Source organism: Photinus pyralis, unplaced genomic scaffold (assembly GCF_008802855.1).
Source record: "Photinus pyralis isolate 1611_PpyrPB1 unplaced genomic scaffold, Ppyr1.3 Ppyr1.4_LG3a, whole genome shotgun sequence".
Taxonomy (NCBI): Eukaryota; Metazoa; Arthropoda; class Insecta; order Coleoptera; family Lampyridae; genus Photinus; species Photinus pyralis.
Window position 1 is genome coordinate 15655637 of NW_022170509.1, and position 72089 is coordinate 15727725.

Consider the following 72089-nt stretch of genomic DNA (forward strand, 5'->3'; position numbering starts at 1 on the left):
CTTGCTTTATTCATCAAACGCCCTATAATCGCATTTTTCGGCTTGTAGGGCTAGGACTAGAACAGGGTTAATGTCGCAAGAGATAATGAACTGTTTTCAAGCTTCTATAACATTGCAACAAAAGTTTTTGAAATAAATTTCAATAAGTTATAACAGACGGACGGATAACGATGAAACAACAAATCGATGTTTGAAGTGGAATTGACACTTTTTAATTAATTATGGTGGAAATTACAGTATCAATTCAAACACTATATCAGAACGCCGCGCCGCCCTGAAAATGAACAATTGTGCCACAAAGTCACATTTGTCTTTCTCATTAGATTGATTAATTAATTACAGATCGATTCGCACAAAAAACATACAACAGAATACCCATACTCCGATTCTTGGTCGTAATGTTTTGTTTTCTAATTTTCTAAAATAAGGCAACAATAAAAGTACGAGAGGGTTCGTTACAATACTTGGACGATGTCCAAAAGAGATTGAGATTACTCAGTTTATTTATATTAGAAACATAACGCATTTTTGTCGGTAAAAACATTCCTCGTTACGTGAGTTTCGGAACTTCTGACAAAAAAAAGAATTTTTGTATAGAGAAAGAGTTTCACGTCAGTCTATATATCCAACTGTACAAAAAATAAAGTGGGCTATTAGTACGTATATGACAGTTATATGTTTGTATACTCGTAGACCATGAAGAACTAAGAAGTTATAAATGCATTTTTCGTCTTTTTAACTTGGTCAGAATTTAGTTCCTCTGCCGTAATACTAATTGAAGCACTTTTCGAAATAATTCATACGATTTATGTTCTTTGTGATTTACCTCAACAAGGACACATGTCATACCGCCGTAATTATGCGGAAGCTGTTGACATCTTCACAATGTTATACGTGTTTGTCAGTTCCTCATTTGCGTTCCATTTATCAGAGGACTGCACAATAAAAAAATCACTACAAAATGTCATCAGATCCACTAACTAGACTGGTTTGGTAATCAAGCTGTCAAATTTTATAAAGCAATAATAAATCCTTTTCATCAGATTGACGCTGTGAAAATTTGGGCGCATCTCGAGCTTTGGCGCAATTGGTTCACAAACAAGTTTCAACACCAACGTCAAACAATCAACTCATTTTTATTAATTACAAGGCATCCGTAAATGATCGCAAGTGCAACTTTGATACGTAACATGCTACCTTGAGAAAATGAAGTTATGAAACAAAGTAAGTTCAAGTACATAAATTGGCACATGTACAACCACCTATTTTTTTCTCTCGGCCCACGTATACTTCGGGGTAATAACCTGTATTGACTTCGTTATTAAATTTAGAATTAGCTTATCAATTATTTACACTTTAGGAAGACAAATCAATCGAGCTAAAAAAAAATAGGAATCACCAAGTCTCGTAAATTAAAAGTTTAACGAACCGCTAGAACAATCTGAATCTTGCAATTATATACGTCTGAACACGTAAACGATTGCGGATTAATCGGTACTTCCAAATTTTCATGTTTCATTACAAAACACGCGCTCGTTTCTTTGGCAATAAAAGTGTGCGTTATTTACATTTGAAATAAACGGGGCAGATTTGTTTTATAATAAAGTGGGTACATGGCAAATACAAAAAATGACTATTTTTAAGAGCGATGAATCATGCATTGTGACGTTTTCTTAAAAAAACGGTGAAGTTTCCGCCAAGAATGCAATTTCATTTATGCAACACTAACCTGTGCCAAGCATATCGCTTTTGCTATTTCTAGCTTTCTGGACTGACTATGGAATTATTGCATTTTGTAGTGGCTACCACTTTTGTTGATTTTTTCATTTTCATTGGGACTATTACAATCCAATTGCGACTTGGCGCTAGTACAAGTTATATAATAATAGGTAGACTCAAGGTGTACAATTATTTTTAGTAGTAATCTAATTAATGCGCTCTTTTATGTGTTAAAACGGCACTTTGTTATTAAGTAGTTTGCGTGTTTTGCTGAAATGTCAAATATATTAATTGGAAACAAAATCACGCCATTAAAAAAAAACAAACAATGAAAGAAATGGGATTGTAAGTATATGTATTTCTGTTAGCATGGAAACAAATTTAATGTCAGACATTCGGCATGTTAAAGTATGGTGTCTCCGTAGACAGATATATGGGTTCTAATGTTTCTTCTTTACATATATATCTTTTACTTCAGTCACTGTGGTTTCATGGCACTAAATTCATTGAATAAAATATACCTCGCCTTAAGTCTCCATTGTATTTTGTACAGTGGATTGATACGTGATATAATGAAGTGTACTAGTCATACAATTTTGAATTGTAGCCAACCCGGAAAAATAGACGGATTTATTGGCTCTACTTCTGTCGTGATCACCTGTATAAATAAATTCAAAACTTTTGTATATCAAAGAGTTTAAACACTGGAACCGATTAACCAAATTTTCTGAGTGTTCGTTTGCAATAAATATTTCCCGAATGCGGAAGTTTTATTTGTTTGATAATTACATTTGTTTAACAAACAAATCGAAATTTATGAACAGTTAGATAGTTTTAATTCTTTCTATTGACAGAAATGCTGATATTAAAATCCGCTTCAAATTTGTAAATGCATTTATTAAATAAATGGGCTCGTTGTCATTGTGTCGCTAGTTTTAACGATTTCCATATTTAAGTTTGTTACAGTAGATAATTGGAAAGGTTATCTTGGAAGTGTGCTTTTAAGGCGCCATGTATCAATTGGGACAATTGTTTCATTTGGACGACCCGATCAGATGAATCTATCGTACTTTATTGCGTGCAATTTATTTGCGATATAAAAAAGAGATACGTAAAAATCTCCACTAATTAATTAACACTTCCAGTAAATTAATTAAAATTTTACGAGGGCTATTTTAAATCAATTAAATCAATAAATAACCGACCAAAGGTCTCGTAAAATTGTAATGCTCTCAAAATTGGGACACATAAATCGTGCAATAAAATTATTGAGGACTTTTATAATCGAATATTGACAAGTAGGAGGAAAAACCTTGAAGGCCGAGTGTTCCATTAAAATTTATTGTCTCGCAAAAAACCTAATGAGATACGCAAATTAAGTGCTAACGTTAAAAAAATTAATTACAATGATACATGGTTGTTAGCGTAGGGACGCAATGTAACCATCCGTAGAGTCAAACCTAAAAATGCGAATATCTCGAGCACTAAAAACCCTACAAAGGGAAGGTGGAGGGCAGCGACGCGATGTATCCGTCCTTGGTACCAAAACTTCAAATGCGAATTTCTCGAATAAAGAGCGGAGGTTCGATGTATCCGTTCGTGGAGTCAAAACTTCAAGCGTGAATATTTCGAGAACTAAAAGGGGATAAGTGGAGGGTTTGGACGCGATGTATCCGTTAGTGCGGCCAAAACTTCAAATGCGCATATCTCTAAAACTAAATCTCGGAAGAAGGCACTTACAAAAGGAATGTAAACAGTGAAGGTTCGATGTATCCGTCAGTGGAGTCAAAACTTAAAATGCAAATATCTTGAAAACGGGATATCGGAAAAGAGACGGGCCTGTCGGTCCCAATTATCCAGATTATGGTTTTGTAATGGATGAGAAAATATTACACGGGATACGGTACTGATACTATCGTGCTTAATCGATACATGGGTTTTAAAAGTCTTGATTTTTCTAACCCTGAAGCTTAAAGTAGGCTTGTACCTAGGAGGAATTGTAAAACTTTGGAAATTGAATTGGTTTTCAGAGGTCCCGACATAAAACTGATAACGAAAAATTAACTACGTCTGATTTTTTGACGGAAACTTATAAAGCAATTACCATTTCTATACGCTATATGACTTTATTTTCAGATCCTTGTACAAAACGACTGTGCAGAATGCAGAAATAACTACTCAAAATGAGCTATAATAATAATATCTGCCTTCGATCTTCCAAATCCAAAGAAATGATAAATATCGTAATGATATTGTGCAAGGATCAGAATGTATCTTTCGTCCTTGATTTACTTTAATCCATCCGAGAAAACTTTATTCCCATAAATTTAACGCGTCTTCGTTAAGTCCACCTTTTAATTATAGCGTACACTAAGCGCTTTTGAAGTAGAGATCTATAAATACGCACAACGTTTTGCTGTAAATATTGCTCACCCTGCGGGGTATCTAATAAAGTAATCACTATAGCGTACACAATAAACGTTTGATTTACTTCACACTTACTTATAATACTGTTACGATCCGAAATTTTGTGTATTTAATTCGACTAACATTATTGATCTGTAGCGAATATTCCAGAATTCCAAATACGCGCCGTGAAAGATTAGTCATCGGCGATAAAGAACGAAGGCGGATCGAAAAAAGAGAGGTTTGCTATATAAGCAAATCGAAATATGATTCAGATGAGTTCCAACTTCGATGCGCTTGTGTTATGTTATAAGTTGTACCTAAGTAATAAATAATAATTACTGTTATAAATTTATTGTTAGTTAGTTGCAATAAATAAAACCGCGTAATTAAATTTACATTACACTGGTGTCAAGTGTCGGGTTGTGTTATGTTAGCAATTAGTGGAAGTTTATGCCAATAGTGACCAGATCTACGTTAGACAAAATGGAACAGGTCAACAAACCATGTAGGCTTAAATCGAAGCTGGTCAAGTTGAAATGAAAGCCGGTCAGCAGGCCATGGAAGCTAAAATCGAAGCTGGTCAACAAGCCATGGATGCTAAAATAGAAGCAAGTTAGCAAGAAATCAGATTCAAGACGAGATACAGAGTGTCCAAAATAAAAGTCATGCAATAGAAAGTGAAATAAAAAAAAGATATCTACGAACTACGAAAACAATTTATGTATAAGCCCTCAAATCGTGTGAAAACGTTGGTACTCTAAAAGTTCGAGTTAAGCCGTGGCCCACCTACTTAAGACAGTTTGAGACCGCTGTCGACGCACGGTGGAGCTCAAAATGACCGTGAATTACGTTTAGTGATAAACTGGAAAATGGAAGAGAAAAAGCCAACCTGGGAAGAGGTATCTCGATACGGTCCAGTGGGACTCGTTACGGTTTGAAGATGGTATTCTGAAGAGAACTCTAGAAAATGACGATGGCACGACCACCTGGATGCAGCTACTGCTACCGGAGAGCAATAAATCTGAAGTACTACGCCAAATGCACAATGGTATATCGGGAGGCCATTCAGTAGTCACGAAAACCCTGGTTAAGGTGCGGGAACGGTTCTACTGGGTGAATTGCAAACAAGATGTGAAGGAAATGTGCAGTTTGTGCCATAAGCAGGGAAGAAGAAAGCACCAACGAGGCAACACAATGTGGGTAGTCCATTTGAAAGAATAGTCATTGATATCACGGAGACAGATTCTGAAAACAAATGCATCTTAGTGGCCATCATGCATTATTTCAGCACCGCTACCATCTTGGTGACCATGAAGTATTTCAGCAAATGGACAGAAACATATGCGCTACCAAATCAAGAAGCGACAACTGTGGTAGATAATCTGGTAAAAAAACTTTTTAGCAAATTTGGAGTACTCCTGGAACTCTGACCAGGGACTAAATTTTGAATCGGCGCTATTCCAAAGCCTGTGTCAACTATTGGGCATTTTTTACTGATTACAACGCCACCTTACCTCTAAACAATTACCTTAATCTTTTCTAAAATAAACGAAAAGCTCAATAAATCAGGTCCAATCTGTCACAAACCCCTTAACCACATTGATAGCGAAAAATGGAGGTTAAAATTTTCTTAGTCTTAATCAATTCCAAGAAATACTCTTAACTTTTACAATGGAGGTAAACAAACCTGACCTTGGCTACAGGCTCGAATCGCAAAATTATTTTCTGTTAATTCTAAAATCATTCCAATGAGATTGATTAGCAAGAATTATAGTGAAACGTTGAATTAATGATTATGAACACCCGAAACCGTTCCAAATGCCTCGATCAAAACATTAAGGTCCCAATCTGACATTGTTTACACAGCAATATGTTCGTCCGTCTTGTGAGACAGTTTTAAGAGGAGGGCAGTGTAGCCGATCTATAAATCGGCGATAAAGAACGAAGGAGGATGAGACGTTTGTTGTTCGAGAACATTCTGGAAAGAGAGGGATTTGCTATATAAGCAAATCTAATTATGATTTAGGTCTTGCTATGACACTGTGTGTATTACTCTGATACAGGGAGGCGACTCTTCAAGCCGTAAAATGATATTTTTGTACTCAGTCGAAAGCAAAGTAAAGAAACGCGCCCTCTGTACCTTTTTCTGCAATCGCAATTTTGAAGACGGCTGAGAGTAAGGGTGGTAGATGAAATTGGCTCCAGAAAAAATACTTTTTCTGCATTACCTTCCTCGCTCTGAAAAGGGTTGGTTGCACCGTATGGTATAGAGGTTTTTTAGAATATAGGAACAAAGACGCTGTGGTCAATGATGAAATAGTAATCAGTAATCGTGTTGAGGGACAAGGAAAGGATCCAATGGCATTTATATTAACGTCAATTTATACAAAGGGGTCGCTTACCGCGAAAGAAGTTTTTTTGCAACTGATGTTTTTAATACACGACCAACTTTTTGGCGAGAAGGGTGCCAAAATCGTAATCGTGACGTATAGAAAATAGTAGCATTCCACTGAATTGATTGGGTATTTTTAGTATTTGGTAGGAAAAAATCAGTAAGGAAGTGAGTCTAGTTAGCTAAAAATGAATCTAGGATCTTTTTCGTTGATTTTGTACGTTATAGTAAAAATTTCATTTATTTTCTAATACATAAAACGAATATTTAGACACCAGTTGGGTAATAACTAATTTTGTGCAATCCGGTACGAAGTAAGACCCGAAAGGATTAAAGAATATCCCGCATCACTTGGGACCGCAGTAGCACCAAAAGAAACCCTCCGAAAATGGACTTTAGCTCTTCAACTATGACTCAGTTGGTATCATGGTAAAAGGATTTGAAAAAGTAGGTGGGCTAACAACATCTCACGATTTGACCCCGTTTGGGTCCTTAAGAGACAGAACAGTACACGAAGCTTACAAAGCGATTTGAACATAGATCTCATTATCGCCTTAGGCAGTTGTGACGCCTCTTTTGAACATTTAATTAAATAAATTTATAAACAATCAAAACGCAAATATTAAAACTTATTCATTTTCTTTTTTTAATGTTTTTTTTTCAAATGATTTATGTACCATATTATATATTAATTTGATTATAGGGGCATTTCTGTAAATAGAATTGTGTGGCTGATGTGTCGCCTATTGACGTATTACATTTTTTAAGAGGAGTGCAAGGATAAATTTGATACTATCCGCACATTTCAAGGTTTGCTTCATTTTATCATTATAGGCAGAGCTGGGCAGAATACTTTCAAAAAGTAATTGAATACTAAATAGCAAATACTTTACACAAATCAAAGGTATTTGAATACTAAATACTTTTACGTCCAGCACAAGCGAATACTAGATACAGATACATTGAAAAGTTTTGAAATACTTTAAAAAATAAGTATTCAAATACTTTAGAATGCATTCGAATACTTTCAAAAGTATTCGAATACTTTCAAAAGTATTCTAATACTATCAAAGGTATTCGAATACTATAAAAAGTATTCGAATACTTTGAAAAGTATTTCATTAACTTACATTGAAAAGTATTCGAATACAGTAAGAAGTATTCAAATACTTGTCACTCAAATACATTAAAAATTTAAAATAGTATACTAGATAAAAGTCTTAATACTACTTAAAAAATCAAGTTATACTTTGAATGGGGTTAGCTTTTTTTTATATTTCTATTGTTATATACAAATTTAAGGGGAGTAAAAGCGTATTATTACTAATATTATTATTATATAGGAGGTACTAGGACCTTTCTTATACCAGTTATATCCTTAAGAATATGTGTACCAGTTTTCAAAACGTCGTGCACATGATACGTACGCCTTTCTGAAATTAATCCTAGCGCTTTTGGAACAGATCCATTTTTGACCATCCGTTTGTCCGTGTGCGTGATAGTTTAGAAGCGTGCGATCGCTTTGAAGATTGGTACACATGGTCTTAAGGATATAAGAAAGGTCTCTATTGTTTTTAAGTTACGTAGACTATCGAGTCAAAAAGTTTCACTCCAGGATCGTTCGGTATTCAGTTGTATCGGATTTTTATATTTCATTTTGTGACAATGGAAACTTTCCCTAAACATTTCTAAATTGTTCTCAAATATTTGAATAACTTAAAAGTACTGCGTTTTTTTGAGGCCGGAAAAAAAATTGTCTGAGATCGACCGGGAAAAACATTTTCTTATAGAATTTGGCCCGTAGAATCCATAATTTCAAACAGTTCCAAGATTGGGCTACTAGTTCAAAAGTTACAGCCCTTTGAATTTTTTTTCGAAATTGGTTTCTAGTCTAACTTTTGATTGAGAAGTCTAATCGAAAAAGTACGAATTGTTTTGGATTCTACGCACCAAAATTAATAAGAAAAAGTATTTTCCCGAGAAATTTTGGTGTAGTCGATTTTTGGTAAAAAAAAGGAAGGTTATACACTGTCTTTTTTTGAGGCCCGAAAAAAAAATTTTCTCAGATCGACCCGGAAAGAAAATTTCTTATAGAATGTGGCCTGTAAAATCCATAATTTCAAACAGTTCCAAGATTGGGCTACTAGTTCAAAAGTTACAGTCCTTTGAATTTTCTTTCGAAATTGATTTCTAGTCTATAACTATAACCAAAATTCATAAGAAAAAGTGTTTTCCCGAGAAATTTTGGAGTAGTCGATTTTTGTAAAAAAGGAAGGTTAAGTATCCAAATACTATGCAAAGTATCCGAATACTTGTCAAAGTATTCAAATATCTTGCGAAGTTTTCGAATACTAAATATTTGTGAAAGTATTTGAGTTACAAATACAAATACTCTGCTTCCATAAAAGTATTTAATTACAAAGTATTTGAATACTTTAAAGGATTTGAATACTAAAAAGTATTTACAAAATCGAATACTGCCCAGCTCTGATTATACTGACAGACGGACGGACGGACAAAAATTAAAAGCTATAAAAAGTATCTGGAGATCTTAACTATAAGATTTATAGCGAACACAGACGAACGAGCGGACAACCATACAAAACAATAAAGGATCTGAGAATTCTTAATAAGATATTTCGTAAACGCCAAGGATAATTAATTACTTATATATATATACAATCACAAGTACCTACACATTTCATACACGCATAATCATAGATATTATTATTAGCATATGGGCTATATATACTAAAAGCTTATAACAGACTCAATGTGAAATGCAATAATAAAGTCCTGATAGGAACAGGATCGCATTGTATTATTATTATTTAGGGTAGGGCATTCAATAAAACTGTTATTACCTTGTCGAATGTGGCAGGAATAATCGCACCATACGGGAGCTTAAGGTTGTTAATTTGTGAAAAAAAAACTAGAATGTTTTAGAGGCAGATCGGATGACGATTCTACACTAACTACACCCACGCAGTTGAAACGCGCCGTTTCAGACTAAAAATATAAATCGCAAATAAGAGAAAATTGTTTTACGAAAGCCATTATGTCTTTATGTGGGAAGCGTGCGTCGATGTTACCACAGTTACCGAAGTACTCAACTGTATTTGTCTGATTTAAAAAAGGATCATTATTTGATTATAAAGGTAGCGTATTAAAAGGACGATTCGCCAACATTTTAAGACGATGTGTTTTACCCTTACAGTTTTAAATCACCATCAGCTAGTTAACAAAAAATACAAACAATTTCGAAACTCGTACAAACATAACAAGAAAAATATAGAAAGATAATGAAATGTGCCCTTATTCGTGGAAACAATGGTTCTTAGGTACCAAAAATTTTATGTGGTATACAATTTTGAGAATAATGAAGGGTAAAACTCCACCCTCTTTGACATGGGTCAAGGAAGAGTCGGATCTAATTTTGGAGGGAACAGCGACAGTTGTATCAAATGGAAAAATCAAAGAATATAAATAAAACTTTTGCTGAATATGTCGACTCAATTGGAATAATATGGGATCTGGGTTTCAGCGGCTAATTTACATCATGTCCTCCATCAAATATGCAACTCACAATTTAGAGGTCAAGAACATTTTGGTTGTACAGCTATGGCCTATTGTTTCATATTCAAAAAATATATTTTTTTTTCAAAATTGGAAAGGACATGCTCAAAAACCTTGCTGGGGTGACTTTTGGCACGCAACATAATATTCATCATGGTAAATCCGCAATTCCAAGAATTGGTCTCCCTAAGTATTTTAGGAACAATAGTAAATTATTTTATGCGCACGAGAAGTATTACTTTTCGTGGCGCTCCTGTGTTTAGCCGCCGAAAGAAGTTCTTGGTAACGCAGTATAAATAACCTAAATATTTAGGGCTTTATGTTTCCGGCATACCTATTCGACGAAAAAATGGTTGTAGGGCACGAATAATTCGTACCCAGACAGTTTGCACCTGGACAATTCGCACTCGCACAAGGGAAATTCGTACCAGGAAAATTAGCGACCCGGAATGACTCGCACCCTGACAATTCGCCCCAGGATACTTCCCATAAAGGCAACAGCAGGATAATTCACACCCAAACGTTTCTCACCCGGATAATTTTCACCGGAATGGTTCATTTTTGCACTCGGATAATTCTCATCCAAAGTATCTCGTACCTATACGGATTTGACTAATGTTTAATAATTAGAAAAGTGTGCCACTTGGGAAGGGTTGGTCTCTCTGTTCGTCCGTAACCACTTTTCTTGTTGATATTTTGGTCTCGATTTATTTTAGTTTAAAAAAATAAAAAAGTGATTTTTCACAAATTTGTTGGTGTCAAAACCTCGGCTGGTAACTGGGTAGACAGTAAATACTACTAATTGATTTCCTGGATGAAACGTATCTATGAGTGAGGTGGAATTCTCAAGTTTTTGACAATAGAGTGGGGGAAGATACTCACAAAGAGAAGAACCTGGAACGTTTGGACGAGACGCAATGTTGTTTGGGTCAAGTATCCCAGGTGGTTCTGTAAAATCAGCAAAAAAACAGAAGGGAAGCTAAATTTATCTCATTTTAAAGTTTTAAATTTTATCTCTTCGGTCGAATGTTATACCCCCTTAGAAAATTTCATGTTGTTGGTTATGTAAAAGTGTTCAAGAATTCAATTTTTTCTGCCATTTTGTGCGTTTTTTATCACCAGACTGATATATACATTTTTTTCGCAATTATAAAAATTAAATTTCGTTCTTACAGTTACTTACGCGTCTATGCAAATGCAAATGTAACAAAATTACCACAAGAAAGGTACACGGTAAGCTCAGGCAAAGTAGAGGTAGGTCGGGGTGAATAACGGGGTTCTTTACACTAGCCAAAACGAAGAGAAAGGGGGAACAAGGCAGACTAAGAGATCCTTGTTATGGGTCTTGATAAACCAAATAAATAAAATCGTTGACAGGAATAGAACATAACCAAGAATTGATGTTGCAATCGAGGGTAGTTTAATTGATATCAAAATATCAGATCAATTTTTAGCAAAAAGGGAATCAACTCGTAGTCAGACATCCGCAGAAAACAACAGAGCTATAATTGTTAAATGGCCATTAAACAAATTTAGTAATTACAATTCGATTGTACCAGTATGTATGCAATGCAACGTTATATTAAGGAGTCGTCGAAAATAATAAAAAAAATGATCTCTGAGCTCTTGTTGTAACAGCCTTTTGAGCTCAGAAGGGCGCTTTTCTGCCGTGCTGAAACAGATAACAACACAAACAAAGAAATAAGAGGCACAGCGCATAAATATTGAGGTAGCAATGTCTAACGTCAGACACTAATCAGGTGCTCGTATACTAAAACCGTAATGAATACTCAATAAGAATCAATAATTTAAATGGCTTTACACTAGCAAAAGAAAAAATTGTTCGTACTAATCGGTGATGACAAAAACATGAACGTGACGTTAACTTAAAAAAAACTACTTTAAGATGCAGAAATAACTAAATTGCTATACAGCAACACTGATCTAATTAATTCAAAATGTAAATAAGATACTATGAACAAATTCTTCGGAGCGACACAAGTAACGTAACTAATAATCGTAGATACCTGTTTCGTATTAGGTCCCGGCAACTTCAATAACTAATTTACAAAGCGACGGAAGCTAACATCTTCATATAACAAAGCGAATCTGAAGGATACAATATAATCAAACTAACATGAATGAAGGACCGATGTACAGGAGTAAAAATCTGCAAAAGGTTTCGTTATAGTTGGAGTTCAACACGCACTATATTGAAATCTCCAGGTATAAACCTTCGAAGTAGGTATAATAGTAATGTCTCACGTGACGTCGCTAATGTCAATCTCGCTCCGATCCAGGTAAAATTTGCGATGTCATTCAGGTTCTGCGTAGGCAATAGCCAGGTAGATTTTAACGGAAAAGTAATTCAAAAGAGAAAACGGTAAGAACTGTAGAGAAAACGAGAAAACTTTGAGGAAAAATAAAGCCCTAAAAAGTACGTATTAAAAATAATTATTCTGAATCATAATCCGTACATATCTCACACTAACTACTTGCAAAAAGAAATCCGCAAAGCACATTCAATGCAGCAGTCACAGCACATTAGAAAAAGAGAGAAATATGATGATAGTCAAAACAATCAGCCCTTATTCAGGTGGACATAAATCAAGTAACAAGTAACGGCGTATCAAGAACAAATTCTACACAACCAATGTGAAGGATAGATTGATTGTCTCTGTGCGAAACGAAATACAACGGTACGCAATACCAAATTAAAGAAGAATTAGAAGTATCACGGATGACCTCTAGCGGCGCAAATAAAGAACTAAGTAATAACAACAGGAGTTACTTGGATGGCGTAAGAATATCAAATTTACATTTTGAATTTAAATAAAACGTTACAATTTCTTTCATCTTTTACAATAGGCCCTGTGCAAATGCTATTGGTCGAACCTTTGTGCCAATAACTTCCCAACAACTTAACCTATTCACCAATTTTGTTGTCGGAACTGTAAAAGTATTTACCTATACGAAATCATTGGAAAATGACTAAATTTTGAAGCGATTTCTGACGAGGAATTAAGAAATTCTCTCGGAAAATCTTCTTTTTACTGTCGACTTCTTTAGCGGAAGGGTCTTTTGGAACAAGCATTCTTGAATACGCAAATGCGCTTTTTCTTAATTTCTATTAAACCTATTTCGTTTAAAGGGACAATTTTAGAAAGACGCATTGATTGAATTTTATAGTTCCAGAAATTACGGTTTCCAGATGTTGCTGCAGCGGGGGTGACTTGAAGAACGTCAACTAACTTTGGAGCTATAAAGTCAATTAAATTGGTAAATTTGAAGTCTTTCGCTACAACGTGGAAATCATACAATTTAGCATCCTATTATCGAGATATTTTCTTAAAGATTTTTAGGAATCTTTAAATTAATTAATCAATATCAGAGCCACAAAGCATTAAATGATAGAACAGCAATTATTAATAATAAATTTAGCAACAGTGCCGGATTTGGTTGGACCACACTGTATAATTAATTAGTGAACGACGTATTGTAGGTGCAACCATACCAAAACATTTGAGAGTGTGTTCATTTATCCTACTAGGTATTACAATATCTGGATCTATTCTTTTATTAGAATTTAGCAGAGGATTTCTTTTTGTACACCCTACATAAAGGGTCTCTCAATAAGAGCACCAGATTGTTTGCAGCTCTACATTACTTATGATGCGTTGGATCACAACCTTGAGCTCGAAATTAGCTCGTGGAGCATTGGAATGGACCCCAGAGGAAAAACCGCATAATCTTGGCGATCAGAAATTTTGGGAGATGGTTTGCTTCCGGAAATCTTCCATCATTAAAAGAAATGTTTCAATGTGTAGTGTGGCGCCGTTCTGCTGGAACCACAAGTCCATACCGTCGAGTTGAGGCCATAAAAACTCGTTTATCATATTACGGTATCACAATCGACAATTTCAACATCGTTATCCGCATTTCCAAAAAAATACGAATGCCCAAAATCCGCACCAAACAATTACTCGTTGGGGTTGCATTTGTTCACATGCAAAATGTCTAAACCCCAAATTCGACAATTCTGCTTATTTCAGATGATGATCGGCGAAGATGGTTTTTTTCCAATTGACCCATCCAATTAATTGACAGCTTTGGAGATTGGACGAGAGAAATAAGGAAAAAAATCGTATCAAATGCGGTTTTCGACATGGTTTTAAAAAGTACAGTCCAGATCTTTTCTCGAAATTGCTGGGGTGGAGATACGGGGTGCCGGGGTGTACAGTGGGGTGAAATATTAACAGTACCGAGAAACTACTCGAGAATTTTGGCGTTCGCAGAGTTCAGATCTGCTCTCGAAATCCCCGGGGATTCCCACAGGTGGCGATCGGGTTCGGGGGTGACTTCAGTAAAAAAAAATGTGAATTGCCCCGAGTAACTATTTCCAAGCAATTTCTCAGCATGGTTAATTTTTCACTCCACTGCACCACCGTAGCGCTATCAATGAGCATCCTCGGTAAAATTTAAAGAGTAGATATGGGCTCGGCGAGTACGAAAATCCCCGAGTAACGATTTCCGAGCAATCTCTCGGCACAGGCAATTTTTCACTCCACTGCACCCCCGGCACTCCGTAGCGCCGCATATATGTTTATAATTTTTGCAAATAATGATGCAATAATAAATAGGTAAATTTTTTGCACCCTTATACAATTTTCAAAAAAATGACTCAACTGGTAGCAAAATCGTTGTAATTTCCCTGGTGTAGATAGTCTGCTGGTTTCAGCGCCTGGATCAACTAAATCTTGTAGGGATGATGCTGGAGGACCTTCGAGAAAATTCGCCACGTGCTGCTTTGAAATTTGAAGTCCTTGTACAGGTGGTTTAATTGATGTTTTGGATGACAAACTCGTTTACAAGCAACGATGTTTTCGAAAGACCGGCCCGAACCCAACACGCGGACTTAGTGCCCATAACCGTCTCGGTTTCTTCAATTTTGTTGATTTTCACGACTAAAAATTTCGCTAAGATCCTCGACTGGTTTCAGCGGAACTTTCTCCATTTTTGCAATGGGCTTCATAATGGGTACACGTTGTTCCTTTGTGCAACGTGAAACGTATAGGTTTTTTTTGTGAACGGAGCGATTCGGTTCTAATGATTCTGTCAGCAAATATACTCGTAATTACAAACGGTAATTTCATCAAAAGTCATAAACGTATGTGGGTGGTATGTCTCAAGTCGTAAATTAGGCACAAACAATTGGATCCAGACGCGAAAGTTGTGCTTTCAGTTGATGCGTGAAGTCATTTTCACTTTCTGAATGGGTGGTTCTGGCAAACAACCGGCACAGACAATTGGGTTTAATTTCGTTGTTTGTGCGGTTTATGTCCTGCTCACTTTACGCAGCCTGTGTTTTGTGCGTACTAACTTTGGTTCGTTAAAACAAGACGCCTTAGATCAACAGTAATACTGATGCTGTATACTATGAAACAAGTAAACCATGCATCCAGAGTAGGTAAGGCAGTTTAAACATGTTGAAAGTGAAGCCGAAAACTAGTCCTTTTGCCTATGGAAAATCCGCTCCTCAGGTTTCTTTCTGTTATTTGTTGAACACCATACCTACATCTAACTTTCATGCTGTTTACTTAGATATAATTAAAGTGAGATAGTTGCTATATACTTTGGGAATTACACAACTCGCCTAATGCATTGTTTTTCTATATAATTATGAAATGAAAATAGAAACGATATCTTTCTGTGGGTGGCAAACGTTGACTTACCTACTTATTAAAGTCGAGTATATTTAGTCTCGTCCCAAAAGATTCACCAGTATCCAGAAAATTAAAAATTGAGCTGGATGTTGCAAGCCCTCGGCACCATATCGCGTTTTTCTTGAAAGCCCCCTGCTTTGGGAATAAGCAAGAATACCTGCTTTTTACTTAGTGTTTTGTCTCGTGCAAAATTTAGACGTAGATCGCAGTTTCAAGTCTATTTCAAGAATAGAATGAAATCTTAAAAAAAAAATGCCGTTAGAAAGAATTTTAAGTGTTGAAGAGTATACAATTGGCAGGCAGACGTGTCATTAATATTCCTTGTCGCAAAAAGTGTTTTCTTTCTCCTTTTTGCGGCAAGATGAAACCAAATCGTTATTTATTATGTCTTAGTATGGTGGTTACGTAAGAATCGCGCATAAGGTGCTTGCCTGGTAACCTTGCAAGCTCCTAATCAATCAATCAGTTTTATTTGTTTATGAACTACTGGCCACTTTATGATGTATAATCGGTTTATTCCCCGCGATCTTTTTTATTTAGGTACACAAACTAAGTCGCTGTATACCCACTTAACAAAATGTGTATAAGTGCTTTCGAATGTTTAAAAATAAAAAATTAGCGACACTTTTAATTGAGAATTGAAGAGAAGTACGTGTTCTAAATTCGCATTGTAATTCTATTTTTAAGAAAGTAAATGACAGTTGCATAGGTTATTAACAGGTTTGGTAATTTGCCAAAACGCGTTTCACAATGTGCACCTTTAGTGAAAAGTCTTTTATATAAGAAAGTTTCTAAATTGCACAAAGCTTTCTTTGAGGCGCTTTCTAAAAGTTCGTTAGCTTTCTTTCGCTATTTTATGTTCTTTTCCCCTTAAAATAAAAAGCCCATAAAAAAGATTACTAACGAACCCAATTTCTATTTCAGCAATTCTACAAAGGACAACAGTTGGAATTGGACAACTTAAAATTCAAGGAGTCGCAACCTGCCAGTATTTATGTATGGATATTTGTGGACTGCTTTACGGATCGGTAGGTACTGTTTATTTCAATATTTTACGTTAAATTAAGCATCCTTGTATTTTGAACGACTTCACTTCTGCCAAAATGAATAAAGGAAAAAACGTCCGAAACAAGCTCCATATAACGTATAGCTAAAGAGAATATGTGAGGCGACAAGAATTATTATTACGTCGTTAACACAGTTCTCGTTGGAAATAATACAACAGTTCAAATACCTACATGTAATAAAATGTTTATTAGTTTTTTAAAGCTCAACTTACAGCTTTACTACACTCGCAAAAACTACCTGGGTCTTAGTAGGAGGATGCTCACCGCCATTCCAAAAATAATTTAATTATCACAAAACGCGTTCATGAAAATTGGGCAACATTAATTCGTATGTACATTTCTTATGTCTTCGTGTCAAAGAATGCCGAAAAGAATTTTGTTTATGCGCCGTGTCGCATCCCTTCGTTTCAAGTTAAATCGTATAGTAATTGAGGAAGAGCATAGGCGAAAGTGGGGAACTGATCATTTTCTGCAATTGTCGAAATCGATCACCAATTGCCCCCCCCCCTCCCCCGCAATCCCTGAAATACTTCCCAAATAACAGGGTGCCAAGGTTATTTTTTGTAATCCTATTATTTGAGGAGTTTTCCTTAATAAAGATTCCTGCGAGAATTGAATTCCTTATTCGCATAACCCCCAGAAAGTCCCGTTTCTGAATTCCCTTGAGCTGTCTATTTTTCCACAATTTATTTGGAATAAGTTTGCTTATGAACGTATTCTACTGAGACGAGTGCTTTTTTTCATCTGGAGCAAGTTTACTTATGAGTTTATCCCGTTTAGGTGACACCTTGTAAACAAATTTTCCGCCTCGAATCTTCGTGGGGATCATTTCTCTGATTACAATTGCTTGGGTGGCGAAATTACATTGATATCTTCCTTAGACAAGTTATTGTAAGCGAATTTTCCGTTCAGAATTTCTTTTAAGGAGGTTTCTTTCTAATTAGATATCTGGAGAATTTTCTTTGGGATCAATTTACCTGAATCGAGTTTTCTTATGAACATATCCTACTAAGACGAGATATTTTAAGCGAATTGTCTGAATTTTCATGGGTATTTTTGTGACTTCGATCAGTTCTCCTGATCGAATTCACCATACAAACTTAAAGATTATTCTTTCTCAGTTTCCTTGAAAAGAAATTTTCTCAAGCATCGGATCCTCCCTCTCAATTTTCTTGGGGTTTAATTTGCTGATGACAACTACTTCGGGTGCCAACTTCCATGAGAGATAATTTTGCAAAGGCGTGATTTTTTAGGGCCATATTTTACCAGGAACCATTTTTAGGAGTCATCTAGAATCTTTGTATTCACCTGGAATGTGTTTTCTAATGAGAATACCCTTTTACATGAATTCTCGTAACCGAACATGCGGCCCTGAAAATTGTGTTCTGATTGATATTCCTTGAAAAGTGCATTTTCATAGTGATCAATAATATAGATAGATATTTATATACGCCAATTGGCAAAAGATTTTTTACAAACATTAAAATATATCACATTATATTTTCATTTCTTCTCTGCTATCTCATATTCTTTTTATTCACTGCTCTCCTCTCCCTTCCTCATCCAATATTTCTCTCCTTCCTCCTCGTTTCCACATCTGAACCATGCAATTATTTAAATGTTTTTCTTTCGCTTTGTTAGATACTTCGGCACCCCCTCCGTTATCATCTATGTAGTTTTCGTTCCCTCTGGAATTCTTGATCCTTACTCTTAGTAGCTGAACTTGTACATCTTTGTCCCTTTTTGTAAGACCTCCTTCCATCGTTTACCCTATTGTTTTCCTCCTTTCGGCCTCTGTCCCTTCAAATCCGTTTCTTTTGTTCCTACCAAATCCCTTTTATGTTCATTCTCATCGCTAACTCTTCTTCTCCTTTCCTTGAATGTAAACAACCCTTCACTCAACGCCTCCGCCCAACTATATCCTTATCATGTCCATGTTTATTTCCTCCTCTAATATGTAATTTAGTGTCCTCCTGTTTAGTTAGTCCCAGTACCCATTTGTAGTACCTTCTTTGTATTCCTTCTAATTCATCCCATTCCTTCCATCCCCATAGATAGGCACCCCTTTCACAATTGCGCCGTAAATCCAAAACATTTTTTAAATTCCTTTCTCCTATTCTCCACATCTACTCATCGCCACTTCTCCTTATGTTCTTAATACCCTTATTTGTGCGTTTGGCAAGGTTTCAAGACACGGCGGAGCGCGACTCATCATCGATTCTCATCGTTGGAACTGCAACTAGAGAGATTTTGAGGAAGAAGACGAAGAGTGTTAGAGTGTGATTGAATCATTGATGCGGATGACAATCGTAGATTAAGTCATGAGAAGCAGAGGGACAAGAAAAGGAAATAGATTGCCTAACGAAAATGAGGAGAGCAATTGGTTATCACACATAGGCAACTCCAAAGATCCAATCGGTAAGGATTAGGAAAACAGGTCAGAGTGAAGTTAATGATTCGAATAATGTGGAGGAATGTGTGATATCCTTAAGTCGCGATTTGATCATCATTTTAGGAGGATTAAACGCCTAATGGTCACGGTTGGGAAATGGTCAGGAGCGAGTTGTAGGAGGGTGAGTTCGGGGAGCAATTTGGACGGATGCCAGTTAGTTAGGGGCGAGTGAAGTGCATAAATCTAGTAGAAACAATGGCTGAACTTGAACCTATGAAAAAATATGTTCACCAGATAGCATTTATCTACATCTACCAGTCCTTATGATTGAATATTATTTTTTAAGCTAATAAACAATTCTAAATGAAAATGAGCATTTAATTAACCTTAAAATTATGCAGCTATTAATAGCGATTTACATAAATAATTAAATAAAAAAGAAGTCTCCATATTTTAAATTGTGAAAATCGTGGTCACGAAACGTTCCTCCCACAGTGCTGCATTATAAATTGTACGACTCCATGGTGAGGATAATTATTGCTACATCAATTAATTTGGCTGACCTATGAACTTTTCACCCAATTGGCAAAACAGTTTTGTGGTTATATCTCAGAGTTTGGTTTAGATATTTTAGGATGGGAATAACCAAATAAACCCATATAATCTCTAATAATTCATTTTGAAGAAAAACGTTATCTGTTCGATTTTTAATGAGTTTGAACAGGAACGGAATATAAATAAAGTATTTGCAGGCCAACTGCACAAACCAGTCAAGTATAATATTCCCATACATCAAACTAAGTGACTTGTATGGCTGCTGCTGGTGACCGTCTGAGAAGAAGAGATTATAATGTTGCTAAGCAATATGTCCAACAGGATTTCCAGTACACTTTTGGTAAGGAAAGATTGTTTTGATTTTTAGTATTATAATTGCTTGTGTGAACAGTGTGAATAATGAGGTCTCCGTGCCAGAAGTTTCGATAACCATTTTATATCCTTAAGGGACTTAAGGACCATTAATTTTTGGTATCTCCGCCATAGATTAAGTACAACTTTGTTGGTAACCAGAGTTGTGTTGATGTCGTTTACGAGTTTATCTGAAGGAGATTGGTCAATTTACCTTGGATGCGACCCACGACATAAATTTTCCCTGGATTCGCGTTCAAGAATGCACAAAATAAAATAGATTTATGTGTACCTAGAATAAAGTAAATTTTGGCCTCGAGCGTGAATGGCCATTATATTCCCCCACTTTTATATCATTGTTATGAATGAATAGTTTAGACGAAAGGTGCCAAAAAATAGTCTATGAACTTGAGGTTTCATGGCAGAGTTTAATTTTAGGCTGTGGGCTTTCTAGACAGAATGGCGTTGGCCCTCGAACGATTTTCTGGTAGGTAACAAAAAAATCGGTGAATCGCTATGATGATCCGTTCGGTATAAATCGTAGAAATAGACCGTGCCAAAACTAGCTAATAATAATTAAATTGGGAGTAATATGCATTGACTAATACTAATGCTAATTATAATAAATTGTTTTAGTTTTTTGGGTTTGTTGCGGAAATATGATAATGATCTGTTTTTGTGACTATACCTGATATCTTTCAAAATGTGGTCTAAATCAAAATGTTACATATTTCTGCATACAATTCCAGACGTTCTAAAGTATATTGCACACTAGAATGATAAATAAGCATCTTGTGTTATTATCTGCAATGAAGACTGAAACGTCACCTTTCTCTAAATAAATAAATATATAATTGGAAAAATATTACCGTATTGTATACGACGAATTTCATAGAGAATATGTAACCGTAATAGGATGCCTTTGGAACCAGGGAGTGTTCCAAGATTTCTAAAAAGGTTTGCACGAAAGGTTTCTATTAAAACTATTAGATTGATAATAATGTACAACTCTCTTTCTATGAATCGTCCTCCTAAGAGAAATTCAAAAATGCTTTCTAAGATCCAAAAAATGTTTCAATGAATATAACATATCTTTCAAGAAGATTTATAGGAGAACTCTAAGGGGATTTCTAATATTTCGAGAAAGATTGCTAAGGAGATTTCTCAAAGATTGTTAAGCATTTTGTTACGAAAAATATTTCTGGTATCGAAAATCAGTATGTACGTTATATCAAGGCGTCGAAAATAAAAATACTTTTGAACTACAGGTCGCAACCTTTTCGAGCTCAGAAAGGGCGCTTTTCTGCCTTATCTGTAACAGATAAAAACACAAACAAACAAATAAGAGGGATAATAAATAGCGCGGCACATAAATATTACGATAGCAATGTTTAATGTTCGGCAATCGGGTACTCGTATCGTAATTTAACACTTAATAAGAAGCAATAATTCAATTTACGTTAACTAAACAAAAGCAAAAGTTTTATCGACCACCATACAACTCTACCCTGACAAAATAATCGTAACTTTAAATAACTCAATTTACAATTCAAAGGAATTCACTAAATCGTACCAATGAATCTTTGGAACAAAAGTAACGTAGCCGAAAGTGAAGTGTCGGAAGGTGTTCTTCGCAAATATAAAAGTAATCTACGTAGAATTAAAGGATCGAAGCAATTCACAAGAGAAATAATCTCCAAAAGGTTTCGTAATACTTGCGGTTAAACAGGAACAATCTTCAAATCTCCAGGTTTAAATTTTTCGAAGTCCATTGCGACATTATAACTATCATCGTTCCTTTTAATTAAAATAATTAATACAAACAGTTGTCGCATAAATTTACTGAATGTGCATGCGCTCGGATTCGAACTTGCGTCGTCGCGGTGTAAGTCGGCGGTAACGGGGCGCATGTTTACGTTTGCTTTGACTATACAATATGGCACCTACTCCTGAAAACATTATTGCGAAGAAATTATAAGAGTCGTGCCCAATTTATACGTGTTTTTAATAGTTGCTGTAATGCACTAAGGTGTATAGGGACAATTTTATTTCGTGTAGCCAGAGATGCCTGTTGCATATTGAATAAACTGTTTCAAACCAATATAGACCAGTGACAAACATAGACGGACGGACAGAAAGTCCAAATGACCGAAATTTTTATAATAATAATAATAATAATAAATCAGTTAGTCCCTACACCATTGTCTACCTATGATTGAAAACAGAATTGGAAAATTCGAAACCCTTACGCGAGTTACAATGTACACAGATGGACGGACAGAAAGTTCAAAATCATGAACGAGCTGAGTCACTCGTTAGTAAATAAATGGGCAAAAATCGATCAGCGATCATGAAGTAGTCTTTTAAGATTTTTTATAAAGATGATACTAAAGCCTTTTGGGAATGTCCTTAATGAGAATTCTCCGTGCCCTCTAAATAAGCGGGTGCGAAATTTACCACTAATCGAAATATATGAATTATCTGGGAGCGAATTTTTTGGATGCGAAATGTCCTGGGAGCGAAATGTCAGGGTGCCAATTATCTGAGTGCGGATCGTCCTCAAGGACCGTAACCGACCAAAGGATCAAAGGTTATCCAAATGCTAGCAATGTAGTTTGCGAATGAGAGAAAGGATATTCTCGTTTCTGCACTATGTATTTTAATGTGTTTACGTTATTTTTATGTTAAATGGCGATTCGAACCCTTGAACCGAATTTCATCCCTGTCAGAACATTGGTTAAATTCAGCAAGTATTTTGGCTCACTATTAAAAGTTACAGCCACTATTTGTCTGTATACAGTCAAGGGCCAAAGTAGAAATCCTAAGCTCGGAATAAAATGTGAACATGGAACGCAAACAAATAAGATACGTAAATATTCTAGCAGTAGATTTGCATGTGTGGTAAATCACAAAATACCTGCTCCAATGCTCCCAATTAATCAATGGTTGGGAATTGTAAGGGTTATTGATATAAATTAATTATAATTGACAGATACAACTGACTCATTATGATAATCGTGAACTAAACTAGATGTTAATATTATGAAAGGCAATAAAGTATTCAAAATTTCAATTTGGGTTTTAAAAGTGTTAAAAACTATTAATCACATAAATAAATTAATATTAATTGAAATAAATGTATTAAAATATAAAGGACTACTATGTAGCTGCGAGATTTTGTAAGATCGAGCAACACAAAAAATGTTATGTAACATTCATTATAGTTACACAAAAATTTCCATATAGAATAAGCATTTAAAACTTATTAATTAATGAACTCAGTAAACTAACAATAACCAAATTGCTTTCATTTATTCAAACTCCAACTTAAATTTACTATTCAATTCTAATCAATCATTTTGAGACGCTGTCTCAGAATAGAGTCTGAAAAATCACTTTCAGGTTTTGAACCATAAACCATATTGTTTAATTCTATTTTTTTTCAAATAAAGTCAGTCTATTAACTAAACTAAATTAATTTGCAAGTTCTATTATCATCCCTGGTGTCACCAGAAAACGAAAACGTGCCAAACTTGAATGTTTTCCTACTAGAACGAGATTTTTGCTTGTAATGTTCGGACAGAAATAGGAAATCTAAAAATTGACCTACGCTTTTAGTAATAAACTGATTTATCTCATGGCATTCAAAAGGCATTTTGCATATCCTATTAAAGACATATGCATGACCGTTGTTTTTAGTGCCATTGAGAGTATTCAGTCATAAAAATGTTATGAAATATATATGCGCTCTACTGCAATTATTAATATAACCCTGAAGCTAATTAGGTAATAAGTCTTACGCGCGTAGTTTCCCAAGATAGCTGAAGGAGTGATACCATGATTGTTATTACTTCTTCAGCAATTTTAATTTGCTTATAATATAGGCAGGTTAACGCTGCAGATTTATAGATACGTCTAGACTTCATGTGGACTTTCCACTTTCCATAGCATAGTAGACAAAAACCCATATAAATGGCAGCATTTACTTTCGATTTGTAGGAAGAACACCCAGTTTCGCTCTAAAGGAAAAGGAGGTACTCGCCAGGGAGAAACGCGTCCCAAATATCCGAAATCGTGCAGTTACTCCCCAGTTTTAAAATGGCGACCATTTAAAAATGACGAACTGAAGGTACCTTTTTTTAAAAATTAGGTTATAGTGTTATAATGGATATCCCTAAAAATATTCTCGGTCTCAGAAAAATTTTCGGTCAACGTTTTTGATCATATTCTTAGTAGTCGTCTTGGAAGTGTTGTCAGGAAACTTCTTCAAAATCCTTTTCCGAATATATTTAAAATATAGTAAGATACCGAGTGTTCCACGAGGAATGCCTACTATCTGTATCTTGACAAGGTGACCTCGGAACATTTTGAAAATTTGAAAGTACAATATGCTAATGTCAATAAGAGGAAATCATCTAAAATATGTTCAAGTTCATGGCGTTTCCGTGCACCTATACCAGAAGTTAATGTCTAGTTTTTTATTTTAAAATGAACACCCTATATATTAATTTATTTCCAGATTTTACGAAAAATTTTTGACCATGTCATGTATAATGTCATATATGTCCTTAAATTTAACGATTTTTGACATAGTTAAATTTTTATGGGCCCAAACACCATACTACAAAATAACAGATAGGTACATCATGTTTTGCAAATTTAGCGATTTTTTTTGTCGTCCTATCTTTTGAATCTATGTACCTAAGTTTGATCTGCTTGAGGGTCAGGTACCGTTTGGGGCAAAACTTAATATTCTAGTATTAAGGACTTGGAAACGTAGGTAACTTTGGAACCAGTCGTCCGATATTGAGAACGTCGCTTTGGATTCTATACCGTCTGAAATCTATTTTAATATTACTCTCGTATGCCCTTTTTCTGTAGATTGGTGAATATGCGCATTCGTTGAACAACAATCGAATAAAATACAATCATTAACGCCATTTGACTACAGAGAAAAGCTAGGAGAAAAGCGTGTATATGTGTTTCTCCATCCATTTCTCTTCCAGCACTTAACTCCTGTTGTCCCTTGTTCTTTCCATCTCTTTACATCGCTATAATCTTGATCATTTTTCCCTCCCTTATCAGCCACTCGCTTATCAGCTCCTTGTACCTCGTGAGTTCTCTTTGCGGTACTTATATATCTATGTCCCTTTTTGTAAGTTCATCTTCCATCCTTCCCCCTATTTCTCTCCCCCTTTTGACTTCATCTGTATCCATTTGGTTCATAATATTTTTTCTTAGGTCCCCCCAATTTCCATTGGTGTTCATCCTTTTTGACAAACATTCTTATACTAATCACTTTCTTTTTCACTTTACACTTTCACCAATTGTCGTTATCTCCTCTACAATGTAATTTAGTTTCCTTCCGTTTAGACCCGGTACCCATTTGGAATACCTTCTTGTATTCCTTCCACCCCCATCAGCCCCCTCTCATAATTGTATCAAAAAAGTATTTTCTCATTCTGAATTCTTTTTTGATTCTCCTTTCTCTTATTCCTCATACCTGTCTCATCGCCACTTCCCCCTTTTATTGTTAGTTCCCTTATTTCGAGCATCTGGTAGGCTAAACATTTAAAACTCTCTTACTTCCTTTACTTTTTCCTCTCTCCACTTCCATTGCCATTCCTGGGGGGAGTCCTTCCCAAATCTTCTATGTTCGACTTCTCGACATTTAATTCCATTCCTTTTCTTTCCCAGTAGGTACCTTTCAAATCTTCCCATCATTTTTTCATCGTCTGTTTTTCCTCCCATTCATTACTGTGTCGTCAGCGTTTCGTGTCGTCGGAACCGTTTTTGTTGCAAATTTTTGCTTGGTGCGAAACATTCGAGGGAGAATTGACATTTTCTACAATTTGCGCCCCCTTAAAGTTTGCGCCCAGTGTCCAGACTTCTAGAGATTCGGGATTGCCTTGATTTCGAGGTTTGCAGCAGTACATGAAGAGTTCATTTTGCAGTTTTTCAATACCTGCGCGTTTTATAACGGAAAAACTTTCGACAAAAAATGAAAGCTTATGAAATACGCGACGACTTTGTTCCTATACGTGAGACCTTTAGATCCGAGTTTAGATAATAATAATATAACTTAATAAGCCATTTATTTGTACATAAAAAACAACAAAAAATCTTTCACTTTAGACTTAAATAATTACTATACTACAAAAATAAATGTATAAAATCTACGGAGTTTCATTCACACACATACACATGTACATTGGGCATTAAAATGAAAAGAAAAAAAATAAACACTGAATTCATACCTGCAGCAGATATCTAAGTTTAAAAACTTGTTAATATCTTCTGTCAGGTGCAAGGTTAATAACTTGAAAATAGAATTTAAAAAAAGAAAAATAAAATTTAAAAAAAATAAGAATCAAAATAAAAACAAAAATAAATAGATACAGGGAAAGATGATAAGTAACAAAGGACTAATTGTTAAATTAAATTTGAACTAAAAGAATGTCTCGAACCTCTTGTATACTCATAGAAGCACACATTTTTTTTACATTTTTTAAAAATGATTTATTCGATAGAATAAAAAACGAGGAGATATTGTACTTTAGTTGAAAATGGTTATAGACCTTGATTACATGAAAAGTGAAGTTTTTTGTGCAATTTGTTTGTTAACTGTTATATTGTAAGATAAACTTAAAGTTTTGAATCTTGTAGTGTAGTTGTGAGTAGGAACATTAAGCAGTGTAGACTTGCATTTGTAGATGTATTTCAATAAGGTGAGTATATAAAGATGATAAATAGAAAACTTAGTTGTTCTGATGATAACATTAACGGTTTTCGAAATAATATTTTTAAAATTAGTTTTTGGACAATAAACAAACGACTCATGTAAACATCTGGTGTTGACCCCCATGTTAATATCCCATACGATATTATAGATTGACATATGCCGTAATAAATATTTTCTTGGAAGCGACACTCATTACACTGTTTATAGATTTAAAAAGATATATTAGTTTTCTTAATTTGTTAATTAGGTATTAAATTTGAGTATTCCACCTTAGGCGGCTATCTAACATGACCCCCAAATACTTCACAGTATTACATTTATTAATTTTTGTCAGAATTACATTGTCTCATTGTGCAATCCTTTACGTGTATGAGTAAACTGTTTACATTATCTAGAGTGGAAGATAAGTGAGAACGCGAAAAAATCATGTAAGAGGACTTTTGGTAGTTTAACGTTAAGATGTTATTATCTAGCCAGTGTTTAATTATGCTAATTTGACCTGAGGTTTTATCTATAACGCTATTTTTTGAATCTGTCGAGACAAAGAGGACTGTATTGTCTGCATACGAGAACAATATTTAGCATTTTGCAGTGATAAATTCAATAGGTCGTTTATATATATTATAAAAAGTAAAGGTCCCAGAATAAACCCTTGAGGAACTCCAAACCTTACAGTCTTTTCAACACTCATCGTCCTATCAATTCTCACAGCTTGTATTCTATTGTATAGATACGATTTAATAAGTGAGATTTAAATAGTTTATCACATAATATGCCATGATTCACTGTATCAAAAGCTTTAGCAAGATTTAAGAATACTGCTAGACAGTACTCAGAGTTATCAAGAGACGTTATAATTTTTTTAACAAGGTCAGTCAGCGCATCTTCAGACGATTTATTTTTCATAAAGCCATATTGTGATTCTGTAAGAATATCAAATTTTTGGAAGAAAGACAGTAATTGTTATTTTTTCAAATATTTTTGACAAACAACTGGTTAGTGCAATTGGTCTGTAATTACTTACCTTGGTCTTATCCTCTAAAGGTATTATAATTCCTTTTTTTAAAACAGTAGGAAAATATCCCTTAATAAGGCAACGATTGTATAGTGTGGATAATGGTAGAGTGACGGAATGTGCGATAAGTTTTAATGTACTCGAAGAAATATTGTCATAACCACCTGATACTCTTACCTTTAAGTCTTTTATAGAGTTTTCTACGTCTTTATCAATGATTGGACACCACGAAAAAGTTTTTGTTACAAAAGAGATGGTATCTTTGTAAGTTCCCGAGGTACTGACACTAGAAGCTAATGTTTCGGGAACGGATACGAAGTGGTCATTAAAAAGTTCCAGTATTTCACTCATATGAAGGCACTACGTATCCATTCTCGGCAACTATTCCTTTTATGGGGTTTTTTGATTTTTCTATATTAGGCCACACCCTCCCGGAATCGAACTAGGTACTCCATAAGAAATTTTTCCGATTGTGCCTCGACAAAATGATTGCCTTAGATTGGCAACATCTTGCTTCTGTTCTGACAGGATTACAGATTGGTTACTGTAGATTTGCGAATTAAGGCACTTAATTTCTTGGCACGGAAACGCGATATAAGACAACGTATTGTATAGGCGACGAGTATACCTACATCAATTAAATGCCGATACCGCGGTATATAATACTCCTCGATTATTAATGTCCAATCTAACGGCTGTAAACATGGTAGCCCTTCAAGCGATTTTCTTGCTAATCAGAACTCATTTAACTCCTGTTACGCGGTTTACTAATTCGAAACACGTTCAGACTTCTTCTATGCGATGATTACACATATTTTAAAACCATATTCCCGATTGACGATTGGAAGAAATGCGTGTGCGGGTACATGAATATCATAACGCCTCAAGCGGCGAAGTAAATTGCAAGAAAATTGTAGGAAATTAGCATATCAATTGAAAATTATCTCTCATTCATCGTACACTCCTCCACATCAATTATCAAATTTATTTGCACGTATAGTAGACGCTCGTATCTTGATTCTTTCGGTTTCAATTTCCGTCTGAAAAGGGTGGACGATCCATAATGAAGTCATAAATTAGTGATTAAAGTGAGTACGGGGCTCTAAGTGTATCACGATCTTAACTTTGTCTTCTATCGTCTATCTTAATGAGGTCAGTAATTACTTTGGGACGAACGGAATAGCAAAGGGCTGACTATAAGCGTAAGGGGTTATCTTAACAGGGTGCGCTATAAACACGCTGACACTCAGCACGATTTCGAGTGTTAGAAATTCTGAAGAAGATTATTTTCTGTCAAGCATTTTAAATTTAACATAAATAACATTTTAATGCCTTGTAATACATGTGTAAAATAACGAACTATATGACTTTATTGGATATATTTTGGGGTTTACGAATATCCCAAATGCCCATCATATAATTTGAACATATCGCCAGAACGCACCTGTGAATTTATTCGGCCGAAAGTATGTAGATTAGTTTAGGTGTTAAATTAGGTTTTTTAGATTTTAACCCTTGTTCTGATTCTAATCTCTAGATTTGGGAGTTGACCCTGTTTTATTTGAGGACGGGCTAATAAAGTAAAACGGTAACAGAAAACAGGAACATTACAATTTCGAAATGGATTTTTTAAGTATCGATAGAAACCGGCGAATGAATATGTCACAGGTAATTAACATTTCCTTTCCCTATGCAGTTGTGCCGCTTTTTCAATACTCTATAACATCTCATTTATAAGGATTTCCTAGACCTATGGGTGGAGTTATCAATGAATTTTCAAGTTTGAAAGTGAATCGGCTTTAAAGACAATTGCCTAAACCAGAGCACTGGAAAAAGTTGCTATGATGGGCTATCGCGATGATGAGCTTACCATATACGGTGAGATGGTCTGTCTTTAAATTATATATAAAAACAACTTGTTATATTCACACAACATTGAATGGTCTTTTAAATCAGAGCCGTTTTAAAATGCCCGCCTTTCTAGTTTACTAACATAATACTACACTAATTTTCCCAAATTATAGAGATAAATTTATTGAAGTGTTAAATTATTCAGTTGCCAAATGAAGGTGGTTTCGGCTCATTTAAAAAATTATTCTACATATCTGACTTAATAAATATTCACTCATTTAAGCCCAATTTGAAATCTATTTAGAAATTGTCGGCTTTTTTATTGCATCACGTCTTCATCTCGAGACACCGATAATCGTAAAATAGTTATTACTTTCATTTTTCTTTATTTTATGGTTGAAATTATTTGCGTTTGTTGTTTTAAAATCTGTTTATGTGACATAACTCGATCGCACTGCACTTACTTTGGGGATTGGCGAAACTTATTCTCGTTTTACAACCGATTTTTCGGTCGAGTCGCTTCACAAAGTCGCTTCCAATAACCGTGACAGAAGTTTAATTACCAGAATACCAGAATATAACACTACGGCAATGGCCACTTAAGAAATTTCACCGGCTTCTCTGTGCTTGTGACACAAGAAATCTACAAAAGCCTTTTTAGAGACCTTAATTAACGAAATATTCCTTTTCTCGCAAAAACAGCTGTGAGCAAAGCAAGGAGTAGATTGACTTACGCAAGGGGAGTGGACTCCTTCGATGTACAGCACTTCCTCTGATCAAAAATCCTGCAGATTTAATTTGATGCACTTATTACTTTTTGTCTTTGTTGTATCTACATACAATTCCAAAATACACCCTTGCGAAAAAGAATAAAAGTTTGGGGGCAGTTCAATTGGCTCAATTGCAATTGGGTCTAACTCAACATTGAGTTCAAGCTCATGGTTTATTGGACGGTTTCAGTTGGAATGGCTTGCTCGAATTCCAACGCATGCTTTAGTTCGTAAAGTTCCAATTCAATTAGGAGTTTAAGCTTCAATTGGGGTTTGGACTTCGAGCGAAATGTTTATAAGCACATAGACGTTTATGAGTTGAATGTTCCACTGTACAATGCATTAAAGGATGTTGTGTAGATTTAGTGGCGTGCGATATTTACTGTTTTAGAGTACCTACTCATATCACAGATAAAAACACACCCTTTCTGTGATAAATGTAGGTATATTTCTTATCATGCACATACAATGTAGGTATCCTTGCATATACGACAATGCAGCAATATGCAAATAGAGCGCATGCCGAATAGTTTTGTTTTCCCACGTTAATACAGTGGCGTCGATCTGAGACAATTTTTTTCGGGCCTCAAAAAAGGCAGCAACCTTCCTTTTTTACCAATAATCAACTGCACCAAAATTTCTCGAGAAAACACTTTTTCTTATTAATTTTGGTGCGTAGAATCCAAAACAATTCGTACTTTTTCGATCAGACTTTTCAATCAAAAGTGATTGACTAGAAACCAATTTCGAAAGAAAATTCAAAGGGCTGTAACTTTTGATCTAGTAGCCCAATCTTGGAACTGTTTGAAATTATGCATTCTACAGGCCACATTCTATAAGAAAATTTTTTTCCGGGTCGATCTGAGACAATTTTTTTTGAGGGCCTCAAAAAAAGGTAGTGTATAACCTTCCTTTTTTTACCAAAAATCAACTGCATCAAAATTTTTCGAGAAAACACATTTTCTTATTAATTTCGGTGGGTAGAATCCAAAACAATTCGTACTTTTTCGATCAGTCTTGTCAATCAAAAGTTATAGACTAGAAACCAATTTCGAAAGAAAATTCAAAGGGCTGTAACTTTTGATCTAGTAGCCCAATCTAGGAACTGTTTGAAATTATTGATTCTACAGGCCACATTCTATAAGAAAAATTTTTTTTCGGGGCCGATCTGAGACAATTTCTTTTGAGGGCCTCAAAAAAAAGCAGTGTATAACCTTCCTTTTTTACCAAAAATCGACTGCACCAAACTTCCCGGGAAAACACTTTTTCTTATTAATTTTGGTGCGTAGAATTCAAAACAAATCGTACTTTTTCGGTCAGACTTCTCAATCAAAAGTTATGGACTAGAAACCAATTTCGAAAGAAAATTCAAAGGGCTGTAACTTTTGAACTAGTAGCCCAATCTTGGAACTGTTTGAAATTATGGATTTTACAGGCCACATTCTATAAGAAAATTTTTTTTCCGGGTCGATCTGAGACAATTTTTTTTTCGGGCCTCAAAAAAAGGCAGTGTTATACCTTCCTTTTTTACCAAAAATCGACTGCACCAAAATTTCTCGGGAAAACACTTTTTCTTATTAATTTTGGTGCGTAGAATCCAAAACAATTCGTACTTTTTTGATCAGACTTCTCAATCAAAAGTTATAGACTAGAAACCAATTTCGAAAGAAAATTCAAAGGGCTGTAACTTTTGATCTAGTAGCTCAATCTTGGAACTGTTTGAAATTATGGATTCTACAGGCCACATTCTATAAGAAAATTTTTTTCCGGGTCGATCTGAGACAATTTTTTTTTCGGGCTCAAAAAAAGGCAGTGTATAACCTTCCTTTTTTACCAAAAATCGACTGCACCAAAATTTCTCGGGAAAAAAAGGCAGTGTACAACCTTCCTTTTTTACCAAAAATCGACTGCACCAAAATTTCTCGGGAAAACACTTTTTCTTATTAATTTTGGTGCGTAGAATCCAAAACAATTCGTACTTTCGATCAGACTTCTCAATCAAAAGTTATAGACTAGAAACCAATTTCGAAAGAAAATTCAAAGGGCTGTAACTTTTGAACTAGTAGCCCAATCTTGGAACTGTTTGAGATTATGGATTTTACAGGCCACATTCTATAAGAAATTTGTTTTTCCGGCTCGATGTGAGACAATTTTTTTTTCGAGCCTCAAAAAAAGGCAGTGAATAACCTTCCTTTTTTACCAAAATTATTTATTATTATTAATTCATCGTCAATTAGCTGCCTTTTCCTTGGGTCGCTTGCTCCTTGCACATTCCACGTGGCTATCCTCATGCTGCAAATGAATTGAAACACCACCATGGCACATTTATGCAATAATCAAATTCAGTAAACTGACCCTTACGAACAAATTATTTATTCAAACTACACTGCGCTAAGGAAGTGAGCGCGTACTATTATAATTTTTGCGTTAATTATAGAAAATTTTTATCGATCCATAAATTGGTAAAAAAAGTAACGACTGTCTATTTGAACTACTAAACCCAAAATACTTCCGTTTAAAAATACATTAACCCGATCATTGCTATTTTTACAAATATCGATATTAAAGGGAACAACAACGTTTCCTTTCCGTTAAAATTTTCAATATCATTAAAGCAAAACGAGCACGAAAAATGTCTGCAGTAACATATTTTGGGAAAAATCGAGTCGTTTCCGTTCGATATTTAAATATTTTAATGTAAAATTGTAATGAGCCACATTTTTATGTGTGAACGCATCTTTTTAATAAATTTAAGACATTCCATTCATTTTGGATATTCTATACAAGCACTTGCGTGCATAAATATTTTTGGCTCATACTTTAAACAAATGCTTTCTCACTTAACGTTAGTTTCATCAAAAGTTATCTCGTAACCCAGATTAATCTCACACCTAAATGGTTTTACTGTAAGTGTGAGAGTGTGTTTTATTGTTATAGTCTCTTCAATATTACTCTTAATCGAAGCGTGTTAATGGAACCGTTTGTCTTATACTAATATACATTAAAATGAAAGTAATATTCACACTTCGCGTACATTGATTGTTATCATATGAAATGTGTTGAAATTTAACCAGGACCGCGAAGAGATTTTTTTCCAACTAGATTAACGGTTGCCATAAACAATTCCTGATTTATTTGAACCTGATTTCAATGTTATTTACAACAAATATTTAGCAATAAAAAATTTTACTATTAATAGTTTCAATTTTTATTGTATAATTGGTTATAAACGTAATTACAAGCGGCGATTTATCTTTAATACTTTATTACGTAATTACAACTGAATGAATTTATATACCTTCGGGGTACAAATTTAAATTGTCATTTTTTCATCTTGATATCAAGCCTTAACCTTCGCCCTCAACTTCAAAGCAAGTACGCCGCAGACAGTTAATTTTTTGCACATTTATAGGCCCTATAGTTCGATTGTTTGTTTATACGCTTTTCTAAACGAAGATATATAAATAAACCCTTGAATTTGGATGATTGATTTATTGAATTTACGGAATAAAATTTAAATTCCCGAACAAAAAACGAATCTTGTATCTACATCAAATTCAATAAGCTCCTCAACTTGCAAATTACATTTAATATCAGAAATTTTAAAGATTGATTGAAAATTCGTTTTCTACATTAGATCTTAAAGGTACACAATGGTCATGGAGTGGGTTGAAGCCCTTAGCATCAATTTACAGCCGAATGGTTGTAGTACATTTGGGTTCTGGTAATGGTATTACTTCAAAGGACATTTTTTCTTTGATTACAATTGGCTCGATTTCGGGGGTTGTAAGTGAAAGTTTACTCGAAGAACGTGCTTTGCGTACACTTCGTTGAATGACCTTTTTTACTGTACTATTGGAGAAAATCCTCAGTATGCACATGCACAAAAAATACGATTCCAAAGACGGCTCCCACAATGAGACCAATTGAACTAAGTTTATTATTAAAAATATCGACACTTTATAACGTTTTTATCTGTTTGCAATTTTCTACACTTGAAGCATTTCCTCTTCGGTTTATAACTCGACGAAATTTTACACGACACTTTACATTTCCTGAAGCATCTCTTATGATTTAAAACTACTGTCCGGAAACAATATAACTAATTCCATTTTTTTCAAACCGAAAAATCTAAATTCCCGTTTACTTTTTGCGAGCTCTCCTCGCTGAGAGATTTTATCCCTATCATTTTTTAAAACTGACTGACTCTGACTCTTTCAATATTGAGTAAATCTTTCACACCCATAAATGGCGAATTATCTTTAAAATGGCGTCTAAATTTTCTATTGGTCTTTTATGCTACCAATCTCGAACCAAAACCAGCACGCTTTGAAAATTCCAGGTACTGAAGTACATTATGCATTTATGTTACCCCATTTAAAATGGTAAAATGTGAACTAATTTAATGCTTGTGTTCTTTTTTTCTACTTTGGCGCGAATACGGTTTTTGATTTCTGATTACTGGCTTTATTATATTTCTAATTACGGTTCCTATTATACTGTGTTTCTCTTTTAACATGTAACTCCAAAATACTTCAGATTCTGCACAAAATCTAAAAGCAGTGTCCATTTTTGACTGATTTTCCGTTAACGGAACTCAAAAAATTTAAATACTTTTATACTTTAAATAATAGAGGGGTTGAGTGATCACATTTTTAAAAATACCATATACTTGACCTCTCAATATTTTTATAGAGATCAAAACCGACAACAAACTTATCAACTTATCAAGAACATAGTTCGTTGACAAAAATAATTATTTTTGTTGAATCATCTTTTGACGTTCCCGGAACCGCCATTCTTTTCATTCATGAGGAATGCGGAAGCTCTACAATACTTTTATTCTCAAAAACCTGATAAGTTGATATTTAGGTTTATTCATAGTGTTTGCAAAATTTCTCTAAAAAACTGCAGATACTTACACGTAAGTAGATCTTATAGGTGAATGAAATAACTGCTCTCCTCACCGCCCCATTTTCTGTGATCGCAACCCAGCGCACCCTTCGTTAGCCCGTCACCTGGACCAGAAATTAATTCTTATGTGGACGTTTGGACAAACCGCAAGTACGACCAAACGAAGAACTTGAGTCCCTCCGCCCATTAGAACACCTGAGAACATTGAGGCAGCAAGAGCTTCGGTGTCGCGATCAGAAGCTCGCAACTATGCGGCTGCCATTGGACTGTCCGATCGTTATGTGAGGAGAATTCTTTACCATCCTTTCCATCCCTACAAGATGAGGATTGTGCAGTAAGTTTTTGAACACGACTTCAATTCTCGGATGAACGCATTGTTCTTTTGAGCAATGAAGCCCATTTTCATGTGTGTGGTGCCGTAAACAAACAAAAGATGAGCACCAATCCTCTGGAATGACATCAAAGTCCTTTGCATTCACCTAAGGTAACGGTGGTGTGCAATTTCTTCAGCTGGACTTATTCGTCCCTTGTTCTTTGAGGAAAATGAAGTCCCAGTGACAGTGAATTCGGCCTGGTATGTAAACATGTTACAGTAATTTTTTCTCACAGCTTAAGGGACATTTGGATCCAACAAGACGATGCAAAGGCGCACAACACTTCAAGAGCATCGATGGCTGTTTTGAGGGAGTGCTTCCCAGAGCGCCTCATGTCATTTAGGGGCGATTTGGCCCATTGCGAATTTTTTTTCTATGGTTTTTTAAAAATCCCGTGCTTGTTTGAACCGTCCAACAATCCTACAAGGTTTGAACACCAACAACTGAGAAGAAATTGCCAATATAACGCTTGCTGTGCTGGCAAACGCCAGAAATCGGGTTACTCAGTGTATATAGCCAAAACAAAACTTTAGGCAAGCGCTTACATTATAAAAAACCAATAAACATTTCCTGATTCATACAATGGGTTTTGAAAAAAGGAAGTTATGCTGTCGCACCTTGTATATAATGTTGATCATTTTTAATATTTGGAAAACATACCAACAGACAAACAGACGACGACGTTGGCAGTTCCATAGTGAGGTGCAAATCGTGTACAATTACAATAGAATCATAAACAAGAACAAAGCAATCTTGAAGTATTAAATTCTATGGGCCTCAATCAGTCAATCAAGACCATTAAAGTTTCTGACGAGGCTTTCTTTCGGCTGGTCAAGATTTTCGAACAGAGGGGTCTGAAAAAAATGATCCAAGAAACCTAGTGAGTCGCTTCGACAACCCAGGGGGGAACGATTCTCAGCCCACATACCCTGTTCGTTTGTCTGAATCGCATCAGTACTAGGCAAACCAGGGCGGCCAGAGGTATTTTTGATTCGAAAACCAATCATGCTACATTTCAACCAAAAGTATCATCAATTACTAGATGATGGCAATAAATATTTGACGCCCCGACATACAACAAACAGAAACCTCCGATCCATCGTGCAAGCCGATAACATCATCGTAATTGAATTCAAAGTCGCCCTTCTATACAAATGCTACAACGTGTAAAAGTTCCACTCATCCCCTGCAGGATACTTCAAATTATATCAACATCCTGTACATTAATCTTAAATAAATTGGATCTACACCCTGTCTAAAGGTTGAACACGTAAAAATCCGAACACGAAAATCTTATTGGGGTTTAAAAATGCGTTTTATTTTCCATAGTTCAATGTAACAAGCAATTACATCCAGACAATCCACCTGATGATACATGGTCCCAGAAGTACCGAAAATTTTGCTTTTCAGTTCACAACTGTAAATCTCTTCCCGTCAACCGAGGTATAAAATTCCTGCCCAGGAATTTGTTGGAAAACTGGAGACAGTACGTTTCGTCGTCCATTACCACACATTCGTTGGTGAACACATTTGCGCACAGTTTCCTCGAGTGCGTCCTGGTGTTCCAAATTCTGGTTGGCATTCCGGCACTATCTGAGCCTTAAAACTTCTTAATCCAGCCCTCTTCTTCGCTTTTTGGACGTAGGATTGCGAAATATTTGCCTTTGTCGCCGCTTCCCTTCCATTCACCATTACCATCAAATACCATTACCACAATACCAATGTAAATATTAATATCAAACACTTGGTTCAATCATAACAACTTGTACTAAGCATCTGTGATATCAGTAACCTACTTCAAACTCTTCAATCAAGTACAAATAGCGAATTCATTTAATAAAGTACCTAAAGTACATCGTATTGGCTGTAAAGACGTTAACACTTGTGATTGTAAACACATCGCTTAAAAGAAACTTTTAATTTCGGTTCACCCAACAACGATTATTATGTATAATGTTCGTAAGTAACCTTACAAATTAAGTGATACCAGCTGGAAATACAAGAAACGAAGAAAATTTGTTGCAGTGCCTACTTTGCGGTTTTGAGAAACATTAATTACTCTTTAATTAAAATGTGAACAGTGATTTTATATTGGCAGCAAGTTATCATTGCAATTGTAATCAATTGGAGCCATGTATATAATGAAATAATTCACTTTTTATCTGGTTCTTTCGCCGCTTTCCCTTTGAAGAGCTCCTCTAAAACACCATCCCTTCTCAGATTTTTCTTTCGCCGAGTTTTTTTAAATCTTTTTGAGTATCTCGATATCTGGTGACTTTTTAGCTACATTTTGATCACCTTCAGTACTTACCTCCAGCGCCTTCCTTTTATAGCTCTCCAATTTTTCTGTAGCATACTACTGTTGACATATGCCGTTTGTTTCTTAATTTTGTATTTAAAAATTGAATTTTTAACTTTCTTTCATCTAAATCCTTTACCTCATTTTAATTTTCTTCTCTTTGAATTTTATTTTTTCTTTACATTTTTCGCGTTGAGATTTGATTTTGTTTTTACGAACGCTTGCCTTGCGTCGGATTTTTAATTCATATTTGCACACCCTGTCCACGCTTTTCCGTGGTTCTTTCTTCTGCCTCATTTCGTTTCACTACACTACACGACGATTTAAGTTTCCCCACATCACCTCTCGGTACAAATTTAAAATTAAAATCGGTTTCAAAACAGGTTGACCCCAAAAAGGGGAACGTGATTTCAATCTCGATCTTTCGGGATATTTACGGAACTCCATAATTTCTTACGTGATGGATTATAGTGTGTCCATTTTGAAAGTGGAAATATAATAAATTAAACAAATATAGCAAACGAGCTCCTGGGTAAGGCTATAGCATGTGCAAAACCAAATTTTAAACCTGATGTTAGTTTTGCTTTTATTTAAAGTGTATATGCATGAAATTTCATTTGAATGCCTCCATAAATAAGCTGCACATGCGCAAAACCAAATTTTGAAACTGATGTTAAATTTTCTTTTATTCCAAGTGGTTATGTACCAAATTTCATTTAAATCCCCCTATAAATCAAAAAGTTGGCACTGCGCATGCGCAAAACGAAATTTTGAAACTGGCGTAAAATTTGGTTTTATTCCAAGTGCCTATGTATCAAATTTGATTTAATTGCCTCCATAAATAAGGAAGTTGGCACTGCGCATGCGCAAAACCAAATTTTGAAACTGGCGTAAAATTTACTTTTATTCCAAGTGGCTATGTATCAAATTTTATTTAAATCCCTCCATAAATTGCGACGAACTTCCCCCTTAGCTCGTGCACCAACGGTAGCTTAAATGATGAAAGTACAATTAATTCAAGTTCCTTTAATTGTCGAACAATAATATAATTGTACAATTCAATGATCACACAGTAGACGGTCGGTCGGTCTCTCGGGCGCCACCAAGACTTAATCTGCACCCCTAAGTCTTGGGAAAGGGGCGGTCTTGTCGGACGGGGTGGAAAGCGTCCGGGTATCCTCTAGTGGAGAACGGAATCTACCAGGGATCGGTAAGAGTTCACCACAAAATGGCGGCGGTCACTTCCGGCTTATCTAAAACAAAATATGGCCGACGGCCCGGACGGTTAATTTCCTAAAGGGAATAAAGCAATAAAGCACAAATCAATTAGCGGTGTCTAGGGGAAAGGAAAGCGGAAAAGCAAAGAAACAGAATATAATGAAGTTTAGCGGAACGGTGGCAAAAGGTTACGGTTGTGCAAACAAGGGAAACTCAAAACGGTAGTGAAAAGGAAAGGACAACGGCTTGACTTACGGTCGCTAAAGAGGGAAAACGGTAAAACAAAAGGGTTTCGGTGGATTCGGAATGATACGGTTTCGCAAATTAGAAAAATCAAAAGGCGTACTTACAACTCGAAAGTATGAAGCAGAAAAGATCCCTCCCAAAATGAGCATTTTCCTTTTAAAGGAAACCTATTTTGGTAGAAGTGGAACATGGAATTTCCAAAGCCGGGCGGTGCTCGTACCGAGCGGTGTAGAAAATAATTCGGTTTTTAATTAATTGCGGCTCCTGTGATTATCTTAAAAATCTGGGACAACTTGCAAACAACTAGAAAAATTACAGCGCCTCTGTAGACACCTCTCTCGACGGTTTTTGACAAGGTTACAGCGCTTACCTAATTAAGCGTAATCAAACCTAAGTACTCATCACTCCAATCTGCAACTAGCTCCTTTGGACTTTTTCTTCTCAAACGGCGCTATCGCTTTAACACTCTTATCGCAACATGCAGGCATAACGGACGGGGCTGCAAAACTTGTAAACAGCTCAATCTGAACTCGTTCTATCCTTGATTTTACTTATTATGGGAATCTAAAACATCTTATAAATAATTAACGGCGCTGAAACCAAAGAATATTAATTGTCCCTCATCTTCGCCAGGACAACATCCTTCGGTGGTTACAAAAATATCGCGGTCTTCTTGCGTAACGAAGCCCAAACCAATCCTTACTATACAGGGTGGTCTAAAGAGGGAAAACGGTAAACTAAATGCAGAAATTCCGGGTGCTTCGTTACAAAATAAGAAAGTTGGCACTGCGCATGCGCAAAACCAAATTTTGAAACTGGCGTTAAATTTGCTTTTATTCCAAGTGGCTATGTATCAAATTTCATTTAAATACCTTCATAAATAAGAAAGTTTGCAATTCGGTCTGTAGATGGTCGAGATGCGCAAAGGCCACTGTGAATGCTGATCGATTAGGTTTAACTTTTGGAATTGTGTTTTATATGGCTAAAGCTATGCGCATATTGAATTTCATGCAATTCGGTTCATAACTAACGGAGATGTCAAAAGGGCCTACTTTATTTTTTGGGCTACATTGCCAATTCACGAACTCCGATCTACAAATTTGATAAAGAATCCACCTGCAAAATTTCATCGTAATTGGTCCATTCGTTTATGAGTTATCGTGCTAACGGACGGACGGACGGACAGACACAACAAAATTATAAACTCGCTAGGAGCTCGTTAATAAGGAAATCTAACACCTCTTTGGGAGGTCCCGTTTCTCAGTTACTAAAGTGTAGATGGTGTTAGATACATCGCCTTGTATTATACTAAAGAGCGGAGTATTGGCATTTGAATCCGCCAAACGCGAAAAGTCCTGTCTTATTTTATGTGTCAATTGTTTGACATATTTTCTCAATATAAGGGTTGTATGTAACGGGAGTATTAAAAACTTACAGTGAAGCACTTAGTGAGTGCCGATGGAAGTGACTGTTTCTTAGCTAATCTAATTCTTACCGTTTAAGTTAAAACCTTGCTCCTCGCCTCAAATTTCCGCTTACCGTTAAACCGCGTGTCGATTTGTACGATATAAATTAAGTCTTTCTTAGTATTTTTTCCATTGTGACATTATAAAAATCATAGTACCTTTAATCTTCTTTTTCTTGATTCCAACGATTAAAACAAGACAATCTTGAGATGGATACCAATTTTCCACTTTCTAAAACAATCATCCCTAATTTTATTCTTGTAGTAGGTATTAATAGACGAATTTAATATCATTAGTATACATAGAGGTTGTTGATCATTTATATTAATATTAATGAACCTGGATCCCAAGGTCCCGTAGATATAATGGGTCATTTGCAATTATAAAATTGTCACTTGTCGATAATTTGGTTTTTTAAATTGTTACTTAAGACGCCTATGAACTGTAATAAAATACCCAGAGTGGGATAACTGACTGTGCTATAACGCAGGTTTACACTCAAAGAAAAGAAAGAATTTGTTGTCGCTTTATTAAGCGGCAGAGCAAAGCGATTGAAGCTTTATAGGGGAGTCGATGGTGTCCGTGAACACGTCAACACGATAACTGCCCAACGCTTGGGCCAATTCGGCACAGGTGACCTTATGCTACCTATTGAAAATAGGGTCACACCTAGGTCATGCTCTGACGCTTTTTTAGATCTGCTTTAGAGGTTTATGTACTGTTGAATGGGATTCATCATAATCATAAATCCGCATCCTCCTCTCATATTTTATTTATTATAGTTATTATTTCTGAGGAACCTAGGTGTAATGTCTAACATTTGTCCAAAATTTAAAAAAGAACTGAAATAATGAAAAAACCGTTGTATTTAGTGGGCGTGTGGTGATTGTTATACAATTTTCCAAACTTAACGTAGGTACGTGATTATATGTTCCATATACGACGTATATTAGAAACAAGTATAAATTGTGCACAACTCTTGTGCAAATAAAGCGCATTTTTTAACCGAAATTCAGGGGCGGACTGGCACGGGGGGGCGGGTGGCGATTGCCACCTAGCCTGTAGATCATAATGGCCCGTTGGAAAGTATGTACCAAAAATCGACTACACCAAAATTTCTCGGGAAAACACTTTTTCTTATTAATTTGGGTGCGTAGAATCCAAATCAATTCGTACTTTTTCGATCAGCTCAATCAAAAGTTATAGACTAGAAACCAATTTCGAAAGAAAATTCAAAGGGCTGTAACTTTTGAACTAGTAGCCTAATCTTGGAACTGTTTGAAATTATGGATTCTACAGGCCACATTCTATAAGCAAATTTTTTTTCCGGGTCGATCTGAAACAATTTTTTTTTCGGGGCTCAAAAAAAGGCAGTGTATAAACCTTCCCTTTTTACCATAAATCGACTACACCAAAATTTCTCGGGAAAACACAATTTTTATTTCGGGGTTTAAAAAAAGGCAGTGTATATAACCTTCCTTTTTTACCAAAAATTGACTGCACCAAAATTTCTCGGGAAAACACTTTTTCTTATTAATTTTGGTGCGTAGAATCCAAAACAATTCGTATTTTTCGATCAGACTTCTCAATCAAAAGTTATAGACTAGAAACCAATTTCGAAAGAAAATTCAAAGGGCTGTAACTTTTGAACTAGTAGCCCAATCTTGGAACTGTTTGAAATTATGGATTCTACAGGCCACATTCTATAAGAAAAATTTTTTTCCGGGTCGATCTGAGACAATTTTTTTTTCGGGGCTCAAAAAAAGGCAGTGTATAACCTTCCTTTTTTACCAAAAATCGACTGCACCAAAATTTCTCGGGAAAACACTTTTTCTTATTAATTTTGGTGCGTAGAATCCAAAACAATTCGTACTTTTTCGATCAGACTTCTCAATCAAAAGTTATAGACTAGAAACCAATTTCGAAAAAAATTCAAAGGGCTGTAACTTTTGAACTAGTAGCCCAATCTTGGAACTGTTTGAAATTATGGATTCTACAGGCCACATTCTATAAGAAAATTTTTTTCCGGGTCGATCTGAGACAATTTTTTTTTTCGGGGCTCAAAGTAAGGCAGTGTATAACCTTCCTTTTTTACCAAAAATCGACTGCACCAAAATTTCTCGGGAAAACACTTTTTCTTATTAATTTTGGTGCGTAGAATCCAAAACAATTCGTACTTTTTCGATCAGACTTCTCAATCAAAAGTTATAGACTAGAAACCAATTTCGAAAGAAAATTCAAAGGGCTGTAACTTTTGAACTAGTAGCCCAATCTTGGAACTGTTTGAAATTATGGATTCTACAGGCCACATTCTATAAGAAAATTTTTTTTCCGGGTCGATCTGAGACAATTTTTTTTTCGGGGCTCAAAAAAAGGCAGTGTATAACCTTCCTTTTTTACCAAAAATCGACTGCACCAAAATTTCTCGGGAAAACACTTTTTCTTATTAATTTTGGTGCGTAGAATCCAAAACAATTCGTACTTTTTCGATCAGACTTCTCAATCAAAAGTTATAGACTAGAAACCAATTTCGAAAGAAAATTCAAAGGGCTGTAACTTTTGAACTAGTAGCCCAATCTTGGAACTGTTGAAATTATGGATTCTACAGGCCACATTCTATAAGAAAATTTTTTTTCCGGGTCGATCTGAGACAATTTTTTTTTCGGGGCTCAAAAAAAGGCAGTGTATACGAAATAGCTTTTGTTTTGACATCACGAATGGATATATTTCTTGCAGATGCCTCAATCGCCCTTTGTGAGTACTCTCTTCCGACAATCCGTTCTTGAGGTATAAGGGAATAAACCCGATCACGATAAGAGGTCGAGGAGGAGGGCTATGGTTGGTAGAAATTAATTCCTTTGGTTGAGACCTTTCATTAGAGTACCATGAAGGATAAAACTAGTTCCACTCTCCCTCCACCCCGAACTTTCATAAGAGGATAGAAAGAAGGGTAGTAGAACATGTGTGTACCCCCCCCCCATTTAATGTTTAACTTAGTACCACTAAAGGCATGCGTATGCGAAATTTGAGACCAATTGGTTGTCGTATGTAAAAGTTATGCACGTCACGTTTTACTTTCAAAAACAGGTAATCATTCGCGGGGGGGGGGGGGGGCGAAATTTGATGGCCGTCTGGCACACCTTCAAGGTATAGGCTACCTACTGGACCAGGACTCTAGGACCATTCCCTTAGAAGTAGTTCTCAAAACGGTAAAAGTCGGTCCGGACGGACGGACGGACAAAACGCAAACAATAGCACATTTTTTTTAATTACAGCTGCATATGACATTTAAGGCTGTCACTGTTTTAATAGCGGGCCAGTCGCTGACATGAATCGCCCAAAAATGCTTCAGCGTTCCCCAATACCGGATCTGCTAACTCCACCTCCAGTAACGCTCCATCGTCATCGTCCACAAGAGTTTCTGCATCAGGTCTCATTGTTTCCTGATTTACTGGCACCGCTGCCTGAAACCTCTACACGTCGAAAGAAAGTACCCTGGATGTTAACACCGTGACCAGTATTACCGGTACCTTCCGTGAGGGTGTAGGTACCTGTATATGTGTGTGTAAAGTAAGTCTGCAAGACCCCAGACGATTTGGTGTACGTGCGTTGTTCAGACACTGACTTACACCTAAACTAGTGGATTACGAAGAAGATACCTAGATGGTATCTTTGTCAAAATGTTCACGTTGTTGTTAAAAATGTTTTTTTATGTTCATATTTAATTGTTACTATTTAAGTTGTGTTCGTGTACAAAGATCTGTAAAATACATCATTAAAAAATATACCGCACAAGTTTTATTAATATTGTTGTTTTGGTTTATTAGTCATTACTAAGAACCATCTTTACCTGTTTTCTTCTTTTGTGATAATGACTATTTGCGCCTAGCACTAGGCGATTACCGGTTTGAATAATCGAGAATCGATTATTAAAAATAAGCGATTAATCAAATAATCAATTAATCAAATAATCTATCAAATGACTAAATAATCAAGTAACGATTAGTCGATTTTTTTGCTAGTCTCTTAGTATGCACGCCTTTATTTAGGTTATTGCTCGCATTCATACTACGCCAGATTAAACCTAAGCAAAGTAAGTAAAAGCGAATCGCGACAAAATATAACAATGAATTATACTGTGGCTGCTATACCGATGATCGAGCTAATAGTCAATTAAAATTAACTTAATAATCGATTGATCAAATAACGATTATTGGCTGTATTGATTAATCAAATAATCGCCTAATCAAATAATTGATTAATCGATTAATTTAAGATAATAATCAAATCCGATTATCGTTTGATTATAATCGCTTAATCGATTTTTTGCTCAAGGCTATTTGCGACAACAAAAACTCTTAGATCTGTCTTATAGATTATCGAATACAACTGTTGGACTAAATAATCCGTTTGGATAATCAGGTAGGACCTCAAGGAGTGTTAGCCAAGAGCCACTAAAATTCACGATCCCGACCTACAGTTTTGTCTTTAATTCTTAAAAATGTTCTTTATATACAGTGTGTTTAAGATAAGATTGAATAACATGGGGAAAGCGTCGGTTAAAACAGAAAAACTTGCGTATTTTAGGGCTTAGTAAAATGATATTTTAAACATTCAGAAATTAACCAAAATTAACCATATTGTTTTTACTTTTTTCTGATCCTGTTTGAAAAAATATAAAAAAGAAACAAATTACACTCTTCATAGGTAGTTTTTAAGCTCTACAAGATGGTGCTCACAGATTTTCATTGCGTTCAAATTTTAAAATTTCAAGATATAACTCGAAATTTTAGATTTTATTTTATTTTGTTCGTGTGTCCCTTCTAGGGCTTCGTAATATCGAGCGTCCGAAGTCGAGGAAGAAAATTTAGTAGGTATATTATAAATGAATTCTTTCTTTGATACTTGAATTAAGATCGATCGTAAATTGGTATTATAAATTATGCACTTGTTTCACTACTAAAATCTGAGCTTATCCTAAAGATACCAAAAGGTTGTTATCGTCATTTTATTGCATGACCGTATTTTCCTTAGCGTAAAATTAAGCGAGTAGTCAAACCTGAAAAGTCAAAAGGATGGTTAGCGATAATCGGTTGAAGCAATTAAATTAATTATTCCCATAGAGAATTTTTTAAAACATATGATAATGATTCATTTTATTTATTACAAAAATCCATTAAGTTAAGTCGAAAGCTTGCTCAGTTACATCGAACAGGATCACTGACGATTCATCCACTTCAACGTGCCACCAAACCGAATAAATTATGGGACTTGCTAACAAATTATGATCTATTGATTGATGTCACCAGTTACATCAACAATTATGCCAACATGAAAAGAGTTTGTACTAAAATAAGAAGGGAAGTTCACTTAAAACAAAGATGTCATCTGTACATGTTATGCGGTAACAAGGAATGTAAATCTGTCAATGAATAGGTTTGCGATGTGGCAGCTTTATAAGTATATAACTCATAAATAGCCTGCTAATAATATATCTTTAACTACTTCCTATGTTTTACGTAATAGGTTGGTTCGAGTTTTTCTGTCATGCGAACGTAAAAACTGTATAGGCTTCAGCCCACCGAATCTTTTAATTACGTTAGTGAAACAAAGCATGAATGAAATTAGATAAAAGGAATTAATGAATGGAAAAATATTTGTCGTAAACACGGATTTTCCGAGTCGCCTACTTACTGAATTAGTTTTTTTAGTATCACTTTCTTGTTTTCGGCAAATGGAAACGAAAGGAAGCTTTTAGTTCTAATGCTTTGAAACAAAGTTATCCAAAGGGATAAATAAGGATTTCGTATCAAATAAACAAACAACGGAAGTTTGATTTTCTAACTAAGTCGAAGCAAACCGTTTGCATCATTAAATAAAATCATGTGAATTATTGTAAATAAATTATGTAATTTATCTTAAACAAATTGTAAAACATCTTTAAAATAATTTTATTTGAAAAGAAATGAAATATTTAAGACTGTTTATAAAACAATGATATAAATATAACAATCGATTATGTTATAGCAACACGTGCCAGTTGCTAAAATCTTCAAAAAATAAATACTTCGCATATCAAACTCCATCTTATTCTAATGGCGCTCTAAATGCTTGGACTATGCCAACAAAAGCGATTCTAATAAGGAGAAAAATAAATGTTTATTTCTTTTGTTGCAGAAGGAGTTCGGAGACGAATGCGTCTTTAATGAGATGATGGAACAGCATCACTACAACACATATTCCTCAACGAAGTATTCTAACGATAAAAGAACCTTATATTTAGCCCTAAATCGTAAAGGACAACCTCGAAAAGTAATGTTACGTGCGAATCAACAGTTAGGACGCTTGTCATCGTATACGAGGGTTCTAACGCGTGCCGTCTCCCCAGAAAGCGCAGAAGAATTCCATCCGTTACGGCATCACTCACATTCTTGTACAGTATCACCGTCTATTCCGGCGGCATCTTCACCTGCTGCCGATTCACAAACAGATTCACCTCGATGTCGAAAAAAGAAAAAACGGAAGAAGAAGAAACGAAAATGTTTAGAAGGCGAAGCGGAAAGTGAGTTGTGTCAAAAAAGACCACATACACCCCATAACAATCGAAAAACTCAAGTTAGGTTAAATAATAATGATAGTAATAAAAAGTGCGAATTCGAAGACAGTGATGAGTGCCAAAGAGTAGAAGTGACAAATAAAAAAAGACATAATAATAAGCTCGGTGATAAACTAACGTTACACGGTACGAAAAAACGGAAAAAAATACCGAAAAACGTTAAAAATAAAAAAGCGCGTGTGATTACTACCACAGAAGCTTTGGTAACCGACGAGGTGCCGTCGGACGAAGATTACACGATGGAAACAACAACGGCTTGGGATTTCGAAGATTCCACGACGATGCCCGACGAATTTTCTACTCCGCACCCTGACTGACTCTCCCCTGCGCCGCGTGGCGCAACTTACCCCCATCCATTATTTATTTCTACTATTTATTGTATAATTCTTGTAAATATTTGTCTATATGTATAAGTAAATATACCTCGCCATAAAATAGTGAGAACTTAGCGTTTTTATGTTGAACCGAAAAAAGCACTAATATTCCGATGCTTTACTTAAGAATAGCTGCAAAAAAAAGCGAAAGAAATAGAGAAGATCGATGCTTTGCTAAAACTGTAGTATATCATGTAATGTTTTAAAAAAAACATAAAAGAACAAAACATGTAATTTACCAACTCTGAATAAATAAATTAAATTATTGAGTTTTTAAACAAGAAAGTGCATTAAACATCTCCTGCTACACAGCTCGACACGAAACAAAGCCAAGGGGTAGGTAAGTAAATTTACGTAGTTTCAATCTTGTGGTTCTGCTTCCTGTTATCGTCGATTACAACATTCCTGGGGGAAATTAAACACATCGACGCCGAACGATATCGTCCATTGTGCTGGACTAGTAAAATTTAAAAAAATACAGTAAAAATATACAAAAAAATGTTTATGGCATCTTTTCGGGTATATAAATATTTGAAAATGTCTTAGTTACGACGGATGAGGTGAATAAACTCTGCGTTACTAAAAACTGTTCCTCATTCGCCAATTTTGCAAAGAATAGCCAAATGAAATGCATTATTGAGGCTAAAGTTCAGCGGTAACGATCTCAGTACGTTGATAAATCAGTGCTTCCAACCTAAGCGTCATTTTTATAATAGGCTTAGTATTTGTTTTATTGCTCTATTAAATTGTTTATAACTTTTAAGAGAGCCGAATACACATTTTCTTTTGAACTATTTATAGCGTGTAACGTTCGTAAGGAAAGTCTTATGTTAATATTGATGTTACCGTAGCCTAGCATACGTTATTTAAAACAATCATCAATTTCTGGGTTGACAAGAAGAATATTTTTACATGTAATAAACTTTAATTCAATCCTTAAGAATGTAAGTTATCGGAAAAGAAAGCGTTCTCATCTCAATAGTTACAGCGTAACGAAGTAGTGTGTATATTTTTGGGGGTAATAAATATGTACCAATTGAGACGTATCCACGAAACGCTTTCGTTCGGAACTTCTCTACCATGTAGTAACGTCACAATTATCTCAAATAATTTCTTGTTACGTTGTTAATCACCGCCTTATTTGGTTATTATGAATTTAATTACGTTGAGTGCTCACGGAAGTTACCGTCATGCTGACTTGATTTTATCATTTTATATGTAATGATTGACAAGTCCAACTGCAAATAAATTAATTTTAAATTCTGCAAAAGCACTAATTGAGAGCTATTAGCATTTGGGATTTGAACATACTTGTTTGGTCTAATAGCCTCGTTGTCGGTTGCTATAATGAAACGTGTGAATAAAGCACTTTGCGTGGCGTTATTACAAGATTAAGTATAGTGAAACCAGTTAAGAGAACCCACACATTACGCTCCTGTTATAAGGATGTTTCTAAAATTCATTGTAATGATAATCTTATAGCACTTATAAAAATTGCTTGCATTCAAAAAGTGACAAAATTTGTTACCTTTATAACCCATTAACTGCACCTTTGCCCAATTACTTCTTTCCACAAACGTTTATATTAGTAAATAAGATTTTTATTATTGTTACTGCCGTTTTTGCATTCTAATATTTCGTAGGCATACAAATAAACAAGTCTTTTCAGATGCTAATCCAGTGTATGCAACAATTGTGCAAGCGACATTTCTTGGCTGTAGATAATTCTCTAAGATAATTTTGTGGGTGGGAATTTAGGTGAACAATTTCTTTCATTAACATGATATAAATTACGGTCTTACTAATCAATGGAAAAATCGATTTCGTAACCCGTTCACACCAAAACTGCCATATGGAATTATGCTCGGGTACCTTGTACAGGTGGGCATTCCAGGGAATGGTATGCTGACAAACTGCCAAAGAAAGCCACCACAGTTCACGAACCAACAACAATACACCCCCGTTCACAGAGATTATTATCTCGACTTCAAAGTGACTAAAAGCAATGAACTAATAGGACAATAATTATGCAAAACTTATTCTAAACCATGGTATCATGGTAAAAAGCTACAGCACACGAAAACGATACAGAGAGTTCAATTTAGGGATGTTTGACATCAATTACATCAAATGTTGCGATTGATATTAAATCTACACACATCAACCCTTAAAAACGATGATAACAGTTTCATAAATATTCTTCTTTTAGGAAATAATTTTCAAACTTAGTCGCTTTTCTTAGGTCATGTAGTTGGGGTGCAAAAGTGCAATTTATAGATGTTTGGGCACTATTTGTAGCAAATTAAACATAACTCCTAAAAATGACGATAGTAAAAGTTTCACAATTAGGCTTCATTTTTTTTGGAAATAATTTGTTGCTTTTCTTAGGTACAAATTGCTGTGACCCTAACATTCAAATGCATTGCCCCCCCCCCCCCCCGTTGGGCGAGCAAATGATATGCTGTGTGCAATGGCCCGGCCAGAATGAACCAAACGCAAAACACCATAAAATATATCTGAATCACGGCACAATGAAAAATTCCAAACTCGACTTCAAATTCCATTTTTTATGGCAAATAATTGCCACAATCAAAACTCTTAAATTCGAAAAAGTTTACTTAAACAAACTTTGAATACACCTGAAATAAACTTTGGGTGCGGATCAACAAAATTAATCATGAGACATCTATCTGGATCATTAAAGGGTTCAAACAAACATACGATTTACATGAACGAAGACGGACAAAAATTCTAAAAACACAAATTCAATCAATTTTCAAAAATTCTAGCAAACAAAGTTGACTATGATAACGTCCGTGTTACACGCCCCAACAATTCCACAAATTAATGAAATTTTAGACTACTTACAGTTTTCTGTTATGATCCCAAAAATCCGGACGAAGCCACTAATTGCGACAGAAAAGACTTCCTTCTCAAAATTTTCACTTTTTGACTGAAGCCTTATTGGTCGAATAATACGAAACTTAACGCAGGACGTGCGTCTTCGAAGCTGTTAACGAACAGCACCTCGGTCTCAAAATTGACAAAAGATGCACTTTTTGCACCAACTTCAGTATTTAAAGGCCCTCTTCCAATTCCAAAATTCTAAAAGCTTTATCCAATATCCACATAGCAACAACAAACAATGCCGCATCCGTTCCGTGTCCCTCCTTAACGTCACGTGTCAAGTAACATTTTTTTACGAAAAACACGCAGTTTTTGCCAATTGAAATGTAGTCTTAACGCTGATACATTACATCAGCATTTTAACAAAAGTAATAAAAATGCCCATAAATTCATACAGAACTGTCACTTAAATGATTTAATAAAGCAAAATTGATAAAATTCAATTTGAGGATACATAAATAATTTATTTAAATGAACACTTGTTGCATTAATTAGTACAGGTAATTACGTTTGAGTTTTTGAATTGATTGGAATTCGGCAAATTTCGTTGAAATGTTTATTTTTAGCTTCCTAGCTCGAGCTAGGTGGCTATGCGATCACTGTTTTTTGAACACGTTAAAATTTCATCAAATGTCTTTTTAAATCATTTTAAGAATAACATTTTTCCCGTCTGTATGACGTGAATACGTACTTTGACAATTTTCTGAGATAACAGCTCGGCGGATTTTGTTCAAATTTTAGATCGAGAGCTGAAAGGCAGAACCTAATAATCTTCAAAATGAGATTTTACTTGATTTCATTTCAATTCAGAATGACTCCTGCCGTCTACTGAGTTTTTTGCTCTTCTGTAAAATTCATACTCCACAACCTACTAGGTCCTACCTTTCAGCCATCGATATGTATATTAGGCATATGGAAACGAAAAATAACGGACCAGATTTTTGAAAAAAATTTTGGAGCGCCGCAACGGCATCATACCCTTATTTTTCAGTGTACAGCCTATACAAATTGTGCCAGGTTTTATTGCAAAAAAACAGAAAAAATGCCAAAGATAAAAAACTAAAATATTGTTTGTCGGCAAAATGGTTCCTATGATTTCGTTAAAATTTTGTACAACATGAAGGATGTAAGACTGTAAAAACGTTTTTAGCGCCGTTACGTCATACAGTTTTTTTCAAATCGCAACGCAAAATTTTTAGTAAATTGTTCCAAAGACTTTCTTTTTTGTGTGTACAATCTACAGAAATTATGTTAGGTTTTATTACAAAAAAAACGAAATGTAAAAGTTAAAAAACTAAAATTTTTTTTGTCAAAACGGTTATTTTGGTTTCGTTAAAATGTTAACATAAAGAATGTAAAACTGTCGAAAATGTTTTTAATGAGTTTTTAGCGCCGCGACGTCATATAATTGTTTTCTTAAATAGTAACCCACATTTTCTTTTAACGAGCAAAGGTTTTGCGTGGTTACCTATAAATACGAGTACTAAACCATGAGTAGCATTGCTTGACTGTACACAATAAATAAATTATTAGTAATAAACACAAACAAAAGTAGAAGTGAAGTCGCAACAACGTGGAGCCCGGCCCGAGGTATTACGAGAGAACGTATCATAAAAAAATTATCGACTTTCGCGAACTAATTTAATAAAGGGTAGCGTAAATTTACTTACTCTCCTACTTATGTTATATGTACATAATAAGTAAATATACCTAACCACGAGCAGTTCAGACTTAAAATTTCTCAAGAAGGAAAGAAATAAAGTGTAAAAATACTCTCAATTCATCCTCAATCGAATAAACCCGTACAAGACAACGAAAATCAGAGGCTTGTACTCTACCTTTTTGTGGTTTTTACTTATTAAAGTATATGAAATTTCTAGGGATGGCATTGCCCCCCCTAAATTATTCCCGCCGAGGCACGTGTCCCTGTGCCCCGGCGCCTCTGCTCGCCGCTTGCGCATAACGATTCCACTCCTCCTCCTACTAGCATAAGATGATAATTCGTGTAATTTCTTTACAAAATTTGCTACTTGAAGCCACCCCAAACGACCAGTTGATGCAGAACTAACCTGTAAAAAGAAACATTAAATTACCAGCATATAAAGTCTAATAACTCGGTCTAATGGACTAGCGTTGGATACACGAAACCCATGCTGCACCCTTAAAATTGGGAGGCAGAACATTGCACGAACAGAACAATTCAAAATTACATGAGATGGAGGGAATTTTACAATAAATAAGAAAACTCATAATTTTGTACGTGCCGAGGGTCGTGCAAAATTCACATAGACTTTAATGTTATTTTTAGGAAAAGTACGCTAAACATCAAATTTGTATTTTAAATAGTAATATGGTATGATGTATATGCATGGGATCATCGATTTGCTTCTTAATATATAGACCGAAGTATTTACCACCAAAACAATTTTTCACATGAAATGGGGGAAATTATAACGATAGTAGAAATACAAATTTTTACTGGTATCACGATTCGCATGGAAAATGCTTCGACTTCCACAGAAAAATCTATCTAAATATTGCACGCGTCTCTAGTGAACATTCATCTAAATCCTGTAGAAAAGTTTGAACAACTTTGCTCACGAAAGAAACAGAAGGAATTCCCTTTTAATTAAAAATACCCTCAAACTTTCATCATTTCGTCGCGTAATGTGAAAAGTTTGATGAAATTTTATATTTCGCTTAAAATAGATGCACTAATTCTATCGAAAAGATTAAAACAAATGATGTCATTAATGTTTGTTTAACTGAAATAATTCATAATTACGAAGAGTTGAATAAACTTAAGTCTCACACATACTTTTACTTTTAGTTGTCAAACACGGATTACTAATAAAGTAATAAACGTAAAATGAGTCTAAGGATATTGTAGGTAAATTATTGCCATCTACTTAGAAGGAAGTGTAGAAGTAAGCCCATGTTCAGTCGGATGCATGGCCAGACGTTTGAAGCTCAAGCTGGAAAGGCATTGAAATAGGTTTAGTTACATGATTTTGGCAAATAATCACAATGCAAAACTGGTCGTCGGTTAATTTTCATTCGCTATAAACCGCAATATCAGGTGTAAAAACAGCGATTAACAACTTTTTCACCGTACCTTGAAATTGTACGCTTTAAACGAACAGATTGTTATGATCCAATAACTTATTCTGTAATCATTGGGCTCCAAAATTTATAGCACAAGGTTTTTTAAACGTAATTTATTAAGCCGCAACCATATTAGCAATAATACTAATACTAAAAACAAGACAACTGTTGAACCGCAAAAAAACTGAAGACCATTTAAATGCAACTGTACTCTATCTTTGTCAATTTCGAAGCTGGATGAATGCCCTCTGTAGTCACAATGTGTTTTGTGAATCTTTTTATGAAATTTTACATTGTTGCAGAAACAACTTGAATATTATTTAAAAGAATGGACTCAAAACCTTATACGCGATTACGGTTTTTCGAAAAACTTTGTACACATACATTACTAATGTGTAGAAGGTTCTAAGGTTTTGCGGTGCCATTAAGTACTTACAAACACCAATTTTAAGAGAGGGCATTTCCGTATTCCTATTCGCCGACATTTCATAAGAACTTATTTAACAATGTGGTATAACGGCGCCAATAGGGCTACTGGAAGCGAAATTATTCTAGATTATTCTGTGTATGAGTCACGTCGCATATTTTTCCGTGGTAATAGCAATTTTATCTGGTTGATTTTTTAACAGCAATTTTAGCGGTCCTAATTATTTCCCAGATAAATAGTGGTTTTGTTAAAAGTTGAAAGAGTGAATTGAATTGATTAACTGTAGTGCAAGGGATATTCATTTATTTGTGAGTACTATTTATTTCTATGAGGATTTTTTAATTGCTTTCAGAAATCAGTAGAGCCATAAAGTCGGGAGTTTGTATCGTATTTCATCTTTTTAATTCGTACGATTAAGTTACATTTTCAGATTCATGGTGATAGCATTTAATATAATGGAACTTGCAGAATGCTATTTGAAAAAGACTGGGGAATGATTTATGGCCTTAATTCTAATTTGATTCGTAAGATGGGATTTAAGTGAACAAATTAGGGTTTAGATATATTCGATTTGGTTGATAAGAAGTCACTTGGTGTGATTCATTAATGAGTAACCAAGGGGGATTACTTGGAAAATTGTTTAAGGGCAGTTTTCGTTCTTAGCAGGGAACGAACACATTTCTGAAGAAATTAATTCGCATGCCAGTAATCGAGGCGTAAAATTACGAAATTTTTCCGAGCACATAAAAAAGAAATGCAATGCCCCACGTTGGGTGCCAAAATAAATGCTCTGTGCACCTACCTAGCTAGCTCACAATTACCATTTTCAATTGTATTATTTTCAACACCAAACTCAAGGTACAGTTGGGTCTCGCCACAAAGAGAAATCCTGACATTGATTTTACACACTCGGAATAAAATCAAATGCCGCAACCAAGTTCCGTAAATTCCAACGGAAACGCTGCATAAATTTTGAAGCAGATTAGAAATCCCATTTGGGTACCACCAGCTTAAACGAAATATCTGGCATAATTGAATGTAATTGAACCTGGATCAATTGACAAATTGACGCATAATTCAATGACAGTCTGAGATTGCAAAAATGTATTATTAACAAAAGTAACACAATTACAAAACCCTGTAATAAAAATTGTAAGGCGAGCATAAAGCCTTTTCGTACACAACCCGCTCACAGAGCGGACTTAAAAAATAAACGAATTCAAGAGATCTCTTCCGCTGACGAGTAGTGACCAAAATTTAATCAGTTAATCCCTTGACCATTGGCTACCTATTAGTGAAAACAGAATTGAAAAATTCGAAACCGTTCCCAGACGGACGGACGGACGGACGGACAGTCACTTTTTGTCGCGCATAGCATGGGAAGTACTGGTAAATACATGGAAAATGCGCTAAGGTTACTCGCCCCAGGGCGAAAACCTTTTTACTTATTTTTATTTTCAGCTTTTTATAATGGTAGCAATTTTTGAGTTTTAAATTTCAGTAAATTCCTAAAAAATCCATAAGAAATGAACTTTACAACTTTAATAATTTTTCTCTGTTTTGCGTTTATAATGACAGTATTCCGATATCTAAAATAGTGCTGGAATGAGTTTCATTCCAACACTATTTTTGGTAACTATTTTCCACAACTGACAGATTTTTAAGAACATTTGGTATTCAGTGGTTGGCATGCTCGTCTAAATCATCCAGGCTGATCATATACGCGAATGTTCAATTCAAAGTTCTGCCTGGATGATTTAGACGTTAATACTTATCTCAACGGTTTAACAAAATGTGGACTAATTTCACTTATTGTTATAACATTATGTTACAGTTATTAACGATACGGATAATTGAAATCATTAGGTATTGAAAATTTAGTGTAGGTAGGTACTTAGAGAAATCCACATTTAATACAAATGAGGTTTTATAACCTAACAAAATTACAAAACTAATCTTTGTCACGAAATGTACAATTATTATAAACTTTTAGAATAATTGTGGAATTATTGCCTGGTAGCAAATTATGAACAGTCACTTCTGCTAACTGTCGAAGCTCTGGAGGAGTGGAAGGAAGAATTTCTTCGCACATTATTCAATTTTTATTGAAAAAACTAAAATATACTGCACAAATTCGTATTTGACGCGCTTGTTAAATTGAATTTTTTCAAAATGTAGCGTAGCCAACTTAATTTCTTTATTGAAAAATTGTTGGTGGTGCCAACTTAATTTCTTTATTGAAATATTTATTACAGAAAATGTCAGAATTGTTAATTTTTTTAATACAATTAAAATGCTCAACAGAGAAAATAGTATAAAGCATATGTTGCAGAAGGCCTTTCTAGCACTCGTTCATTCGAACCTTCGCCGCTACGCGGCTCAGGTTCGAAACTTGAACTCGTGCTAGAATATAGCGCCTTCTGCAACTTATGCTTTAATATACTATTTTACCTCGCTTTCCGCAATTGAAATGTACATTAGTTTAATGGAATAATTTTGTCAAATTATGCAAATTTCATCAACTTCAAGTTGTTGAATTATGAATCCGCAACTGAACATTTCATTTAATGATTTTCTTGAATAAATTTCAAAATTACAACTCGTGCCCTGCAATTTAAATGTAAATAAAAGTTAAAGGGGTAATGCTTTCCTTGACCAAATTATGCAATAGTCCTCTTACTATTTAAAAAGTCATAAATAAAATAAATAAAGTTTGTCGTTATTACTATTATTATTAAATACCATAAATAAAGAATTTTCTAATTTTTTTAATTATAAAAACGTTTAATTGCGCACATTGACACGTTTCTGATTTCAAATGATATATAAAAACGAGCATGTTGTAAATAATAAACTTACAAACATGTTAGATGTAAGTTGGTAGTGTGATTTAGTGATAATGTATTATTGTTTGTTTGTTCTATTTTTGACTTTTTATGTTATATACACTTTTACATGTAAACTATTTTTGACAATTGTAAGTGCTTTGCACCCTAACATGAACATAAATAAATAAATAATTAAATAAACAATTTGTAACAGCACGAACTATTTATTACTTCATTTTAATTGCAACTGTCCTGAACCGCAACTCGATTTGCTTATATAGGAAACTCGAGCGCTCTCGAACATTCTATAAAAAAACACGTCAATTTCCCGGAAATATTGAATCACATCCGACTAAATCTTCAAAATCGCACCTGCTCCTCAGAAAGAAATAAAAACGTTCATTTACTCGACTGTCTTCAAGAAAACGATACTGCTATGAACTATGCTCAACTTCAGATAGCAGTATGTCGCTGAAAGACAAAAGCAATGTTGGTGCTACAAGTCGGCAATCGATACAAGGGAATATCGAAGAATTCTCAGTATTACAATCACTTTTTTAACGACGATTTATTTTAATCTTGCTTGCCTCAGGACTTCGGGGCCCTGGGCCCGGGCCCAGGTGGCCCATGCCTAAAAACGGCACTGCTGGGCGTGGTGTAATGACATTGGTCCGAAATGATCGCCAAAATTGCATCAAATTCATGGCTTGGGCATCGAAATAATACTTTTTTTTCAAGAATCTTGGTGCAAGAATAATGATTTTGATTAAAATGCATATATGCTCAACATGTTTAGCATGTTTTGAGCAAAATACATGTGGCTTCTGAAAAATAATTTAACATCTTTGAATCAAAGACAAGCGATTATCAAATGTGCATGTGATGTAGGTATTATCGTCGGCATCAAGATAATGGGTTTAATGCGTTTGAAAGCTTTTACAGCTCCAAATTCATATGTAAAGAAAAAATTTGCCCTAAAACTTTTGACCTAGACCACATATAAGAGTTATATTGAATGAAGGAATGAAATATGTTGATTTCTGTTATATTGAGCCCACAGTTTTTCCTGTTCCTGATTTTCTCAAAGTCCTATATCCTTTGTTCTTGCTACTGGCTAGCTTCCTGAATCAATAGCGTCCTACTTTAATTAAATTTCAACATGATCGGCCATTTCTAAAAAGAGGGCACACGGATGGACGGGCTGACAAAAATTAAACCCTATAAACAGTGTCTGGGGATCTTAACTAAGAGTTAATAGCGAACACGGGAGGACAAAAGGACGGACAACCATACAAAACTATAAGGATCTGAGGATCCTTAATAAGTAATATAATAATATGTTTTGGAGCATATTTGACTCACGCTTTTAGGGGACATTGAGAAACCAAAACGAATGTTAAGACAAAGTCAAAGAGCAAATAATCAAGGAAAAATTCGAAGGAGTTAATCATCGTGCTATAACTTGCTTACGTCGCTAGTGTAACCAAGTTTTTTAGTGGTAACTAACTGGAAAACCAAATTACTCAGATACGGTAACTTCCAATTAAACTTTCACAGTTAAAAGACGCACTGACATTCTTTCCCATGGTGCGTATGTATGCCTACAACGCAGAACGGACGTAGGTATAGTCGTCGGCAATCGCAGAAATTAGAAAACCCTAATTAGCCTTAATGAAATGGCCGGAAGACGATTTTGTAATACGGAAGTACAGAATTTCGATGATATTCTGGAGCTCTTGTTGCCATCCGTCCAGGCATTAAATTATAGCGTGTTGCATTAGTTTAAGTTGCATTATTTTTAGAGTTGGTTTAGAGACGTCATATGAACCACGGCAGGTCGTCTAAAGTCGCCCTGTATCTTGTACTATGTAAGTGTTCAATAAATACTAAGCTAGTGTTGTGTTGTCTATGGTCCTAATCACATCTCGTCTAAAGGCACAACACAGCACAGCATTTGCCCGAGTTGCTTTTAGATACTTAAGGAAACGTGTTATTAGAAATCACATCATGCGTCCATATAATGAAGTTTAGTGGAATAATTACCTACTTAGCAATTCTAACGTAAAAGTGAGACAGTGTCTCACAGGATTATTATAAAACCAAATTTACCAAAATTATGGTTTCCTCAAATAATAGCACTTCTTTTAATTGACGTCGTTATACGTGATGTCTCCCCTTTAATTGCGGAGTCCGTAACCATAATTACGTAAATAAATCTTTGGAAACCTATGAGCGCATATAAGAACTGGGTGTTCTACCGGCAACAAGCGTTAAACGGGCGGAAACATATTCTACTTTTTATTGTCCCATACGTAATTACACATTATAAATTTGAGTTATTTCTGCATTACAATATTAATGCAAAAAAAATGAGGGTGCGTGTGAAAACTTTTCCATTTTTTAGAGCGTGTACCTACTCCACCCACCCGCCTCACCTTATCGCATGACGCCAAAAGGATACATTTATTTATATACAATTTTAAAAAACCTAAAAATTTAATAAGCAGTACCTGGTATTTTATATCGTAGATGTGCTAAATTTCATGAAGTACAATGCAAGAAAAAAATCGGGGACTATACAAGTTTGTAATATATAAGTACTAGGTGAAGTTTCACATTGAAAAAACGAAAGTGGTTAATTCAAAAAACCAATAAATTAGGCTTTACGATATGTAAATGTAGGCCTATTTGCAGAAATGAAGGTCGCAAGTCACAAGTGTAAGAAATATTAATTTGTTTTTATTTATTATTAACTATCTCACAGCTAATTTAGCGTTCGCAATAACAATAATTTATTTATAAATGAAACCAAGATAGCAATCGTGAGTAACTGATGTGTTGATCGTTTACGATAGACTTGGGTTAAACAATTACCACCTGTTATGTAATTAGAATGTGAGATTTTGCACGTACCATTACGTTTGACATCTAATTAATCATCTTTGTAGGTAAATGCGTGACTCTTTCTTTGGCGCTTATTTACATCAACAAGAATAACCAATCAAGCTCTATTCTTTACCTTCGTTAAGGACAGAATAAAATTATAATAAATACACCAGGCGCCGGACTTTGCTTCAGGTGACATTATTTAAACATTTGGCTTGTCTAATGTCGTACGTTATATATTCTAAACAATAAACAGACGGAGATATCGAAACAATAGCGATCCTGGGAAGAACCCGAAGTACATGACACTGTACAATACTGTCGTACTTTATTACTGTTGAAGATTATTATCTCACATTTTCGCTTCACCTATCCAGTTAATTTAATGCCAGAATTACTATTGGTACCCACCCAATTACCATATTGCAAATTGATAATCGACGAGGAATAGTGCCCAACTGCAAAATTTACGATTGTTTAGTCATATTTTGTCTATCGCATTACCTACAAGATATACGAGTATCTTCATACGAGTAAATTCACGTGCATTAAACTGTTCCTTCACATTCAAAAACCGAAAAGCCCTTAACGTGTTAATTTATGCTCATTTTCTACTAATTTGTCCGTCAATTTCCACGTTTTGTGCGCGTCAGTCCTGAACTTTAATCTGGGATTGCAATTTGATGGCCATCATCGAATCGAGTTCAATTTTATACGACACGTGAATTTTTAATTTGGGGTTACAATTAAATGTTAAAAACGAAGGCTTTTCTGATCGCTACCTAAATTTTTATCTAAATTGTGCTGGACTTATGCCCCCCCCCCCCAAACGTTTTTCGCGTGAATTAACAGAGAAATGAAGTTTTATATTTGGAGTTGCATACGTACCTACATTTCCGATCGAGTAAATTACCGATTTCTCACCTAAATGTTTCCACGGCTAGCTCAACTTTACTAAAATACTTTGATAAAACTTCATTAGTAAAATGGACATATTCGTTTCTAACCTGAAAATTCAAAAAACACAAATAAATACAAACAATATTGACATTGAATATCTGCTTTTTTTACACTCAATTCGAAAACTTACTTAAATGACTAATTTGTTTAATCAACAGCGATACACCCAAAATTTTACTGATTTTCTCTAATGGCGTTGGAGAGGTACTTCTGTGTTGTTATGCAAAGTCATACGTTTTTTATGACAACTCCAAACACGGGCGATCGGACCAGAGCAATTATTGAACGCCAATTATTAATATCTACGCATTGTGCAAATAACTCTCCTTGTTTTACCTGTCCTCCCCAGATTTACTCTGCCCCTTCTTGCCTGATTCTAAAAGTCAATATATACCGAATACTAGTGAATCGAATGCAGAAAGCTGTATATTGATATCTGAAAAATATAAGGAGTAGAAGCAGCCACAAGCCATAAAAAATTGCAGCTCTCTAAAATTCCTACCTCCAAAAGGCGCATCTTTTTAAATAAGATGCTTCTACAAATGTGTACAAAATTGCGTATCTGGGAGTAGAAAAGGGGAACAACCACCCACCACTTTTTTGTGGTCGTGCCCGTGGTGAGGGGAATTCTCCCTGATGGCGTAACCAAAGAGTGACCTTGTTTTGTGGTGCATGGTTGTACCCCGAAAAACCTGGTTATTGCAATGAGATTAATTGAATTGTTGGATATGTGGAATTCTTTATTATGAACTTTGTCTGTTTGTCCGTCTGTCCGTGTGCACGATAACTTTGTTTAGAAACGCCCGAATTGGTACACAAGTTCTTAAGGATATAAGAAAAATCGGTATTGTTTCTCGTAGACTATCGGGCCATAGAGTCACAGCTCAAAGACTGCCCCAGCCTCAAAGAAAGGGTATCCTTTATTATTCTTGTTACAAAGAACATATGAATGCCCGGTTTTCTGTGTCAGTAAAATCTCAAGAAACTATGCAGATGCAAAAGAAAATATTGCGCATGCGCATTCAAACTTTTCCGGATTTTCCCGAGCATATGTTACTTCGTTACAGGACGCAATTTCGAAGTTATCAACCCCAAAATTTTAGGGTACTTGGGTAGTTAGCTGGTACCCTATTGCCGAGAAGTGTGACCGAAAATTAAATTCTGCATATACAGGATGTTCACTGGAAAATGTAGGTATAGGTGCTTGTTTCTTACGCTTTTAGCGTGGGTAATTGTTTGAAAATCTTTACTTTTTCAAAAGTTCATACAATATTCACACGCGAAATGGATGCACAGATAACAATATCACTTTAAGAGATTATCAGAGGTTGATAAACTGGTAATAACACGTGTTTACGCGTCTGTAGACAGCTGCTTACTAGCAGGAATGAAAAATTATTTCGTTCACATATAATTAAGAAATTAAGAGACAGAAACCTTCATCTTTTTTTTATTAAACTATTTTTACATTAAACTCGAAAATTTTTACACAACTTAAAACCTCACAATTTTATTGTCTCTTTTATCGCACTATAAAAGGAAATTTTGACGCAAAACGGCTGAGCACGTAACCAAGGTTTTTGCGCCGGGGAAATCCCAGGGCACGACCGTGCACCACGAACTATTGATCCACCTTGCCCTAGATATAAACCACACCAGACATTGCCTAAGATAAGAACTCATTTTACTTTAGCCAAGATACAAACCACACAAATGTAGGAAATGGCCCATTTTATTTTAGCAAGGATAAGAACCACTTATGGTACGCGTGGGACAAGCCTGAAATTTTCCACATTCTTAATACAAAGTTAACATAATTTCGTCGAAATGTGAGGTTATGTTACTCCATATTTCATGATTACTAATCGGCGGTCGCTAACAAAGAGACGGTTTATGGAAGATGCGAAAGATCTGTCATCCCCTTTCGAGTGAGAAAGAGGTTTCCCCTCTCGATGGTCGATACGGAAAAGGCGATCCTTGCCAGATGCAAAGGGTAACATGGAAGTACCGCTTATTTTGTGTATAAGGGTGAAGTAAACCTAAAATTGTATTGTATATTATACATATTATACTACTTTTATTCCATTCACTGTTAATATACACGTTAAACCCAGCATATTTCAATGTAGTAGGGAAAGAAATTAACATACCTAACCTTTTACAGCTGTCAGTTTTGAAACCAACTTACGAAGTATCAGTAACATAACCTCAGATTTCAACGAAAGGAAGTGAAATTTTAATTAAGATTGTGCAAAATTTCCAGTTTTTTGTTGAAAACGTTTAATTAAGGTGCCCTCTAGCCATTTTCATTTATTTCATGATCATACCTGGGGGCTTAATAACGTCACGTACCCTCTCGTCATGATTACGTCATCTTGTTTTTCGAATGCGTTTTGTAAACAGGAATTTACAAAATCATAAAAGACGCTAATACACTTAAAAACAACGCACATTTTGGGATTTTGGAGCAGTGGTTTCCAAAAGAAGAGACATGATCTATTTGCTTTTGGTTCCTTTCACTACCCCATATGAGCACCTCACAAGTTCTCATTTCAAGTCGCTCTTTAACTTCGCCGAAATTCCTCCTCACTTAAATTCAAATTAAATCCTCAAATTTTCCTCACATTATCTTTACTTCTCAATTTACCATATTATTCAATTTATCCGTAAGCGAAGTTTATCTCAAGCTCCTCAAATTCCCGTCACTGTCGAAGTGACTACCACGAGAAACCCACCTGAATTCGGAAGAAACACTTCTTACTTTGTTTGAAATGCTGAGCGATTTTGGTCGCCCCTCGGAAAACGACTATTCAACAGCCTTTAGTACCTATACAATGAGACTTGGTACTTCCAGCCGAATCAGAAGTGTTCTGTCTATATTTCACACGTCTTTCGCTTTTTAATTAGAACTACTAGGTGTATTAGTATAAAATGCCGTATCAATTATAAAATAGCAAACACCAAAATTGTCCCAATGTAAATATATCCATCACTCTAATGGATTTTAAATTTTAAGAGGAAGGGAATGTAATTCGTTAAGCATATGTTATCCAATTACCCAATACCGTTACCATTCAATTTCGTGTACACCTCCGCCAAGGTACAATAAATCTAATTACTAAAAATAACGAGAAATATATCGCAAATGACTTTTAAGTGGTACTTGATCACGTAGGTATATAAAATTCCTATTAAACGACGCGCGCCAATTGCTCATTTAAACAATTTATTATCGTGTTGAGTGATCATAATGCATTGCTGATATACCGAGTAATTGATTGATGTAAAACGTGTTAGACCGTAATGTCAAGTACCATTAACCTTTTAAACACTTATTTAGTGTGCACTGTAATAGACTCCATCTATCAATTAATACAAGGTTTAACGAAATTTTAATACCTACAAATTTCCAAATCCGTTGGTTTTTCTATACCAGACAAGGTTTCCTGTCTCATTTTTCGTCTTCTGTTCAGGGTTAAAAGTATTTTAAGAGCTTTTTGATCTATTTCGCGAGTATCCCCCCCTTTTCCAAAACCATATATCGTCGAATTCTGACGTTGCGAAAGTTAAACCTATATTAACAATAACAAATAAAATTTAAATACTTTTTATTATAGACTAGAGGCAAGCAATTACTGTAATAAGATCTAAACGACATGTAAAAGAAAAAGTGATAGCCCGTGGTCATTGACGGTCTTAGTCCAAGCTCTTGCCGGCTATTCTTCTACAGTTCCCACCAGACCTAATTTGGTAATTCGGCCGTGAAGATTAAATCATACAAAAAAGACGCCAATCTGGGAGCAATGGAGTTTAGGAATGTGCACTAAAATTACCCAATTCGTAACACTAATTTTATAGCACAAAGTTAAGAAGCCGGATTCTTACTTCATAAAAATGCATTTAAAAATTAAATGAGGAATGGTAAGTGCCATCAAGTTACAGTGGATTGTGAAGTTATAATCCTCTTTCGCTTTCAAGCTACCGACTTGGTCATTTATGGGATGACAAAGACCAATGAAGTAGTTTGAGATCTATTTTAGTGTGATCCTAGTAGAGAAACACTGGAACAGGGAGATTTCGTATCTTGCATGTAATTGGCGTGAGGCATAAATATTCTCGTACCTATCAAATTCAACGATATAATCTCCATTACAAAAAAATAAGGGAATTCGTGTGCGGTCATGGTTACGGTGAGAGAAGGTGGCACTCGTTTGTGTATACGAAGCTAATTGAAGACAGCAATACCGACATATTAAACGCCCGAAGCGCAGCAGGTGTGTGCAGACTTTTAGGCATCGGACCAAAGAAAAAGGCGGCTCTTAAATCACAATATACTATTAGCCGCACACTAAACGGTTTACTTACGTAAATAGCAGCGGATCTTGTTCTGAGTTGAGATTGGATTGTGGAATCAATTTTTCACATTCGTCATACGAAATTGCTTCCTGTTTAAAAGCACACAACTAAACGAAAACATTGAAGTAATTTAATAAATCGTGACAGATATTGAACTGCGGTTATTTTACTGATTGAAATGCTCAGTGCGATTGATCATTAGAACGCTTTGGACTTTCATTCCCCCCTGAAAGTTTCTACGTGAAATTGGCACAAGTATAAATTGTCGAAGTCGTTGAAAGTATTTTGGTTTACGTTCTTGTATTAATCGTTGTCGATTGCACTAGACGTGTAAATCGACTCCCTTCCTTATCCCCACACCAGTAATGTAAAACAATTGAAAAATTGAACGTTGGACAACTTAGTAAAAAAAAATGGAATGACAATCCCCTATGGCACATACATACTTTTAAACAAGATGCGAAGGATCACATACGATTTTCAGTAGGTAGGGGAATTTTTTGCCACTCAGCTCGTATTCCAGACTTTTGATCCGGCTCGTATTCAATAGCCCTGTTCCTCATATTCAATAGCCCTGATCCCTGAACTTGTAGAAATCGATTGGCGAAGGTTTGACATCGCTGTCTCTTTTCTTTTTCGAGTTAGACGGGGAACAGACAGACAGACAAAACCATCACATAAGGGGAATCGTTTTTCTTTCGAAAAATTCCCCTAAAAACCTTCTCGAATCTTGCCAAAAACAATCAAAGCAGCTTTTCTCATCTTTGATGTAAGAACATATATTCTTGCACCTCCACATAGACGAACAGAAACACGAAAAAATGAAAAAAAGGTTTTCACCTTAGCAAATTTTTCATAAACTGATCAGTAGCATTACACCGTCTGCAATATACAGTATGTTTGCGTTTACTAGAGGAATCTTTGGTTAAAATTTCAAAAAATATCTCCATACGCAAGAAAGATGACATTGCGTAGTCTGCGCATGCTCACATCTGATTTGTACTACATGCCATACCTAAACTAGAAACATATGTGATTAAAATTTCAAAAAATGATCTGTACAAATAAAAAAGTTCACATTGCGCAGTCTGTGCATGCTTTTTACAATATCCCATATGCTTGTCTATACTAGAAGCATCTGTGGTTAAAATTTCAAAAAATATCTCTATCTTTTCCTTCGTTGATGCCAGAGCTGTAAGCTACCGAATGCAAAAAGAGCGAACTAAAAAGGCCTCGGACATACGGAAGGAGAAAGTAGCCATAATGTTTATTATTATAGTACTACGGATGGTCCCAGTAGATTCCTGCACTGCGACCTTTTGGTCTATTGTGCTCCCCGGTATTGTCTACCATTCAAGAATACCTGTATCTTTAACAAAGGGTAGGCTTTTGATAGGGCGAATCCTCGTTACGTCCGTCTGTCTATTTCCAAGTAAGTGTTCCCTTGCCTTTGTATATGCTTCACATTGGCAAATGACGTGATATGGTGTTTCAGTTTCTTCTTCCTCACCACAACCCGTGCATAACGGGTTTTCAGACGGTCCCATTTTATGCAGGCCACTGCCTGTGATCATTTGTGTTGCGTAACTTCATCTTACTTAGCTTTAAGATAGACGATGTTAATTCTCCGTTTGGGGTTTCCAGAAAGATCTTGGAATGTTTGTGTCCTGGAATTTTCGACCAATGTCTGCAGTACCCATTTGCGGGTTTTGCCTAAATCTTCGTTTTGACTATGTTATATGTAATCCCACAGGTCTGTTGGGGTCCTATGAATGGTTTCGCGCTCGCCGCTTTCGTCGTGCGACCTGGTTGTCTGTGCCCCGCGTGCCCAGGTGCTCACACTAGTGTGACTGTGTTACATCTTCCTAGTCTATTTGGCCCATAAGGACAATCAAAGTTTGTCCCTTTGGGTCCTCCTTCCTATCTACGGTTGTAACTCCAGCAATTTGGATTTCGATCCTTTTCAGGAGCTTCCACGGTTTTACTTGAGCCCCGGGTATCCAGGCGTGTGTCCTTATCGGTTTCGGGAGGTTCCTCGCTTCGAAGAATCGAAGTTTCGCCCCTTCCCACGGAGCTGCTCTCGCTAGCTCCGACCTAAACCAGTCCACCGATACCTGGTCTCCGCATGTGATCAACAGCGCTCCCCCTCGTTGGCGACACTCCATGATTGGGCCATACCGCCCCAATGGACAAAGCGTCGAGTATATCAAGGATGTCTCTTCTTTCGACAGCGTTCCGTCCAAGTCTTCATGGGAAAGAGTCATTCTGAAGCCTGTAGCTACTTCGCTTTATGGTCCCAATTTTTGCCTTTTTCGAGCTACTTCCCTTGGGAGTGCTCACATCAGATCGGTGTCGCTTCTACCTCTCAGTCTTCAGTGCAGTCTGGTTAGGTGCGTAATCTAATTGCTTAGAGCTCCTAGGTTGCCCCACCTCAGCAGATGAGAGGTCAGGTTGCCTTGCGCCCCCTGGTTCCTGCCTCATCTTTTTTAGCTGTCGGCGCGCTGCCCCGGAAAGTTTTGTAGGCTCTCCAGTACCAGGTGCTCTGGGAGTAGTTTGTTAGTTTTTCTCCTGATCCACATGAGTAATGAGGAAAGAAGTCCACACGTGCGGAGCCCCTGCTCACGTACAAGGCGACTTAGTACAATGGGGTGGCACCCGGTGCTCCTTAGATTGAGGTGTGTAGTTGCTGATTTTCTATTCAGTCACGTATCACCTCGGTCCGGCCCTACTACCGTTAGGATTTAGGTTATTTGCGAAGGCTGTCTACTCTTGGTCCGGGCGGTAAAGCCGAGACCCCCCGCTCCATCCTGAGCTCACCAGGTTTGTACATGGACATGGGTGACGTACATCGAACGTATGTCGGCACCCTTTAACCTCTTACAAGATCCGATACGACAGCCGGGCGATGCTGTCTTTGGTGGCTACCAGTCGCTGTTTCATAAGTGACAAGCATCCTATACCCTTAGGCCGTTCACCTATCCACCACCAGGGGACGCAGTTGGTAGGGTACGTGCCACCCCTCAGAATGTGACCAAATAGCGCCTTCCAACATGAGTTCGAAAATTCACTAAAAAGAGGGGTTTGCTTTGGAAAAACAAAGCTACGAAATTGGGAATGAATTTTTTAAACTTTTTGCCAGTTTTTAGCGCACTTTCCAAAAAGAAAATGTACGATATAGTCCGCACTTTGTACGTCTGTACCGCTACTAGTCCTTCAGTTGAAGCTTTTTCGTTGTGGTGTCTTACACGGTTAGCACAGCCCAGAGACCAGAACGTTAAAAGCTTTTTTGGATTAGTCACTTCCGTCCCAAGTTATTACTGATCCAGTGTGAGGAAAATGCGCTTTCGTCGGCCACGAGTGACTACGTCTATACTAGTTACATATTAGGCAAGGCTTTATTACGCAGATCTTCACAATAATGGGTCTCGTTTACTTTGTGATGTGCTTTATATTTCAAAAATTTCGACGACACCAAAATAACTCAAAAACCGATCGACTTACTATCGACTATGTAAAAATAGTTTCCAGAAGGGTACCAACTTTTTTCGATTTTGTATATATATAGTAATTGTAAGTGCGATCCGGACTGTTAACTGCGTCCAAAGCTTAAGGTGTCTTAGTGTCGTGGGATTTGGTGTGATTGTCTAAGGTTACAGGAAAATGAGTGGAGTTGAGTTATAGATGTCATTGAATTTTTGTGGATGGGCTATTGGTGGAAAGAGTGTGAGTCAACTTCCGTTATCACCGAAAGTCTATAAACCAGAAAATGTTTTAGATAAAATGACCTCAGTGAACATGCACACCATTTCACAACCAGGGACCCGTGCCCAAATGAAACGTCAGTTCCGGTTCTGTTATATTTAAGCGAAAATATTTATAACCGCTCCGGTTCGGTTTCGGTTCTAAAAAAAATAACGGGTTGGTTCTGCGCATTTTTTTTCGGTCCATATTTTCGGTTCTAGTCTTTTAGAAAGTATGGCATTCATACAATTCATTATAGCGACGTATTTGTTAATTAATAGGTGTGAAAGAGAAGTAAAAGGTCATACATACCAAAACCTAAGTATCGTCAGTGTAGCTAAGGGTAAGAAAGGAGGAAGAGAGAAATATGTATTTAAACTTAATTTATTAATAAAAAAAAACAGAAGGAACACACAAAAACTTATGTAAAAAAATTATGTTATGTTATTTTCTAAAACCTCGCCTCTCCTTTTATTATTTACATTTGCAATAGTGGCTAAATTACCGTCACCGCCACCCGTACTGCCTTCAATTTCGACATCTTATTAAAAAATTATAATCCACCGATGGCAGTCGTAGAGTAATATTTTTTCAGTTTTCAGGATTTCTAATAACCTGTTAAGAACCGTAAAAATCCGAAAAGAACCGAAAAAAATAATACGAGTTCCGGTTCTCAATAAGTTTGCATTTCTGAAGGAATAACGGTTTCGGTCCTGAAAAAAATACCGGTTTCGGTCCGGTTTTTGGTTCTTTTTCGGTCCGGTCCGGGTCCTTGTTCACAACTTGTTTCCTACATAATAATTAACCCAGCTCGCCGACTAACACTATGGATTCGCTGAAAACGATGTATTCCATTTTTCCACCGACCTGACCGAAAATCGCACGCATATACAGGGTGTCCAGATCAAGTAGGGTTGCACTTGGAATTATTGCAATTTGACCTTTTTCGCAAATAGCTGATCAATATATGGCTTCTCTCTTCTTTAACGTTGATGATTTCTTTAATTTTTGATATTTGACGAACTCTAATTGACTAAATTTTCAATGATTCGATTGTCTAATATTAAAATACTTGATCTAGAAATCTAGAATGATTCAGGAAATTCAGGTTTGTTAATTTCAACTGAAATCCCCAATTCCTAGGTACCCCCCACACCTATGGACGCGTCCGGATCACGAATTTTTCGTCATTGACTGTTCGTTTATTTGTACAGAGTTCTGCCATGTTTTTATCTTTTGTGTGACTTTGTCATTTACTCCAAATTATGGTCCATATTCCTCTCTCGCTTCTTATATTGAAGTATAGTGGTCAAATACACAGGTAGGTATTTATTTAAAAGAAAATGGTATTAGGATATTTTCTGTTTAGAATAAAAATCCAATGTGCCACTAAAAATATTTGAGAGTACCGTAACAAAAAAAACAAAATGATGTATGTAAATAATGCTTCGAAGATTTGTTAACTGTCTTTTTTTATTTAGTTATAAAATTTAATATTGTTGTGAAATAAACTTAAGATATTATTTCGAGTTTTTATGGGGCTTTTAGGTGGAATTTTGATTATATTATTCGTTGCTGATATATACTATGGCTGACTGAATTGCACCCGTATTATTATATATACTTGTTATTATCATTTATCACACACCGTATGAAAAATATTTAGCCTAAACTGTCTTGTACCGAACGAATCGCAATAAAAGACAAAAATTTCTATACATATATATGGAAATGAGATTCAGCTGGCATTTACAACTTCGGAATCTCAGATTGTCATATTACGCCACAAATTTGCTCGGCGTTGATTATAACCGGTCAGTGAGGACAAACAATTTTATGTATATATTAATGGCAATATTGCTACTATCTTCTACCTACAAGATGAAGTTATGAAATTAAATTGTTCTGCTCGTAATCTTTTACATTATGTGGTATGTAACTACTAAAAGAGGTTTAAAACCTTGGGCCAAGACGTTTATAAGTGGTTAATCTTATGCTTTACATTATGATAAATAAATATTTATAGAGGCGTCTAAGTTGGATTTTAGATTGTTAACAGGTTTTACCAACGTTTGGTGCAGTACAACATTTCTTCGTGCGTTTTTTGGTAGGAAATCCCTAAATTACTTGGAAATTACCAAAGGCTTTTACCAGTTATAGTTTACCAACATTTGACAATACCACATTGTCTTAGGAGACACTACCGGACCCCGAGGGAATCAAGATCATTAAATGTCGAGATTCAAGGATCAAAAACGCCATGGTCACAAAGAAGAGTTCCGAGAGAAGGCAATGGGGGAAGAAAAGGAATTCCCCTACAATTGCCACCGATGTGGAAAAAATTGACACATGGTCAAATTTTGCAACCGGAAAGAGAAGAAAACAAAAAGCTGAAATCGCTAGGCCTGACGACGGGAGATATGACCCGAAATCGATCGCCATAGAAACATTTTTAATAAATAATCTTAGTTCAAATGACATTTATCCTACAACTTTAACCCTACTGATCTAAACAATGGAGCAGTTCATTAACCATACAAAAGGAGCTATTGAAAACCTTCCAGAATATGTACTCACGTACTTTCGTATTTTTTTTTCAATTTGCATTTTACAATTTCACAGTCTTCAACTCGGTTTTCAACCTGTACGGCAACATATGACATTTTATCTCCCTCGGAAATTTCATTTCCCTCGCAATCATAATTTTACACCGATATTTACGATATTGGTAATTTATTTATTCTCCCTCTCTTGTTCTGGGCCCTCAACAGGCTTTCGCCCAATGACAAAGTGACCCGCATAACGCTTTT

At 35.6% G+C, this 72089-nt stretch overlaps 1 protein-coding gene across 1 annotated transcript; it reads left to right on the forward strand.

The window, feature by feature from the left end:
- Positions 1-4664: 4664 nt before the first annotated feature.
- LOC116165798 lies at positions 4665-48309 on the forward strand. The gene is made up of 4 exons (XM_031480481.1): positions 4665-4740; positions 5069-5324; positions 16715-16847; positions 47257-48309. Exons 1-4 carry the CDS (start codon positions 4665-4667, stop codon positions 48010-48012), a joined length of 1221 nt encoding a protein of 406 aa, XP_031336341.1. The 3' UTR covers positions 48013-48309.
- Positions 48310-72089: the final 23780 nt, after the last annotated feature.

Excerpts from the sequence above, each read along its gene's own strand:
- LOC116165798 (XM_031480481.1), top strand. The coding sequence starts at position 4,665 with ATGAAAGCCGGTCAGCAGGCCATGGAAGCTAAAATCGAAGCTGGTCAA. Across the intron at positions 5,325-16,714 it reads CACCAACGAGGCAACACAAT|ATTACTAACGAACCCAATTT; the intron begins GTGGGTAGTCCA and ends CCCATAAAAAAG. Across the intron at positions 16,848-47,256 it reads GTGGACTGCTTTACGGATCG|AAGGAGTTCGGAGACGAATG; the intron begins GTAGGTACTGTT and ends CTTTTGTTGCAG.